The 72089-nt window shown below is 41.7% G+C and overlaps 1 protein-coding gene across 1 annotated transcript; it reads right to left on the reverse strand.

Annotated features, from left to right (window-relative positions):
• Positions 1 to 23484: 23484 nt before the first annotated feature.
• Hs3st1 (heparan sulfate-glucosamine 3-sulfotransferase 1) lies at positions 23485 to 53818 on the reverse strand. Its single transcript, XM_028891570.2, has 2 exons — positions 53605 to 53818; positions 23485 to 24823 (listed from the first exon to the last, which is right to left on the reverse strand). The coding sequence occupies exon 2, from the start codon at positions 24715 to 24717 to the stop codon at positions 23782 to 23784; it is 936 nt and encodes a 311-aa protein (XP_028747403.1). The 5' UTR covers positions 24718 to 24823; positions 53605 to 53818; the 3' UTR covers positions 23485 to 23781.
• Between the last annotated feature and the right edge of the window lie 18271 nt (positions 53819 to 72089).

Consider the following 72089-nt stretch of genomic DNA (forward strand, 5'->3'; position numbering starts at 1 on the left):
CCCTGTTCTCCCTCCTCCCCCCCCCCCCCCAGGCTTCCCCCCATTCCCACCTCCTCCAAAGCAAGGTCTCTCCTGGGGATTCATCTCTACCTGGTAGATTCAGTTGAGGCAGGTACAGTCCCCTCTTCCTTACACCAAGACTGAGCAAAGTGTCTCAGCATAGGCCCTAGGTTCCAGAAAGCCAGCTCACGCACTGAATAGTTCAAGCTAATCAACTGTCTCACTTTTCCAGAGGGCCTGATCCAGTTCCATGGGGGTGCCTCAGCTATTGGTTCATAGTTCATATGTTTCCACTAGTTTGGCTATTTGTCCCTGTGCTTTTTCCAATCATGGTCTCAATATCTCTTGCTCATATAATCCCTCCTCTCTCTTGCCAATTGGATTCCTGGAGCTCCACCTGGGGCTTGGCCGTGGATCTCTGCATCTGCTTCAATCAGTCACTGGATGAGAATTCTAACATGACAGTTAGGGTATTCTGCCATTAGGTCATCAGAGTAGGTCAGCTTGGGCTTTCTCTAGGCCATTGTCAGTAGTCTATTGTGGAGGTATCTTTGTGAATTTCTGGGGACCTCTCTAGCACTTTGCTTCTTCCTGTTCCCATGGGGTCTTCATTTATCATGTATTTCTTGTTCCACACAATAGGAACAGAAGGAATGTTACCAAACTTCTTCTATGACGCTACAATTACCCTGATTCCCAAGCCAAACAAAGATGCAATAAAGAAAGAGAACTACAGACCAATCTCCCTCATGAACATTGATACAAAAATACTCAATAAAATACTGGCAAATCAACTCCAAGAACACATCAAAAAAAATTATCCACCATGATCAAGTAGACTTCATCCCAGGGATGCAAGGGTAATTCAACATATGAAAGTCTGTCCATGTAATACACCATATAGCAAACCGGAAAAAAAAAAAAAACCAAAAAAAAAAAAAAAAAACCACATGATCATCTCACTAGATGCTGAAAAGGCCTTTGACAAAATTCAACACACCTTCATGATAAAGGTCTTGGAGAGATCAGGAGTACAGGGAACATATCTAAACATAATAAAGGCAATTTACAGCAAGCCAACAGCCAACATCAAATTAAATGGAGAGAAACTCAAAGCGATTCCACTAAAATCAGAAACAAGATAAGGCTGTCTGCTCTCCCCATACTTATTCAATATAGTACTTGAAGTTCTAGCCAGAGCAATTAATTTAATCTTAAATGGCTTTTTAAAAATAAAGAAAAAAGAAAAAGATGATGTTAGGAGTTGGGAAAGAGAAATAAGGGAGAGAAGAGAAAGGGAGGAGGGAGAGAGAGAGAGAAGCTGTGGAATAACCCTTCTACACATTGTGAAGATATGTTGCTGTCATTGTTAATAAAAAGCTGATTGGCTGATGGCTAGGCAGAATTTTGGGGAATGGGAGAATGCTGGTGAGAAGGGCAGAGTCAAAGGATAGCCATGAGATATAGAGCAAGCAGGATCTGAAGCATGCACATGTGGTAAATGAGCCTGAGGCAGCACATAAATTAATAGAAATGGGTTAATTTAAATTATAAGAGCTAGATTAAAAACAAGCCTAAGCTATTGGCCAAGCATTTATAATTAATAATAAGTCTCTGTATGGTTATTTGGGAATGGCTGCCAGGACATAGAGAATCTTTGTGTGTGTGTGTGTGTGTGTGTGTGTGTGTGTGTGTGTGTGTGTGTAGAGAGAGAGAGAGAGAGAGAGAGAGAGAGAGAGAGACAGAGAGAGACAGAGAGAGAAAGCAAGTGGAGTAGTAAGATCAAGAAAGAGCAGAAAGAACAGGCAAGCTGGGTTTGGTAATGATAATACAAGCCTCTATCCCCACCTACTTGGAAGACTGAAGCATGAGAATCACAAATTTAAGTCACTTGGGAAACTGAGTGGGACTCAGACTATCTACCTGTCATCTATCTATCTCACCTATCTATCTCCTCTCTCTCTCTCTCTCTCTCTCTCTCTCTCTCTCTCTCTCTCTCTCTCTGTCCGTCTGTCCTTCCATCTCTCTATAATCTGTGTGCTTGTGTAACTCAGGGACAGAATGCTTGATTAGCATGTATGATACACTGGATTCCACCCTCAGTACCTCCAAAATAAATGAATAAATAATTTAATGAATAATAAAAATAGAAAGACAGGGAATCTAGAGCTGCCATACAAATCCACTTAATCCTGCCCAGTTAATCATTTTCTCACTATTTTGTCTTTTTCATGTGTAGAATATTTTCACATACTCTATTCCTATGCTAAAGTTTGTCATTTATTTCCAACTAACATTATAAACCCATTTTTCTGTTGCTTTCAAAGCAATAGGGGAAAAAGTCTGTATAGCATACCATGTTGTTTCTGTACTACAAGCTGCTTAACCTCTTCTGATCATTTGACACATGTTGTTACTTGATTATTGTTTTAATTATTAAACCTGAACTATTATAAATGTTGGAATGGATATCTTTGAAGCAAGAGTTTCTGTTATTGTTCTTTGTTTTTATTTTCTCCCTTACACCTCAATCTCAGAATTACCTCTGCAGATTGAAGCACTGAAGCTGTCATCAATCTCCAGCACCATGAGATGTGGAAGAATTTCTATATAACCACATCTTGGCCAGCAAGATATTGTCATTAGTGCAGACTTCCTTAATATCACACTTCCAGTACTGCTTGCATTGTTTGAGCTCTTGACTGATGCCCTATCAATTACACAAATGATTCTTGAGATTCTGACACAGAGACACAAAATATTAGCCATTATGATGTCGTTTCTTCTATGGACAAAGATTTGCTCTTGATATTATGCCAAGGGATCATGATGATTGTGAGTTATTCATCCTTTTTGTGTGTGTGAGGGCATACATATGTTTTTTAAATATTTGTTTATTTTATGTTTATGCATGTTTAGCCTGGGTGTACAGAAGTGAACCACATGCATGAAGTACATACAGATGTAAGAAGAGGTCAGTTCCCCTGGAACTACAGTTCTAGATTGCTGTAAGCAGCTTTGTGGGTGCTGGCTGTCAAGTCCTGGTCCTCCACAAAAACAACAAGTTCTCTCAACTTCTGAGCCATATCCCCAGCTCAGCACATGTTTCCAATACATGTTTCAATTGTTTTCAATATCACTTTTACATGATCATGGCTGCAGTAATCTTTACTCCAAAGTCTTTGCTGAGTTATTGGTGGTTCCTTTTTAGAGTTTTCTGGAAACAGAGTTATTTACCAGAAGTATATGTCTATCCTTAGGGACCTTGATGCATGATTCTCCATGGCTTCCTGGAGTATTTTTTAACATTTAAATCTGAGACTGTTGTAGGAGAACATCCCAATTAGCAGATCCTTGCCAGTGTTGAACATTTCATGTTTATAAACTACCTGTGTATTTGACAAGTTGATAGGTAGAAGTCACTTAATTTTGTTACCACTACCTTTGAAATATTGGTGGAGCAACTGAGCAGTTATCTCTATTTTTGCTCACTTTACCATACAGCATCTACATACTTCCCTCCTAATCACAGCTCAATGGCTGAATGGAATGTCTCTACACTGATTGCACTGATCTGCTACTAAAGTGCTTCCACAGCTTCTCACTTTTCTACTCTCTAAATCCAAGCAGACAAAGAGTACAAGAAGAAATGTCAGGTGGCGGGTAGTTCTCAAAGTGTGTCAAACCCAATGTGCGTGTTCAGAAACATAGCTCTTTTTGAATCAGTTTCACGGAGTGACTAGCGACCTGGATGCTTGGAGTTGTGATGGCTGTGAAGTGTAGTCCATGTATTGGTTATCTGTAGGGCACTTAAAAGACACAAGTCAAATCTAACATGAATCTATGAGAGTCCCCAAAAGTACTTTGTAGAAATGGGTTTGTATATTTTGAAAAACATACATCTTGAGACAATATAAGTTACATAGTGGAGAAAACCTTTTCTCTAGAATATCTCTGTGAAAGCTTAACTAAGCTCTTCCACTTGATTTTTTGTCACTAACATATAGTCCTGTAGAGAACGGGCATATTCTATGAGAAGAGCTAATACACTGTTTAGTATATGCTTAATTTTCAAGAAAGTGTATTACAAAATTTTAACTCATATATGGCCACTGGGTAGTTGTGTGACTCCAAGTTCAGCAGCATCTCCAATATTTAGTTGTCTAACCTATTAAGTTAGGACAGGAAATAAAATGAACCATTCTGTAGTCAGATTTTTGTTACCATAATGAAATAGTTGAGATAAGTTCACATAGTAATTAAAAAAAAAGAGAGATTGTTTTCTTTAGCTCACAGTTTGGGGTATTCAAGGGTTTAGTGCAACTACAAGCTTAGGGCTAATGATGACCTTTTGCTGTCAGAGTTTAATGATGTTACCTGCTATCACTTGGCAAGTCTGGTGTGTGTGTGTGTGTGTGTGTGTGTGTGTGTGTGTGTGTGTGTGTGTGTGTGTGTATGTCTGTTATAAGTCAGCAGGATTTAATTGTGGGTACTCTTACCCAGCTTACCTAATTTTATTTGTTTTCCAAAGACCACTCCACTCCCAGATTCATTTTCTGCCCTCTCAATGCCATTAGCTACGGCTTTGGATTTAATCTGCATGATTTCAGAAAACTTGCAATGCTCCTGCTAGCTAGGATAGTCATGGCCAAAGGACCCACCTTCAGTCTGAGTTAAAGCCACTCAGAGAACAGGGAGAGTTCCATCTCAGGCACCTACTCTCTACATAGAGGTTCATGTATCTTTATTACTGCCATGTTTCTGGACCTCAGATACCACTGATATTTATTAATGACTATCTAGCACATTTCAAATGTGACATTTAAACATGTAAAGTATTTTTGAAATAGAGGTTCATCAGCCACGGAGACAGGACCTCTCCCATGTTTGACACTCTTGTCATTCTATCTGTTCCTACATTCCTACCGCTGCAGAGAAAGTGCTCACAGAGTTGTTAAGGTGCAAATAGTTTTCACAGACCGAGCAACCAGTTTTAGAGTATTTTAACCAGTCATTGTTGCTGTTTCAGCTATGAGTGTGTCAAGGTCTTCCATAGGAAAAGCCCGTTGTTTCTAGAGAGTAAAAACACATGGCATGATATGATTACATGTGTGTTAAAGTGTTGCAAGACCAGGGAACAGAGCATGGAGAAAAGAGACTCAGTGCTTTTGGCTGGGTGAACATTAGCTTTTGTTCAAGACAGTAAAGCTTAAGGCACAGTGTGGTTTCCTCTCTTCTAAGGAAGGACTGTTCAGGTTTAAGGAGATGGAACACCTTAAAGATGTATGCTCCATTCCCAAGAAAGTTCATACCCCTAGTCCACTCCAAGTCCCTGTGCTGCTGAGAGCTCTGGGCTCAGTTTCAGGGTCTCAGCTCCCTGTCCATGTCTTTGCATACTTTTATTCCCACAACAACAAAGCCTTTTGTGCTCATCATTGGTCAAGGGTTTGTCTTTGCCATGTGGGTTGTTTAGTCTGGATAAGGTATGAGTGCCTTTTGACAGGAACACCTCAAAACATCACAGGCTTTACACACAAAAGTGCTTTAAGCCATTGGATCTCTCGAGAGATCAGGTGGCATTAGTGCTAGTGTCCCCTAATATGCCACTAGACATGATTTCTATGTAGTTGGGGATGTGAATACCAGATGTCATTCATACTAAGAGTTATAGTTTTGGTGGACTCCAAGAAAATCCCATTTCCTCTGGAAAATTGAGTGGTATCTCCCATGAATTCCCATCTCCATTGTCTTCTCACTTTTTTTTTTTTTTTTTTTTTTTTTGGTTTTTCGAGACAGGGTTTCTCTGTGTAGCTTTGCGCCTTTCCTGGGACTCACTTGGTAGCCCAGGCTGGTCTCGAACTCACAGAGATCCGCCTGGCTCTGCCTCCCGAGTGCTGGGATTAAAGGCATGCACCACCACCCCCAGCTGTCTTCTCACTTTTATGCAGGTGTAAAAAGGTAAATGTCACAAGCCCGGTCCACCCTGAAAGTAATATAATAGTGTGCAGAATGCTCTTTTAAAAGAATGTGGTGTGTGTGTGTGTGTGTGTGTGTGTGTGTGTGTGTGTGTGTGTCTTAGGGTTTCTATTGCTGTGAAGAGACACCATGACCACAACTCTTATAAAGAAAAACATTTAATTGGGTGGCTTACAGTTCAGAGGTTCAGTCCATTATCATCATGGCAGGACATGCCGGCATGCAGGCAAACATGGTGCTGATAGGTAGCTGAGAGTTCCATATCTTGCACAGGAAATAGGAAGAGAACTGAACTGAGACACTGGGCAGTATCTTCAGCATAGGAGACCTCAGAGCCCACCTCTACAGTGACACACTTCCTCCAAAAAGGCCATACCCACTCTAACAAGACCACACTTCGTAATAGTGCCACTCCCTTTGGGGGGCATTTTTTTTTTCAAACTACCTGTGTGTGTGTGTGTGTGTGTGTGTGTGTGTGTGTGTGTGTGTGTGTGGTGTTGTCTATGTGTATGTGGGGGTAGTATATGTACAGGTTCCTGGGGAAGCCTGTGGCATCCGATCCCCTCAAGAAGGAGTTACAGGTGGATGCAGGTGCTGGGAATCAAACTCAGTTCCTCTGCAAGAGCAGCATGCTCTCTTAACCACTAAGCCTTTCCTCTAAACTTTTTCCTCTTTTTCTTACCTAGAAGAGTCCATAACATATTTGAAGATGCACAGACATTGCATATCATCCATTCTTAAGACAATTTTTAGAGGAGATTTGAGGCTTTGTGAAGATTCTTGTCCAAAAAAATCCCTGAGCTGGTAAATAAGCTGAAACTAGATATATCACTTCCTGTGTTCTGCCATCTAGAGATGTAGATAAACAAAAGCTCAAAGAGAGGAAGGCCACTTCCTTCCTGTGCCTGTCTAAGGAACACAGTCTGATACTGTGTGTGCAAAGGTGCTTTGCCCCCATGCTGAGAGCTCACTGATCCCTGTTCCCAGGGAAGGGCAGCCTGGAGCTTAGCTAGCTTAGTGTGAAGTTAGTTAAAGGAGTCTCCCAGCAGAGAGGGGTTTCTATACTCTCCCTTGGCAAGTGCAAAGGATGCCTTCCCAAGAAGCTAATGAGGAAATCCCTCTAGAAAAGCCGGGCAGTGGTGGTGCACGCCTTTAATCCCAGCACTCTGGAGGCAGAGCCAGGAGGATCTCTGTGAGTTTGAGGCCAGCCTGGGCTACCAAGTGAGTTCCAAGAAAGGCACAAAGCTACACAGAGAAACTCTGGCTCAAAAAACCAAAAAAAAGCAAGCAAGAAAGAAAAGAAATCCCTCTAGGAAAGTAAACAACTTCAAGTGTGTAACCCTTGGCCAAGGATGAAATATCAATGTGAAGATGTGAATAAAAAGTCAATGAAATGCTCCATCTGGTTATTCCCTCATTCTCTTCCGTGTCTCCCGGTCTTTCTCGTCCCTTCTTTCTTCTTCATTTACTACTCACAAAGAGGATTGATTTTTTTCACATATCTCAATCTTGGATGTTCAAAAGCCTGCAGCATCTGTTTGAGACAGTGTGGGATACATAATATGTAAGGAGGGCCTCATGTTCCTATGGTCTTTGTGAACACTTTGCCACTCTGTCTAAGGTTTAAGGAGGGCCTCATTTTACTATGATTGTAATGGACCCTTTACAGATCCAGATTACTAGCACAACTAGTCTGTGCTGCTCAGATGCATTGAGTAGCAGAGGAGATGGTATGATACACCTGTGTTATAATTCCAACTCTATCCCTGTCTATGCATTTTTGATGTCCAAGTCTCACTTTTCATACTGAGAAAAAGACACAAACCACACAAACCCATGAGAGCCCATCACAATGCTCTCCTTCTGTAGATCTTCAACATGTGTTCTTTATTTCCTGGAGACAATTACAGTGCTAGGTAAAAAGACCATTCATTCACCTGCAACTTTTCAAATTTATAGACCTCGGCTTTTCTAGGGTCTGTGAGTTCACTGATGACCAGTAATACAATGTCTCTATTCTTACAAAGGCAAGCTCCTGAGAGGAAAGTCTAGACAGTATTGAGTCTATAAACAATACCTTGAGAATTGAGTGCTATTTGCAACAGAAATTAAAACAAGGCAGAATAAATAGAAACAGATTCCATTTATGAATACAAATGTATACTATATATATTATACATATTATACTATACAATTATACTACACATATTATATCATACTATGTATACATACATACTATATGTGTGCTACATAATGTATATATAGCATGCTATATATATATGCTATATATATAGTACATATGTATTTTTTAAAGCTGAACTTCATTTTCCATCATTAAAACTAATATATATATATATGTGTGTGTGTGTGTGTGTGTGTGTGTTAATATACACACACATATATATATGTATATACATGTGTGTGTGTCTACTTATTACAAGGAGAGGTTGTATTTCCCAGACCTTTGATCAGTAGATATTATCTGAGGAGGAAGGTACACACAGGTACAGTAGCAATCTCAGGGAATTGTCACTGATCATGGAAGCAGTTTTTTTAATTTTTCAGTATATTAAGACTATTTAGCTCTGACATAACTAATTGCATTATACTGCATCGTCAGAATGTATGTGTTGTCATTACCAGAATTATTAGAATGGACAGGTCCTAAAAGCCATTGTAAGCTACTTACAAATTCACTCCATTCCCTTCACACTCTCACCTACCTATGCCTGTGGCCTCACGAGAATTACCTTATGAACAGCTGGTAGAATGAAAAACTTGGGCCTGGGTAACAGACAGTCGTGTATGGTATGCTGAATACTGCAGTCTACTTCTAGGGCATTTCTCGAGTATGGTAGAAATGGGCTCTCCCCTTGGTGGCAGTCACTCCACTTTTCACTTTGAGGGGAGTTGGCCAAATCAGAGTTATATCCAACATATTAGCAGCAGCAAAGGCTTTACTAGGTGGTCAGAAGGAAATACAGTCTCCATTTACATTTCTGCCCCCTTGACTGGGCCATGGTCACCTCTAGGACTGAGGAAGCATCTGAGAGACATGCTCTTAACTTGGATTTTGGAATTCAGACAAAAAGGTGTCAAATGTGGTCTGAGGTCAGAAAAACCAAGACAAGCCAGACCATATTGGCTTCACTTCTCAGTATGGACCAGGCCTAGAGTCAGAAATCAGTCTTGGGCTATGAGCGTTAATTGTCAAAACTATAAACCCAAATCTCTTAAATGAACAGTTGGGATCCCTTGGAGAACTGGGCTCCTTAGATGAGCAGAGGAGCCTTCCTTGGAGGAAGTCTTCTTACTGTGTCTTCAACCTGAGGCTGCTTACCTTGAGTCTACACCTTGAGGCACATCAGAATTCTGTCCTGGAGATTGCCAAGAGGCAGGATAAAGACCTTGGAAATATCCATGTCCTAATCTATGACATTCTTTGACTAATTTACTTTATATGGGAGGGGAATTTGTGCAGGGGGTTAAGAATCTTGAGGGGAGAGCCTGTTGTGAATTGTTTCTAGGGCACTATGAAAGCAATCTAAAGGCAGATCCTAAATGAAGTTTATTGGACATAGGGAGGACAGTTTTCTTTATAAAACTGCATTAATATGGATATTTGCATGTAGCTGGATATGTATACACTATATAAACACATATATTCACTGCATTTTCTTTGTTCATTCCTCTGCTGTTGGACACTTAAGTTGAGATTGTAGTTAAGCTCTTGTGAATAGCTAAAGTGCAAATATTTCTGTGATAACACTGACTTGGGATTCCAAGGAACAGATGTTCCCCAGGAGCCATCAGGAAAAATAGATTCCTGACAACAGTGTGGTTCTAGCTCATAAATATTTGATTAAGTTTCAGAATAATGAGAAAAATTTTTATCTTGTAGGATGATATCTGTGTGGTAACCAGGTACAGCTGTTTAAAAAAATCAACCAAGCTTTGTGGTGACCTCCTGGCCTAGTAGAGATAGGCCTATTCCCATCTGAGGCATCCATGATCTTCCCCATTGAGGTAAGAGTGACCTATGCATGCTGAGACCTCCTTGTCTCTTCATTTGAACCTTCTCAAACCTCCCAAACTTTTTGAGACTGTTGAGAATATTCACTGATGAAATTGTAATACTTGGTTGGGTTTTCAAAAAAAAGTATTCATTGTACATTATCATTTAGAGGTCATGTAAATAACAAAACATTGTGTTAATGTTTTCCTTCTGGAAAGACCCAGACTTCCTCCTGGGTCTCTATACTCTAACCCCTCCCTAAGGTCATATGCAATTAAGGTAGGGGTTTCATCAAATAGGAGGTAGGAAGTGGCTGTATACTCAGGCAAGCCCTCCATGAGGTGGTATAAACAGTCAATAAGCCCATTTGGGTTAATCCTTTTGCAGTAGGTATAGCCAAACATCTCTAGATGGCAGTGGCTTGGCACAAAGGACTCAATAAAAACCTCGTTTAATCCTAATTACCTCACTGATGTCCTCCTTCCAACTATGTGAAAGTTTGAATTTAGGGTTTAAGTTTCCAACTTATGAGTTTTGGGAAATGGAAGAATCAGTATCTCTCCATAAGACCACACATATTTGTAAATGTTAAGTATAGAGGGTTAGTCTAGTTTTTAAGGATGTCACAGGCTTCACTTGATATCTAGAGGGAGTTAGGAATGAAATGCTCTGCTATCTGCTTGATCAAATCATGTGCCCAGTAGATATGAATAAAACAAAAATTTGAGATTTCTTTCCCCCTTCTAATAGTTATTTTTCTTGTTCTTCTGACCAAAACAACTTGAGGAAGGAAGGGTTTATCATGGCTCACAGTTTGAGGGTATTGTTAATAATGATGGTTGCAGAACTTCACACAGCACAGCTGATCATAATGCAACCACAGTTAGGAAACAGAGAGAAAGGAACACTTACTCAGCTCACTTTCGCTTTTCCATTTAGTCTGGGATCCTACCTTATGGAACAGTGTCACCCACATTTAGGGGAGGGTCTGTCCTTTTTAACTAACCCATTCTAGAAAATCACAGAAATGTCCAGAGGCTATGTCTCCTAGGTGATTCTAGATCTTGTGGAGTTGTTCAACACCCCCTTGTAAATTCATTCTTTTGTTAATTATTAATAGACTCAATATTCATCTGTTTTTATTTGTTATTTAGCTTGACATTTGGTTATCACTTTAAACAGCTCAGTTAGTGGTGCTCAATCGAAGACTAGAAACCTTTATCCAATAGAATTGACAGGGCAAAGGCTAACTTCTGTCCTGGAAAGAGATGACTGATGGTATCCTAACCTTAAAGTTGTTATATTGAACTTTTCATGAGTAGCTTGGAATGAACATACTTTACAGAGACAAGAACACAGTTCCTGATATGGTGAAGTAGAAAACTCTATCAATAGCTTAAATAATGAATGTAAAATGATTTTATTTCATTTTAAGCTACGTCATGAGGTAGGCATGAGTTAAGTGGTGTAGATTGGCTTCATATGAGACATCATGGCAATTTCTACTAAAATCTACATAACTGATTAATAATGTATCAAATGGAATGAAATTGCCCTATAGAAAAGATATGGATTTAGTGTTTGTATGGGAATCTTTTCATATATACTGCAAGTGAATCAAGATTAGTCTATATATCTCCCCCTTTGAGAGATGTAAAGATGTACAAGACACACACATGCATACATACAGTGAATGTATAATACATATTTATACAATTGAAGTGATCTATATTATACAAAATTAGCCATTTTGTTCATTTTCAGCATACAATTTACAGAAATTAATTAGTCAAAATACTGTGCATTTAACACTATTGTTTCCAAAACATTTCATGTCCCAAGGACAAACTCGATGTCTCCACAGCCATAACTCTCCATGTCCTTCCTCCTACTTGCTGGCAACATAGTCTACTTTCTATTTCTGTGAATTTTCCTATTCCAGGTATTTTGTATGGGGAACTGTATTTGTCTTTTTGGAATGGGCTCAAGATAAATCCACCCATGCATATCAAAAACATTGTTAATTTTAGTATGGGATCAATATAGTGTCACATGGATACATCACATTTTATTCATTCAGTCATTTACTGAGGACACTTGGTGTTGTAATTTGAAAGAGATGCCCCACATTAAGCTTCTAGCACTTGAACACTTGGTCCCCAGTTGGTGACTGTATGGGGAAGTTTAGGAGATATGAGCTTTGAAGTTTCAAAAGGCTTCCAACATTTTGAGTTCACTCTCTCTGCTTCCTATTTGTGGTCCGAGTTGAGAGCTCTCAGCTGCTGTTGCAACCACCTTCCACCTGTTACCTCTACTCCACTATAATGGACTCTAACACTATGTAACTGTAAGCTCCAAATAAACCCTTTCTTTCATGTGTTGCCTTGGCCAGCATTAGAAAAAGTTACTAATACAATTGACTGTTTCTTCCTCTTGGCTGTAAATAAAATTGCACTTTGACTGTATATGGAGATGTTGAGGCTAGGATACTGCTGCACTTTAAACTTCTTTAAGGGTACTTTTCACATTGTCATCCTCTCTCCCAAGGGAGGGAAAAAAATTAAATATGTTGCTGTACATTTATAGAAGAGAGAATAGCTTAATTTTCAAGGAATAACTGTGGCAAGATTAAAAAATAAACTGCTAAAAAAGCAATGTATATTTGTGGAATAGTTAACAACCTCTACTTTCAAAAGGGATAAAAATAAATGTCCAAATGGTTTAGTTGAAGTACTTAAAAAATAATGTCTTATCTGTATTAGTTAGAGAAAAAACAGACAATATCCTACTCTTACCTTTTCACTATTGAATATTATATGGAAACAAAATGACCTTTATTGTTCAGATAGTTGGCTCTAAAAATTGCATTTGTTGATAGCACAGTAAAAACAAGATGTATTTGTCTATATTCTGAATCAATTTACCCACTGTTTCTTTCCTGATGGTCATTAAATATATGGAGTTTTTTCTCACAACAAGCAATTCTCCAGTTCTTGGCAGATACTACCTGGGTGTCCTGGTATTTATTTTAATTCTAACAATCTCCTGAGATACCTCTGGTTGCACAGGTAAAGATCTGAGTTCCATAAATCCATCCCTGTTGCAGATGGCAACAAACATCCATATAGCCCGTTGCATTTCTAACTCATTTGCTACAAATTAAATGTTCTTAAATCTTCTCTTTGGATTTCATCATTTTATAGAACAGCTAATAGAATTTAATAGCTTCCCCGTTTGGTTAACAGGTCATTACAAAGGATACAGTTCGGGAATGGGCAAAGAAAGTAATGACATAAGGGTCAAGAAGCTTCCATGTAATTTCAGCAAGTCCCACCCATGGCTTCCACATCTCCACGAGCCCAGGACCTCTCTAGAATCTGTTTGTTTGGGTCAATTTTTGTGAATGCTATAGAAGTTTTGCTTAGCAGGCTCAGTTAATTAAATTGCTGAATATAGATTATAATGCAGCCCTCATTGTCTGTTGTCTGTACCCTAGAAGACCAAAGGCAGGGTAGTGGGAGGAAATTCAAAACTTCTAGTGACAAGGCTGGCCCCTCCTGCAACTGTCTTCCATCCTATCAATGTCCAGTGCAAAGGCTTTTCATTACAACACACTAAAGTATGATTTGTTATGAATAATCAAAGACTTCTCCTTTATTATTCTTACTATGCAGGAAATCCAACAGTTTAGAAACTATTAGTCGAGAATGAGGTGAGACCAAAATACAGTATGTATTTTCTGACTATATCACAACTATACAGAAGCCCAGTTTAATCTGTGTGGATATTCACATTTATAGTCACAGTGCATTTAAAAAATAAAAATTTAGATGTATTGGTGTTAGTGTTTAGAGTGTTCAGTTATGGCTAAAGGAATGTTGTATTGCCAGTTGTAAATTGCTACTTAAAGACTGTTTGAAAATTTCCGTATTAAAAGACTATTAAATGTATAAATATTGGGTGTACCTGTGTGCCTAGATATGCTCATAGGCTTTGAAGGCTATAGCCATTCCTAATCCCCATTCAAATTACCAGCAGAATGATCCTCTGAAATGCTTAGTCCAACTTTCCTAGTATCCCTCAGATTTTAAGTCATTATACCAACATTTAAAACCTAGGATTTTTTTGTGATCGTTTGTTTCTGAGGAGATTAACAGATAAATAAAAGAAAAAATGTAAATTACTGATGAATTGTATACTTGAAGAGCAAATCAGAATTAGGTAGTCTTTAATTGTGTGAAAAATGTAAATTGGTGCTAAAGATAGAACTTCCAAATTGGGAAGCTGGAAATAGAACCTGCCATGCATTCGTTTTTTTGAATGCCATACATAGCTTTTAATAGCCAGTGTTAAGAGTCTCAGCAACACTTTTTAGTGTTTGACAAATTGTCTAAGAAGTGTGGTAGGTCTGCCAGATTGTGTGCTTCCATATAGCAGTTTCCTGAGTGGCTTTCAACCTGTAATTTGTTTTAAGTGTGTCTGTTCTTTAAATGGTTCAATAGAATCACACAGCAAAATTCAGAAGAAGCAACACAGCAACAATCCTGTATTCTACTTGTGTTGTGAATGGATTTATATAAAATCACTTAATCACCATCAATATCATCAAAGAATTGGGTTGAAAAGAGTCAAACAACTGAGGGCAAAATAGCTGAAATTACATAGAAGGCACAAGGACTTACAATAACATGCATTAGTGTAATGGACTTTGGTATCATAAAAGCTAAAACCTATATTAATCCCCCTTAAAGTATGGCCAATGATCCATTAAGCAAGTGTGCTGTCCATTTTATTATTAAAGAATATATAGTAGTCAGATAAGTAGATAGTTTCTATAAATGAACCCCCATGAACTACACCTCCTATTATTTAGCCCTTTATGTGGTCCTTTCCCACAGGAATTTCCCAGCTGGTATTTTTGGAACAGCAGAATGTGACCACACTTTTACTTTATTACCTGATAACTTTTGCTTTCTCATTTGGAACCCTCTAGAATAAGACAACCATATGAAATGTCTCCCTAGTATCCTAGCTCTGTTATGCTATGAACACCCCCCAAGTGAACAATATGGAAAGAGGGGAGAAGGAAGGGAGAGAGAGTTGGGGGAGAGGATGGTGCTACATTCATTCCAACTTAAGATTCAGAGATGTGATTCAAGACATCATATTGGATATTCTTCCAGGTCAGCCCTCCAGTGTTTTCTTTCATAGCCAACATCTGATTACACTTGAGGCTTTGCCAGGTCAGACTTGCCCAGCTAACCTCCAGGGTCTATGGGATTATCCACATGTCACTGACCCAGCAACACTCAGGTATGTTGTTACAGAGAAGTGAATAACCTGGTCTGAGTGATACTCCCTTGATTCCAAGGAGCACAACTTAAACTGGAAATTTCTAGTTGAGCTCCTGCTCTATGTAGAGACATGGATGAGATACAAGCTTCAATAGGCAGTGTAGGGAGCTACAGGCCTTTACTAGGTAGTGAGTGATAAGATCAAAAACATGCAGATACAAAGCATGATGGTGTGGGTTTCAGGATGAAAATAATTTGGAAGGATATAAACACAAATGTTGGCAAATAATTGTTTCTGAGTGCTCATAAATGAAGACTCTGGTTATTATACAATGTACATGTATTTATTTGGTAATAACAACAAAAAACCCATGGGTTTTGTTTGTTTTGAAGAAGGATACAGGAAAAATGAACACAAGTCATTTGAGTGAACTAAAAAAAAAATGGACTCAAGTGTTTGTATTGGCATAAAGGCAAGCACATTACTAGATACCAGCAGGTTAAACCAACATAACTTGTAGTAGCTCAATGTAGGTGACTCAGGAGCCCAAGTCTGCCCTGGGGGGTTCTCCCCATAACAAACAAGGTTACAGCCAGATCATTTTCTAATCACTATCTTGTTCCCTGCTCACCTTTGTTGGAAAAAAATGAGATTTTTGCAAACATTTCTGCTGTATTTTTCTAGAAACACTCTTAGCTACTACTATTCACAATAGTCCTTTATGTTGCCATTTCTCAGAGTCCTGTCATACATAACAGGCAAAGCCAGGAGTATCTGTCTCCCCATCCTTTATCTCCTCTCTCTCTTTCTGAACGGGTCTATTAAATCACATACTATTGCCTTTTCCATACAGAGCAACCTGATTAAGATAATAAATTGCACATCTTTTCAAATGTTACTCAGATGTGAGGGGAGGTTACTAAACAAGATATATACACCAAAGGAGGTGTGTATCATGGGACCATTTTCGAATTCCTTCTGCAACTGACTTTCAGGAGGTGTTTGTCCTGAGCTCCTCACCTCTTTCTTTGACTTTTTAGCACTTACTTTTGCCACTGGCCAAGGATCTCTCTTCTTCTTTGAAAAAGAGTGTGGCCTGGAGATCAAGTGTGCTGGAGAGCACCCAGGGGAGAGTTCTGGAGGCCAAGTGTGCTAGAGACTAGCCAGGAAAGAGTTCTGGAGGCCAAAAGACCACCCCAGGAGGGTTCTGGAGATCAAATGTGCTAGAGACCATCAAGGGGAGAGTTTTGGAGGCCAAGGGACTACCCATGGGAGAGTTTTGGAGGTGAAGTGTCCTAGAGACTACCAAGGGAAGAATTCTGAAGATCAAGTGTGCTAGTAACCACCAAAGGTAGAGTTCTGGAGGCCAAGAGACTACCCAGGGAAGAGTTCTGGAGTTCAAGTATGCTTGTGACTGCCCAGAGAAGATTTCTGGAGCCCACACATACTAGAGACTACCCAGGGGAGAGTTCTGGCTCTTTTTTAGTAGACAGGAGTCTAGGAATGTTATCATTGTCCTCTGGTTTCCTCATGCATAAACAAGATTAATGGTAGCAAAGGCTTGTCAGCTGACATGAAGACTGAAATATTTACTTACCTAATGATTATGGAATTATTACTTCAAAAGTGTTCAATTGTCTATTATTCATGTATTATGCATAGATATTTTGGGCAAGGCATTATTTCTCCTGCTAGAAATTCAGAGAAATTAAGGAATTTGTTGAAGTTCACATAGCTATGAACAAAGCTGCTCTAAATCTCTAAATTTGGGCTGATGAGATGTCTCATGTTTAAGGGTGTTTGCCACCAAGCATGAAGATCTGAGTTCAATCCCCAGAACCTACATGGTAGAAGAGAGAGCTGACTCCCACAGGTTGTCTTCTGACCTCCAAATATGAACTGTAACATTGCATACTCACACAATAAATGAATAAGAAAATGCATAAATAAATACATAAATATATAAATAAATTCTGAATCCAGGTATTTGGGATACCTGGAATATTCATTCATGGATCCACGAGCTGAAGCTAGAGAACATAAGTCTAGGGAATATGAATGTGAATAGTCGGTTTGAAGATATAATGGGTTGCCTAGGAGAATACTGAATTATCGACTAGTTGAATATTCAAGAGGCAGCAGAGTATAGCAGAGTGGAAGAAGCCTGGGCAGCAGGAGGATTTGTTTAGTTAATAAACATTTGCAACTCCAACATCAAGTATTGTACTATTTGCTGGCAATATATTAATAAGTAAACACATAGAACTTGGTTTGGTTGTTTCCCCAGGGTTTCTTGAGAACTGAATAAAACACCATATTGTTAAGTGCCTAGCAGTTCCTGGACAAAATAAAGGACTCCCAAAGGGAGGCCACACTGTGCGGCTGGGATGCGATGGATAGAATTTTCACATTAGATTGACATCTAGATAAGATTCATCATTCAATCCACAAACAAGTACATTCTATCCTCTTTTTACCTAGGCAGGCACAATGCTAAGTACCACAATTCTGCAGTCAAGAGGAAGACTCACACTTGTACTGACCCTGAGAGGAACATTGCAAATGAATAGAAATACCGTACTGTGGAACAGAAGTAAATCAGAACAATTTGATAAAAAAAAATGCAGTTTTGTCAACGGGATCTAGAAATATTTCATGAACTTGAACCTGAAGTTTTATAATGATGTGTGGAAACTTTTTTTTTCTTTCCTGAGATGGGGTCTTCCTATGTAGCTCCTGCTGGCTTTGAACTAATGATCCTCTTGCCTCAAACTCACAAATGCTAGATTATAGGCATGTGCCAACATGCCTGGCTTCATTGATAGTTTTTTAATGATAGTCTATTAATCCAAGAAAAAAAGTTACTTGGTAACAATTTCATCTATTGTATTTAATCCTTCTATGTGCTAGTCAATAAAATAGATTTGTTTCCCACTCCTTATTTAACTGGAAAAATGTCTATAGGTTGGTTGCATTAACTATGTTATACACATAGAACAAGACATAAATGCACATTTAACTATCTGATGCTAGGTGTCTTAGAAGCAAAAGTTGAGCTGGGTCATTTACTGATGATAAGGTGACAAAAAAATGACCACAATAAGGGGAGCAGAAAAGTATGAGGAGAAACAAACAAGCACATTTTTTTAGAAGTCTGGATCTAGGCTGATTTCAGGAGGAACTATGAGCAGACATTGTACTACAAAGTCACCTGTACAGAGGCAAAGAAACTGAGCAGTTCCCCTCACCACCCAGTCCCCCCACCTCCTCACCACATCAGTCAAACATTAGTGGCTTGCTCCCAGCAAGAAGGGGGTGCAGCCCTCTCTAGGTGACATGACTTTTGCTATGATAAAACTTCAGGAACACATTTTTGTATAGCTGTTAGTAGTCTGCCTTTATGGGAGATGGAAGATGGAGAAGCTTTGGAAAATAGGATCTGCCTGGGCCACTAACAGCAAAGCCTATAGTCACATAGCTGGGCAGTGGGTGAGTGAACAAAGACAGTGAGGTGCTGCTGACTATTTTAAAATCTGTCTCCTAAATCCCTAAACCCTGTTCACAGTTAAGCCATATGAGTGCACCAACTTGATGGTCTTTGCAGTTCATCTCTTTGACTTTTCCCCAAAACTGAGTGAAGTATCAGCCCATTTTTACAAAAAGAAAAAAGAAAGAAAGAAAGAAAGAAAGAAAGAAAGAAAGAAAGAAAGAAAGAAAGAAAGAAAGAAAGAAAGAAGGAAAAAGAAATTAAGGCTCTGAGAATTTGAGCTGAAGGCCACATGGCCAAAATTGGATTTACACCCAGATCTCCTGACTATAATTGCTTTTTCTTTCTTTTTACCTAACTATAGAATTTGAGGAAAATGGAGCTACCTTCACACAAGCGTGACCTGAAGATTCAGGGCTACTTCTTATGTGAGTGTACTTCAATCAGGCAACTGAATGAGATGATGGGCTATGGGTCCTCTGCTTATTCAATGCTATTGAAGGATACTTGGTCAGCCCTTTATCTCATGCTCAGTGATTTTTTTTTTCTTTTAACTTCTGCCAGTTGCAACACACCTTAGGACATCCTACATGTGTAATTCTCTGGGAGGTGATGTTCCAAGATCCTCCTGTGCCCAACCTCATACCTTATAACCTCTGTGTTAGATGTTGCCTCTTGATAGAGATCTATGCATTACTTCTTCCCTTTACTCACAATGCGATGGATGGAAATTGACCAGATTCAAGACACTAGAAAAAAACATGCAAATGGAATAAATAACTTTCTCTATCATCACAGACAAACCCTTTAATCTCTAATCTTGAGTTTCTTCTTTTGTGAACCAAGGCACTATTTCCTATCTCTCAGAGTTTATATGTAGGTTTTAATCAATGTATTTAAGATACCAAGCACATAGTGGGTATGTAATAATGATGGTTATTCTGATGTAATCAATAAACTTGCACAGGATTCAGACATATGGAGGGTTGTGAGTCTTTCAATACCTTCATCTTGGAAACTGTCTTCCAAGACTATAAGTGGCTGATACATCTTTGTTGTTTAATGTGTTTAATCCAAGCTACACACTAGTTAGACAAGACTTTTCCTGTACTTCTCCTACCTCCTTTAGATTCCTCATCACCACTTGCTGATTCAAGACATGTCCTTATGCAGGATTTTTCCCTTTGGTAACATCAATGACTTCCATTTTCTGGCTCCAGGACAATTCCTCCACAAAGCCTTCCTACAAAAGAGCAGGGTCTTGGTGACCCTTGAATTAAGTGACTTTGATCATAGCTCTAGTGCAAATTTTATGTAATATTTCTTTCTTTCTTCTAAAAAAAGCAAAGCATTGGCAATCAGGAAAACTTCATACCTCATTTTCATTCTTCATTCATCCTCTTAATATGGGCTAGTTGATTCCTTCTGGGGATGTGGCTGAATTGATGCCAAACTATAGAACATATTGTCCTGTCCAGCCTGTACACAACTCAGGGCCACTTCTCTTGCCTTCTTAGCACTTCTTTGCTTCTTATTAATTAATACCCTATACAGTTCATGACTATTATTTCCTGTGGCTTTTCATTTTATATTCTTGAAGAATTAGCACCACACTCGCCACATAATAGGAACTCAAGAAAAAGGTCATTCTAATGAATATAATGACCTTTGTCTCCACATCTCTAAGCAACAGACATGATGGGCACTGGCCTCTTCTACCCTTAGTGTAACTTCTGCTGAGGGTAGAAAGAGCAAGGCAGCCTGAGTTTAGAGGTCTCTCATGGTTTTTCCTAAATTAACCAAATTCCAGGCTTTTAACCGATAGTCACATAATATTAAGAGGATTTGAACACTGCCTGATTCTGGAGGAAGGAAAATCGATGCTATTCTTACTCTGGAACAACAACTAAGGTGTGAGTTCAACGCCAGAGGTGGTGCTTGGCTCAGCAAATTTCAGCTGCTTCTCTAGAACTCTCAGGTGGCTGTGACCTGGCTGGGGTAGGAAGCTACACCTCCCATCAGGAAACTGTCTTTGTTAACAGGATTGGCATTCAGCATGGTTAGAAAGAACCAGATATCATTTGACTCCTGCCTCACTGCATTTTGACAAGCATGGCCATGGGTTTGTTGCAGCATCCTCTGAAAGTAACAGGGCTTGGATGAGTTGAAATACCTGGTGAAAAGTAGGAGGTAATGGTTTTTTGCTCTTTAGAATATACTGATGAGCCGGGCGGTGGTGGCGCACGCCTTTAATCCCAGCACTCGGGAGGCAGAGCCAGGCGAATCTCTGTGAGTTCGAGGCCAGCCTAGGGCTACCAAGTGAGTTCCAGGAAAGGCGCAAAGCTACGCAGAGAAACCCTGTCTCGAAAAACCAAAAAAAAAAAAAAAAAAAAAAAAAAAAAAGAATATACTGATGACCGGCTGGAGTTTTATAGATTAAAAAAAAGAAGAAGAAGAAAAGAAAAGAATGAATATATAGGCTGTCATTGGAACTCCTGGTATCTTGCTTGATGGTATGCAGGAATACGATTCCCCGAATCAATACTCTGTGCCCCCAGTAAAGCAATTCATTGAATGTACATCTGCCATTCACTTATACTGTGTTACCCCATGCCATTAGCTATGCAAGTTCTAACAGCTGAAGCTTACCCCTGGTGCCAGTTCTGACTTTCCTCATTCCTAACTAGTACCTCTGGTTGCAAGAGACCAGGCTCCAACCATACCATCTCCACCTGGGCATCTTCTTGGGCACCAGGGATTCCCACTGGAGGTTTCTTTCAGCCACCACATTCCTGGTCAGCTTTGGAAAACAGATGTAACCTTTCTGGGTCTTCTCATTCTTCAGGTTAAATGACATAAAAGATCCACAGATACGTTGTTGCAGAGGGAAGCACCCTGCATATCACAAAGTCTATAGAAATCTGCTATAAATAGTTCTGTTCCTCTTTCTGGGGAGACAGTGGTTGAATGACAACCCTAATAGGTTCTGCAGAGGAAGGCATCCTCTTTGCTGTCAGGGCCTGGCCAGGAATGGGGTGTGGGCCAGACTAAGGTCGGTCAGGCAGGGACTGCCAAAACAACCAAGGTGATTCATTTCCCTCAGAAGACTGCTGAGAAAAATTGTGTTTCCCCTTTGCTCTTCCTCTAGCTCAAACACAGCTCTTAGGGCGGAAGACTTTCGGCACCAGGAAAGACATGTCAGGTCAAGTCAGGAAAACATTGCCTCTGAGTTTGAGAGATTTCTTTAGAGTCCAGATAGAGCAGGGTAGAGGGAAATAAATGGGGAACAGGTTACTTACACATTGGCTACCGCTGGGCTCTAAGCCTGACAGTGTGACCGTCAGCAAGTCCCTCGTGCTTGGGGGCCTATTTCTGTTTTCTGAACTTGTCAGAGTAACCCCTTCATCTTGAGTTTGCTTGGAGGAAGTTTCAAAGAGTTGTTGGATAGAGAAGACACTCAATGATGTCTATTTGTGTTTCATTTCTTCCTAACAAACTGTCAGGAAATGGTTCTGTACTGCTGTTCTCTCCTACTGTAATGACATGATACTTTCTTATGGAAATCATCTAGTCTGTTTAATTGTAAAAGGCTGATTAACAGGTATGCGTGACAATCCAGGAGCTTAGAACTGGCTTTTGTGACCAGTCTCTGCTAAGTGGCTGTTCTAGGCAGAAGTGAAACTCCCATATAAGTGTGTAGGTGCACGCACAGGCTTTGTGTTGTGACTTTTTCATATCTTAACTTCAACCCTGGAGTTTTAATTTTCTTTCCTATCCAGAACCTTAAAGTTGAAACTGATTTTGAAGCAAAGTCTATGAGTATAAAATACAAGATCACAAGTGCATACTGATCTTTCAGGAAACAAATTCCAGAGTGAGCAAAGGCTCACTCCTGCTCCTCATGAAAGTTACAGAATGGACAGACACACACAAAGAGACCTTGCATGTTTCCTTCTCTCTGCTAAGTAGCTTTTCAGAGGCCAATTGCTCCAAAAGGCAGGGTTTACAGTCTCAAGATCATTCTGAAATCCAAGGGTGTAATCTTGTTTATTACAGGTTTTGCCCATTCCCATTGCTGAGATCAGAGGTATATATCCTCTGAGACAAAAGTGGATCTTAGGGAATCTCTTGCCGATTACCATCTGGGGATCCTTCCTCAGCACCATTTTCTGCCCTTGAAATTTATATGAGTTAAATCTACATGCAGGCTGGCAAAGATTAAACCTATAGGCAGACTAACAGGGGTTAATCCCATAAGCAGTCTATAGGAGTTAAACCCCTATGCAGTCTATAGGAGTTAAACCCCTATGCAGGCTACAGGGGTGAAACCCCTATGCAGGCTACAGTGGTTAAATCCATATACAGGCTACAGGGGTTAAATCCATATGCTGGCTACAGGGGTTAAATTCATATGCAAGCTACAGGAGTTAAACATGTATGCAGGCTGACTTAAGAATGGATACAACTGCCACTTCCAAAAATAATAGCGACTCACTGTGAAGAGGAAATTTAAAGTGCAAATAAAAACTTAATCTGGTGACCACAGGGAGACATTAAAAATTAAAAGAACAAATTCAGAAAGAATAGAAGTCCATAGTGCCAATAAAATTTTTTTAAGCAGAAAAAGAATATAGATTTGACAAGGAGGGTGCAAACAGAGAGCTATTTGAATTGGAGGCAAGTTAATTATATTTAAAAAAAAAAAGACGTCTCCAGAAAAAATCGGTTTTTTTTTTCAGTGCAATAGTTAAGTTCCTTCATATTATAGAGACATATACACAATGTTAACAACCATGAAAAACAATACAAAACGCCCTCCGTTTAACAAGTAGAAAAATATAACTACTATATATGGCAACTGTGAATCTAATACTGTACAGAAGTCATTTGTGGGTTTTACAAATAAATTATAGCTTAAATGCCTTTTTAAAATTTCTTTCCCTCCCCCACCCTCAGATGTACACCAGAAGTTACAACAGGAAAAGTTCCGAGCCTAACTGAAGGCAAATCAGTGCCAGTCGAATGTTCTGCCCACGAGCTCGAAGAATTTCTTATTTGGCTCATGAAAATATTCGTGTAGTTTATCCAGTAGTTTGGGATCCACTTGGGGGTGCGCCCGGCCTTTGGACTCATGTAAGCAGCGGTCCTTGCCGCTGTCCCGTAGGCAGTAGAAGCCCTTGGTTTTGTTAAAGTAGAAGTTCGAGGCGTTGATCTGCGGTGACAGCTTCAGGAACCTTTCGACCTTCTGGATCTCAGGGAAAGGGTCTCTGATGAGGCGGTCACCATCCACAATGTGAATGTGGCCCAGTGGGAAGAAACGCAGCCAGTTCAGCATGTGTGAGTGGTACAGGCTGCGGTTGAGAGCCTTGTAGTCCATGTTGAGCCGGCCGTCCCGCACCAGGAGGTCTTCGATGGGTGGGTAGGGCTTGCGCTTCTGAAGGTGGTTGTATAACACCTGGGTGTAGTCAGAGAGCACTCGCTCTGAAGGGTCCCTCAGGATGAGCAGCAGGCGGATGGCAGGGTTCATGCTGTGGATTCTCTCAGGCACTTTGGGCGAAGTGAAATAGGCCGGCGTCTTCTCCACAGTGAGCTGGTTCGGAGAGGAGAAAGGCATCTGGGTGAGGTACCAGCCCAGGCCTTGGCTGTAATGCTCCTCCCAGTCAAAGAAATGGACCTCGTTCTCAGCTGCCGCCACGTCTGGGTGCAGGCTGAGCATCTCCAGCAATGCTCGGGTGCCACCCTTGCGCACCCCAATGATAATGGTCTGTGGTAGCTGCTGTGTGGAACCATTGGCTGCTGCACCTTCTTGAGTGTCCTCCAGGAGGGTACCCACCTTCCGCAGAAGCTCTTGCTGCCTGGGGCCCGGGCCGGGAACAGCTGGATGGGAAGGCACTAGCTGGGGCTGGGCCACCAGCAGCACCGCACCCAGGAGCAGCAAGGTCATGCTGTACACCTCGGGAACTTCACAGGGACACACTCCCCTGGATCATGAAGTGGCGGCAGGGATGCCTCTTGATTACTGGAACATGAGTGTCTCCAGTTGCCAATTACTAAGAAGGAAAGGAAGAAACTATTAACTCCAAGTAAACATGGAAGTAATCCAACAAACATCTATAGTCGTGAGCCCTGGCCTTACCTTTCTCAAACTTTCTCTTTATTCTAAAAAGTAGGAGTGGCAGTCATTTTCTGTAAAGAGCTAGAGAGTAAATATTTTAGGCTTTGTGGGACATATGGTTTCCATGGCAACTCCAATTCCAACTGCTTTTATAGATTTGAAGAAGCCAGAGACAATAGACAGAGCGGGGGTGTGGCTGTGTTTCAATAAAACTTTGTTTATGGACACAAAAGTATGAATGCCAAATAATTATCATGTGGTATTAAGTATTACTCTCCATTTAAAGTTTTATTTCAGTTTTAGGTGTGTGTGTGTGTGTTTGCAGGTCTTTTCACATGAGTGCAGGTAGCAGCAGAGGTAAGAGGCCTAGGATTCCCTCCAGATTGAAGTTACAGGCAGTTAGTTGTGAGCCATCCAGAAGTGAGTGTTAGGAAGTGAACTCAGGTCCTTTGTAAGAGCATTATGTGCTCTTAACCGCAGGGCCATCTTCTAAACCTGTTTAATATTAATTATTATTCTTGAAATAATCTATATGTTTAGCCAGACATATAGATGTACCAAAAAGGGCTTTCCCTATTAGCCATATTTTGCTAATCCCTGGTATAAAGAAAAGGACTAGAAACATCCTTCAGACTCTAAAAAGCATCTAAGAAATATCCCTCCTGTCAGCCTTTGGCAGAGGCACCAGGGGGTTCTATTCCAACGGGGTAGATAAGCCTATGTGGAGGTGTGAATGAATGAATGCTTCACCCAGCATCAGACTCTGGCTGCTTCCTCATCATGGGCACTATACTTTGCAGCTTTGGGTTTGACCAATGGTATACTTGCAGATACAACAATATGCTGAATCCGTATCTGAAGCTACACTCTTGCAATAAGAACAGATCTGGCCAGCTACAGGTCTGATGGGAGGAAGGACATCCACCCTTGCTCATGAGCAAGAACCAATGACTATGGTTTAATCACTGGGTTTGCAGATGGTTTGCTGAATTTGGCAAAGGTCAATGTGTGTGCACTGACTGTGGGCAGTAGGCAGCAGGATGGCTGACCCAGGTTGGGGTTGGTTAGGATTATACTATATGGAAAGATGTTTACTCATTTGCCTAAGCAATTGCAAAGTCTTCATAACAGAGGAAGACACTGAAGGAAGACACTAATGGTATTAGAAAGGCAATATTACCCAGAAGAGCACAAAGCTTTCTTAGGCACAAAGTTTTACTACTTATAAAGTGACTCATGACTGGCAGAGTTCATTGTCACCACAACCACACAGTGTGACAAAGAAAATCAAGGCTACTGTCATCACCAGTTTATTGATGATGGTCTTATGTAAGGACATAAAAAATTGTCATAATTCATTTCAAAACACAGAAACCAAATTAGAAGCTATAAATGAAGACCTTTATGCTTACAAACTTCCTCCCACCACTTGTCTGAACTGTATCACTTGTTGGAATAAAGTTCTTCCAGGACATTAGCTGCTAGCCTAGATGCAGGGACTCATGCAGAAGACAAGCCTTGGGTGCCACTCTGAAGAGTGGACACACAAGGACCCGTGTTCTTCATTCTCCCACTAAGAAGTAGAGGCACCGATTTGCGTTGGTCATCCCCAAATGGTTGGAAAAGTCTCAGCATTGGGATTGTAGGATTTTTACACTCAGGAAATGTTTTCCTCTTCTTTATATCAAGCTTATTGCTTACTCGCTAGAATTTATGGACAAAGAGCAAATCTAGGACTTCCAAAATAGTGGCCATAGTAGTTGATCTGTTTCCCTCAGACACTAGGTTATGTAGTATGAAAAACATAGGTTAAAAACATGAGCACCCAACTGGAGGATGGCTCGGCAGTTAAAAGTACTTGCTGCTTTTCCAGAGGGACCCTGTTTCAATTTCAGTATACACATGATGTCTCACTACTGGCTATAACTCCACTCCCAGGGCATCGGATACCCTCTCCTGACCACCACAGTCATCAGACACACAAGTGTTATAATACATACATGAAGATAAAACACTCATACACCTGAAATAAAACTAAAATGCAATAACAATAACTACTACTACTACTACTACTACTACTACTACTAATGATAATAATAAAAGTAAAAATAAAACAAAGCAAAAATCTTGAGCACTGAACCAGACAGAAGCCTTTAAAGAGAGCCAATCATACAGAAAAATGGCCTTATGGACCATGTAATATTGCAAGACAGAACTTGAGATCATTGAGGAAGCCCTTGGGGGAAAGCTGTTTATGGGCGGTGTGACTACTCAGTGTGGGTTAGGTTGGTTTTTTGAAGGGGGGTGACCTCAGTGTGACAGGACTGCTTTCCTCAATGAAAGGATTCAGGAAGCTTTACCCAAATTTCATTTCCTTCTCCGCTGTTCAAATGGGTGAAGCCAATGAGTCATCTATACCTGCTTTTTACACATTTGAGGGTGGAGGACACAGAAGGTCAGGCTGGAAGAATGAAATACAGGTGAAACATAGGTGGCACTAACTCGGACATGCTGGAGTGCCTCGCCCTGTGTGGTGGCACTACAGTCAGGTTCATAGCATTCTGCCTTTGAACTCAGGACTTGGGAACAACCAATGATTCACAGCATTCAGCACTCGTGTGACAAATGTACAGGCTACAACTACCATCTGTATTATCTGTCTGCTCATGCTTTCTCCACTTTAACTTGAAGCAATTTGGTCAGCACAGCATACACCTGAGACTTCTCCCTAACTGGGAATTACCAGCAGACAGCAGAGAAGACACTAAATATAGTTTGTCTGGAGTGCTAAGAGTGGGAAAAAATAGTCCAATTGGTTATACAATACCAGTAGGTCAGCCCTGAAAACAAACATACAAGCAACATTATACAGATTGAACAAGAGATACATATATACATATATATATATATATATATATGTGGTATATGTATATAGACACATATGTACAAATATATAGAGTACATATATTTATAGCTACCTATATGTTGTACAAATGCCATGGATGTATCTAAGATATGTGCATGTATATTTATGCATATTATATATGTAAACATAGAATATACATGCTACTATATGAACACATTTGTATATATAATATATAGGCATACAGTAGCCTTATGTTTCTTGTGCTTTGATAATTCAGACTCCTGGTGATACAACCAGAATTACTTGGTCTTTTACTCACAGGAAAGAAAAACATCTCCAAGCTCACATGAACCTGCAAACAGTCTCTGGGCCATCCTGACCTTGACAATGGGTTTCCAAATAACAAAGAAGAGAGTCTTTTAGTCTTTGCCTTTCATTTCACACATGAGGAGATTCTGAGATGACTGAGTTATAGCCACAGGGAAACTCTGAGTCTGAAACTTTTGTCCCCTGAGTTCCAGTCTAGTGGTCTGGGTGTTATCATAACTGTCTCCCAAGCAGGTGATCGTGATATATAACAATGATAGTGATGGGGGAAGGGTTTAAAAGAAAGACCCAATGTAATAGACTCAACTATAACAATCCTTCAGCTCCAAATTCTAGAAGTCAAATATATGTAGAGTACATTTGGCACAGTATTAAATCCATTTATTGCTTTTAGGCAGTAGATGAGCAACAGGATCTTTACAGCCTATGGAGCCAGGAGTCTATCTCTAGTTTTGAGTTTTGTAAAAGTGACTTTGTCTCTATGCCTCAGTCTGATCAACTGTGAAATAAGTGTGTTTCAGTCTACCCCAAAATGATTGTTTTGAAGCGTGAATGAAGATGTGTGTACCAGAGAGAATTACCTAACAGAAAATTTAAAGGACAAATGTGGCTTGTTTCTGTTAGGTAATTCTCTCTGGTACACACTTCTTCATTCACATTTACAACATGATCTTATTCTGGAACAATGACATTGTGTATACATTGAGAGAAATATGTTTTAAAAAACCCCAATGTATACACAATGTCATTGTTCCAGAATAAAATCATGTTATAAAATTAATGAGCAATTTTTCAGTATTTTGTAGTAAGACTTGATTATTCAGTGTGTGTCTCTCTCTGTGAGAACAGCAGTCCACTCCAGGGCCCTGTGGGCCTGGGGTGACTAAGGTGGGTAAGGACAGAGGGGTGGGAAGCTATAGTTCCTCACCTGACACTTTCATAGAGAGGTCCCCTCCCCAGTCACAGAGAAAAAGTTCCTCTGCAGGAAAAAGGACAAGAAAGGCAAGCCTAAACTTGCAGGTGACATAAATACATTCATATTCTATCTGTTGATAACTTCATTATTCTCCCACAGGAAACAAACCAGGTGACCTTGAACACAGAGGGCTATTTGAAAGCTTGGAGCTGCCAAGGGCACAGACAGAAGATTCCACAGCACCCAGACCTGAGGCCAGGCACCCTGGCAAGAACAGTGACAGCAGCCCCAGCTGCCATTGGCACTAGGCTTTGGACTGGCAGCTTCACACATAGCATGCCTGTGGTCTTGAAAATGAGCCCTCAAGACAACAAGCATTGATACTGGAAAGCTGGAATCAAAGGTATCAGAAGTCTGTCAAGAAAGAGTGAGGAGAGCTAGCCCCCAAATGAAATCTGAGCAAATAGACCCAGGGCCTTGCTGTGCCTCTCACTCCTTCACAGTGCCTGAATTAGTGTGGGTCCTGGAAATCAAACCTGGGTCCTCAAGAAGAGCAGGAAGTGCTCTTAATCACTGAGACATCTCTCCAACTCCTTTGTTGGAATCTTAGCCAAACCCTGTGTATCTAACAATCTTTGGTTTTAAGTCCCATTGTGTAGATATACCTCAAACGGGGGACAAAATTTCTGTGAAGCCTCAGACTGGCTAGGTTGACAAAATTAACCCTCTTCTTTTATAGATGGATTACTAGGTCTAAGAGGGATGTCATCCACATCCCTGCTCCTTTAATCAGAGAGACTGTTTCCTGTGTGCTGGATGACAAATTAAGAATCAGAAGGTTGCAGAGATCCTAGGCCCCACTACGACAATACTGAATACCAGGTAAATAAAGGAAACAGAGTGTGTAGGCTCCTTCATTATCCTTTGAATTCAATCCACACTGTGCAGGCTGGGGAGGCCCTTGGTGTGGGAGCTGCATGCCTCTCAGATTTCTTCCTTTTGCTGAGCTCAAGCCACACTGGTTTCTCAATCTTAGTCTTCCATATTCCTTCATAGTCTGCCATATTCATCTCAGCTTTGGACTTGGCATTCTCAGCTCCCTATTTCCAGAATGTTGTGCCCCTGGCTTTGAAAAGCTGTCTCTTTCTTGCTATTCAGGTTTTACTTCAAATGTCAGTTTTCTCTCAACAGTTTTTACATTATCCCATTTTAAAGTCCCCATCCATTGTTCTAAATCACATCTTCCATCCACCTCTCCACTCAGTCATGCATGCCACTGAGTCTCTTGGCAGTGTCTTATCTTCTGAGATGCCAGTTCCAGAGTATGTCATGATTCCTGGCACATTGTAGAGGGCAGGGACCTATTCCTCCACTAACTTGTCAAGTACAGGGGCCAGGAAGGCCAATGGCTATAAGTTACTGAGAACAGATTTTAATTTAACAAAAAGTGAAACATAACAGTCTATGCACTGGAAAGCCTGCCAGAATTCAACATCCCTTATATTCCAAGAGAGTCAAGAAGAAGCCAGATGTTGAAAGGGGGCTTCATATCGCTCAGTGATTGGACAAGCTCACCCAGGAGTCTAGAAAACATCTTAATTAAAAAGGAAGGGAATCTATTAAATAACCCTTCAAAAATATTTAAATTTCCTTCATAAGTCTCCTTATTACATAATTCACATTATGACTCAGACTCCAAATGTAATTAACTTTAATATACCCTCACAGTCCCACCAGTCTGATTGTCAACATATTCACCATCAGAGGAAATAAGCAGAATAGTGCATGAGAGAAACAGTGATGTTCATGTGCCTCTGTCTTCAAGATACTGTCACAGTCCCTCCACCTAATGTAAGGACACAGCTTGCTCAAGCAAGTATGTTCTCTAGGATAAAGGACTTTGAGATTTAACAAAAGAAATAGAAAGGAAGAGGTTATTTTCTGAGCAACTACTGTGTGCCAGACAGTAGGCACCCAACCAAAGGTCTCCTCTAAGACCTACAACACCACTACCAGCAAGAGTGGTTATTCTCATTTTATTTCATATCATTAAGTAATGAAAAGGTGGTAGAGAATGATGAAAAGGTAAGGAAGCTCTGGGAATCAGACAGATCCAAATGGGAATTATTAGAGCTAAGTGATACTATGTAAGTATATCACCTCTTAAGGACTCAGTGTGTCATCCCCTCTGCTCTCCAGAAAAATGTATGGAACCACAGCTGTCAGGGTGGGGTGCTGTGTCAAGACAGTGGGGCCTGGAGACAGCAGAATCAAGATTAACATGAGCAAGAAAACAGTTTGCAGGGAAGGGCTGGGAATACTTCTTGACCTGGCATAGGTGGACTAAACCGAACATGTTTGAGAGAAGCCGGATCTTCACAAACATGACAGAGTCAGGTACTATGTAGCATATTGATAAAGAGTCATGAGCCTCATGTCCCACATCTAATTCTTTGTCCTTGGACACAGGATCTGGAACACTTCAGTAAGTGACCCTGAGACTCAGAGCCATGCCTATACAAATTCTAGGAAATGGGTCTAAGCCTACAGCTTATGTGGGCAATCAGTATAACATCATTACTCATGCTTAATATGCAACAGTGAGTGTCTAGCACACAGTAGGTCCTCAGTAAACACGATTGTCCTGCTTTTATCCTTTTGGCTGTTATGGAAGCATATTATTAAGGTTAAAGAGCATCTTCAAGGCCACAGAACTAGGTAGGAATCATCAAAACTAAACACCAGGGTCCTTCTCTAAGGCCCTCGCTTTGCCTTCCCCTACATTGGATGGGCAACTTCTCTGCAGACACTATAAGTGCATTCCAGGCAGAGGCGGAAACTCCTGAAAAAGCCAGAGAAAATGGCAGAAGGCATCTGCTCTAATAAACTGCTGTGCAAATCTACTTCTTTCAAGTCTCCCATGGCGAGGAGTGATTTAATTTTCTGAATTGTACTGAAACCTGAGTGGAGACAGTTTGGACAACAGAACTGTCATTTTTTTAAATGCAGCTAAACTGGACCATAGAAAGCATCAGGTTATTTGTTCATCCTGAAGAGTCAAAAATGTCTTTGCTTTCATCTTTGCACAAAGATTTAAGAGTCTGTTGCTGTGGTGTCAAATTTCCATCCTTGGCAGGGCATCTTGGAAAGCAAGGCATAGGAAACAGATTCAGTCTGTGCCTGTCAGTCTGTGAAAGGACATGGGTATTTCAAGACCTCCATAAATATTTATTTTCTTGAAATTGCCTGTACATGACACTCCTCAGCCAACATTGACATTCGGTTTTGTTTGGAGTTATGATAATTGCTGTGTGGTAGGATGAGCTGGGAAGGATGCAGGGTAGAAAGGATCAAAGGGCAGCTCACATAATGTTAATAAGTGTTCTTGGAGCACATTTGCTATCTGAAGAAAACAAGTAAAAGTGGGCCCAAGTTCCCTTCAAAGTGATTCATACTCTTGGAATGCAGTTCTTCCAAGCCTTCAGAGTTCCTTGAAGTCCTCCACAATGTCGAAAGGTTCTAAACCCATAAAAGGTTACCTGGGAAGTGAACACTGCTCCATAGGATTGAGTTGGGGAGGGAGAACCTTGGCAAGGACAAGAAGTTGCCCTTGCAGGATCAGGGAATCCTATCTCCCCCACAGGGTAACTAGAAATCAAGCAACACAGTAGTGTCCTTCCCTCCACGTACAAGATTAGAACCCAAGAATGCTGAGGAGGTGTTAGAAGGAAGTGAATCCAGCTTCTTCACCTAGCAGTCCAGGCTACCTCACGATTTAAAGAATTACAGCTGTCCAAGTGGGGATCTACACGGCAACTGTTTAGGGTCTTGTTAAAGAGGAAGATGGTCCTCTCAAAGTCCAGGGACAGGTGTGACTTTCTGCATCCCTATGTTCTCTGGGGCGCTGGTCTACTGACCAGCCTGTGGACCAGACCTGAAACCTCAATACTCACTGCAACACTCACTGTGGAAGGGCTGTTCTTTGTTTCCCATTTGTTTTCACTGGATGGACATAGCTTGCTTTTAAACCCAGGATTAGGAACAATCCTGGTAGACAACAAAGAGAGGGATCAGTCTGGCCACAGAGGCGGAGCTATTCGAGGAAGAGGATAACAAGAATTTGAAATTAACAGGATTTCCAGTCAAAGCCCAGGTTCCTATCTCAGCTCTGCAATTTAAAACCTGCAGGAAAGCCCTGAAATGCTCCGGAGTTTTGGTCCTGTGTTTTTATTGTAAAGATTAAATAAAATGGTATATACAGGGCACTTAGGACACTGTGCTATTGCGTAGTTCATATGGCAACACTTCAAGTCATGGTAGCTAATTTTATCCCTAAAAATGCTGCATGGTAGAAATAGGATCTAGGGATGATAATTAGTCAAATGCATTTGTTCATGAGCCAAACTGCTGCACTGACTCAACCAGACAGAAGCTCAAGGAAGAAAGGACAGTGACAGGCAGATAGGATCAGGATCTCTGTTTGAGGAGAGCACAGAGCAGGGCCTTGATAAGAGACCCCGTCCCCTAGACAAAAGTGGAACAGCAGGTACAAGTAGCTGCAGCTCCAGAGAAGGGACGGAGGCAGTGTTCCTTCTCAATGTGCTTCATGCGTCGTTGTTGGGCACAGAAGGCAGCAATGACCTAAATAAATCCTTCATTGCACACAGAAACACCCTGGCATAGGAAGCACACGGCAGAGCTCCGTGATAGGAAGCCTCTCGTATTACTGCATACCCGAGTGGAAATAAGACCCTGCCAGGAGATAGGAGGCTGGAGGTGGGTGCTGCAGACTCTTATGCTCAGGACTGTAGTCCTGCTCAACCTTTGACAGGTGCATTTTTAGCTGCAGGGGCTTCCTGGGTAGGGCAGAGAGACATCCATCATGCCGAATTCATGAGTTCTGTGTATTTTTCCCAAAATGCAAAGATACAAGAGACATGAGAGGCACAAAGGCTATGCATGTACCAGCATCTTTAGCTGTCATATTATGGGAACATTTTACAGAAAGAGAAACTGATATAGGCAGAGAACAAGAACCCCAAATTCATGCACAGAGGAGCTACACCCAGTAGGAAAGCACAGTGTCCTGACCCCATACATATGGACACAAGCTACACTTTGGATCTGTGCTACTAGCGTGTTGGGCAAAAGAGACCAGAACAATTTACAGTTGTAAACAAATACATGCAAAGCAAAGCAAAGCAAATTCTTCCTCTTACACAAACTCAGGAGAGGGATTTGTCTCATTTCTTAGGACACTTTAAAGGAATGAACATCTGTGTCTTTTCAGCATTTGTGCTTTGAAGCACTGATGCCCAATACGATTGTATTTGCAATCAGAGTCGTTGAGAAGTGATTTCGGTGAGGTCATGCAGATTGGGTCCTGATCTGAAAGGTCAGATATCTTTCTAAGGAGACAAAAATAAAATGAGTTCTTTATGTGTCCAACATGCATGAAGATAAGGAAGAAGGAACCTGTCTGTGGACCAGGAAGAAAACCCTATAAAGAAGTGAGTTTCGGCCGGGCAGTGGTGGTGCATGCCTTTAATCCCAGCACTCAGGAGGCAGAGCCAGGCGGATCTCTGTGAGTTCGAGGCCAGCTTGGGCTACCAAGTGAGTCCCAGGAAAGGCGCAAAGCTACACAGAGAAACCCTGTCTCGAAAAACCAAAAAGAAAAAAAAAGAAGTGAGTTTCTCAACACCTTGATATTGAGTTCACATCCTCTAGGACTGTGAGCAATGAATGCTTGCCTTTTAAGCACCTATCCCTAGTATCTGTGTAGAACAGCTCCACTAGCACAAAGTCCTCAGAGACATAACAGCAGAACTAAGCTCTTTGCTGGAAGCCCTTCTGCTGTGTAAGCACAGGACTGCCTGCTGGATCCAGGCAGGTGACATCATGTATCAGGTTAGTTGATTATTAGGGGCTGTGGCAAGCAAGCTGTGCACATGATCTGTCTAAAGAGGCTGCTGCTGTCCACTCTGGCAGATGTCATTCAAGTGCAAGGACTGGAATGATCTGATACTCTGTTTTCTTCTGGATTCTACTATGGATATTAATGTGAGAAATATTAGTTTTTGTTAATGTAATATGTGAATATTTGTTGCTAAATAAGGAGAAGGTAAGAAAAAAAATGGAGAGCAAACCAAATCTGCAATTTCTGATACTGGGAACTCCCTTTCTCCTGCAGGTGAGCACTCACTGTTCCCCAGTGGCTTCTGCAAGATTTCTGAGCTTGCATAGCATTCTGGAGATACATAAACAATCTACTCATTGTCTTCGAGAGTTCTCTCTAATATGGAAGACACACATAACGGAGCTAATTGCAAAGTTTCTGAGTGAATGTGAAGAAAGACATGTAAATAAGAGGTTTAAATTGTAGAAAATTGAAGAAAAGCAGGGTGTACCTAAAAAGAGGCCACAGGAGAGGTGATACCTGAGCACAATCATGAAGGAGACAAAGGGCTTGCTTTACAGATCCCTTGACAGGGCATTCATTCTAGAATTTTTAGAACAGGAAATAGGAGTGTGTGTGTGTGTGTGTGTGTGTGTGTGTGTGTGTGTGTGTAACCTCTAACCTAGCATTTGCTATGGGGCTCACATGCTATTGGTGAGTGTTGACAGAGATGAAGTTTCAGGAGCTTGGGGACTCCATGGTGTAGAAGTCCAATAGGAGAATGAACACAACGTTCTGAGTTTGAATTCCTGCAAGGCCATTTCATTGGATAGATTCCAACTTGGGGAAAATTACTGGAAATTTTGGAAAATTTCTGCCCAGAGATTTTGTTTACATGTGTGCTTGGTTTATCATGGACATTTAAAAGCAAGTATTTAGGTCAGGCATGGTGACATACACTTGCAATCCTAATGCTTAGTACGCAAAGGAGAAGGACTGGGCTGCATAATGAGATCCTGCCTCAAAATCAAAATAAAATGAAAACCTAGCATTTTGTATACATGCTTCTGCACTGACAGGGGAGCTGCCCTGGCACATCCCTGCAAAATGTATGTTGAATACATATATCCTATCGAACATCCCAACTGAGCAGCAAGGTGCACCACAGAGTGTTGGTGGTTTCCGTGGTGACCTCACACCCGACTTGGAGGTGCAGCAGAGAGCTGCCCAACATCCCAAGAGAGGATGGATCCAAACATTGCTGGCTCAAAAACAACTCCAAATTTAAAATGAAAATACAATTTTTTCTGGATGTATATCACTTTTTCACCAAAGTTGAAAAGTCCTATGTTAATATCACATCTTATCTGTACCGCTGAGTACCATGAATGAACCAGAAATAGAAGAATGCCAGAGACACAGTCCCAGGCTGGGGAGAGTCTCTGTGTATAAAACACTTGTCATGCAAGTGGACCTGAGTTCGAATCCCCAGATTCAAAAGCTCAGCATGGTAACTTGTATACCAGTGTTCCAACGGTGAGATGGGAGGTGTAGATAAGAGAATCCCTAGATGATCAAAGGCCAGCTGATCTGGCATGCACAACTATGAACAAAAAAGGAAGCACCCTGTCTCGAACAAGGTGAAAGGTGGGATTCTACACCTTACGTGGTCCTCTGACCTCAACACGCATGTGTTGGTTTGCGTACAACGGCACACACACACACACACACACACACACACACACACACACACAGATCATATAAACACATATCATAGACATAGATTCACATACACACGTATACAGATATATACATATGCATCACAGACATACACAGAGACATCATATACAGACATATCATAGACATAGATATACACACATCATATAAATACATATCATAGTAATAGATGCACACAGAGATATTATGTACAGACATATCATAGACATAGATGCACACACACAGATTTTTTTTAAAAAGACAAAACCATGCCCATGAGGAACTCAGGAGGGAAGTTGGAATGTAAATAATCAAAACCTGGCACCATAGCAGGCAGTGATTTCATAGTGACTATATATTTTTCTGAATAAACCCATAGCCATTTATGAAACAACATTCTTTGACCTCCCCTATTATAAACACACACACTCATAAACACACACAAACCATGGTGAATTATACTTTACAAAAACAACCACATTTAAATGCTACTTGAGTTCAACATTTCTTTGATACGTTCAGCCTTGGTACTGTAAAATTAATTACTGTCTCAATTTTTTCTGACTCCAACTTCAATTTATCCATAATGAATCTACTGTAAACAAAGGACACCTATTTTGTTTTACTGCTCATCTAAAAGCCATGTCATCTATCTATCTATCTATATATTGCTGCCCTTGACATAACTCTTTTGAAGTTCTCTTATTATTTCTTACTATAATTTCAATATCTTCAGATCAAATATGATGACATTTGTCAAGAGAGATCATTACGAGTCTCATCTTTCATTCTTTCAGAATGTGAATACAAAATGATTGACTTACACTTTGTACCTTTAAAATATTATTTATTTTTATTTAGATAAAGCATTTGAAACAGGTTGGCATCAACAGGAAGATTTCTACAATCAGCTAGATGAATCCTGGCACTCACAATGGGAAGTTTTGGAGACCTAAGAGTTTAGCTTTGAATCCCAGGTGCACAGACATTCCCCTGTGTAACCCAGATCAAATCCTGTGATCTGTGTGCCTCGTTTTCTTATCTGAGATGTGAAGATTGCAACAGTACTGACTTTGTGTGATTGTCATGAGAACCAAAGGAAGTGTTAGTACAGAAGAGGCTAAAGAGAGGGCCTGGCAGAGAGAAAAATCTTCATGAAATGTCAGCCATTGTCACTTTCTGACTTCTGTCCTCCACTGTAGCTGATAAAGACTCTATTCAGGTAGTCTAAGTAACTAACCTAGATAATCTTAGCCACACACAACAGGTCTCCACAAAAGCTCCCTTGCTTGAAAGGGCCATTGCATGGGAATGGATCCCTGTTAAGCTACTGTCAGGACCTGGGATCCAGTCCAGCCTTTTGTACTGACTTCTTTGTGACCTTGCCCAAGATTTGGGGACATTCTAGACCTCATTTGAGGAGAGAAATAATTAGGACACAGGTTCTAACTATTTAACACACACCTAAAAAGATAAATACTCAGAAAATTAAGACATACTCATATGTCTTAGTAATTACCAAATTCCAAACAGGATGATTCCTGTTAAGTTAGTCATAAAGCCTTATCACTTAACCCACTATCAGCCTAACAGGCATAGGTTAAATGTAGCAAATTTCTAAGCTGCTAAAGTGTTCTTGATGAGGAGAAGAAGGGGAATAACACCGTTTTTAGTAGGTAAATCTACTGTCTTCAGATCACAGCTAACACTATTTTTTAATGAATATTAATGAAACAAACATCTGGTAGTAGATAGATCAAATAGACTAAAGAATAGGCTATAAGAAAGGCTTAGTTATTGCAAGAATAAAGTAAGATACAATGCCATAGTATGATACTGACAGTGGACAGGTTGTGATTTGACTCTCCCTCCCCAAGAGCCCACTGTGCCAGAAAACTGTGGACAGTGAAACAACAGCTTCAACAATGAGAGGCAAAAGACTAGAGTTGATAAGAATTTAACAACTGAAAGAAGTTTGCAGTATGCCTCTTGGAGCAGACACTGGAGACCACTTGGGAGTCTAATGAGAATAAGAACTAAGGTCAACACATTCGAGTGATGTCCACACTACAGCACAGGGGTGGGGAAATGTATAAACAGAGTGATGTTCTTGAGATACCTCGAGTTTAAGTCCTGGCTCAGGTCTGTCTCCCTGGGGGTTCTACTTCTCCTTCAGGGCCTCAGATTTCCATCTAGAAAGTGATAAAGGGCACCCTGATGTCCTAGTTGGGTGGATATAAGAACTAAATGAACTATTCTAAGAATCGTGCTAACTTTCCTGATACAAGGTAGATTTTCAATAAACAGGAACTCTGTGATATATGATCTTTCATAAGCTGGTGACACTTGAGAAAAAAATCAAAGGATAATAATGATAATAATTTGAGGTTTAAAGAACTATTTTTTGTCTCCTTAGATAATTTTCTTAAGTATAGCAGGGAGTTGAAACAATCTAAACACTAACACTTTGGCAGAAAAAAAAAGGTGTTTTTTTTTTTCTTCTCAAAATACAAAAATGTTGCATACTTTTAGTTACAAAGGAAAAAGTAACAGATAAAAAGCAAATTACAGAACACAACTGTTCTTAGCCTGGTATTTATGAAGGACAGCTATTAGAAGACAATTAGTCATTATAGGAAAATCTTAAAAGCTATCCAGGTAAGGAAAGAAAGTAGGTGATGATAATCTCACACACTGGTTTGCCTGAGCCAGCCAGACCCAACCCTAGGAGGCCATACAACCAGATTCCCTGGCTTGATGTCAACCTAGGGCTTCCACAGCTTCCTTTGAAATGTGTGTGATGAAGTTGAGGACCGGGATCAGAACGAGCAGGCTCAACCTGCAAGACTGAAAAAGCAGTGGTGTTCTGGGATCAGAAGCTTTTGAGCCCTGGGAGATCTGCTTCACAGAAACGCTCTGGTGAGTGAGAACAGCCAAAGAGAGCACAGGGAGGAATGACCTTGACCACACAATGAACATCTGCACAGGCTGTGTCAAGTTGCTTAGGAGACAAAGGGCAGCTGTGCATCTGAACTCAGGAAGTCTAAATTAACACATGTGCTCGCTCTCAAAGCTGGTGTGTCTATTTATAACAAATGAGCTTTGAATTTATAATAATAGCACTTTCACTTCCCAACTGCAAGGACCACATCCCTCTCTTGAACCTTGTTCAATGAATCCATCTACATACATTTCATTCTCTATTGCATTGTTTTACCTGGATTCAGTGCAAGGCATCAAGAAGCATGCAGAATTGTTTGTCCTGTTGTCTGGGACCCAAGTCCTCAGAAATACAGCCAAGTCAACAGTGGTCATAACCATGTCACCTGGACGAGCAGTGCTCTCTCAGCACAGGAGAAGTAACCATACTTATTCAAAGTGGTTAAGCTTGAGAGGAGTGCCTACTTCTCAGCATCTCCTCCATGAATTTCTTGTCTCGTGCAGCTTGGTGGCAGGCTTCTGCACACTCAAGTCTTTCAGGGATCCTGAAAGAAAGCAGTCACTGTTTCAAACAGAGCATGTCACCAGCCTGAAGAGAAATAAATACTCTCCAATGCAGAAAACACAAAATGGCTCCTAAATTTACAGGACAGGAAATCTATCCATTGTCCTCCTAGAACAGAGATCTCTGCAGTTCTCCATACAGGAAATAATTTGCCAAGGGATAGAGACGCCATCAGAAGAAAATCAAGAGAGAACATAAAGAATGACCCAGTGTGAACCTGATGAGAAAAAGAAGACATAGAATCTCTGCACAGGAAGCAGTGTGCACCAAATATGGGGATACTCACATCACTGAAATCACGGGGTCCCAACATCAGATTCCAGAGAATAGAGTGGAAAAGGACTTCAGTGGGCACACCAGCTCCCCAATTTGGAAGTTCATTGATACTTCCACTTTTTAAAAGCAAAACATAATAAGAAGAAAAAGCTTTTACACACCTACTATATGCATTATATGCTCCAACTAATTAAATGAACTGTCATTAAATCACCATTAAATGCATCATTGCACTTAATCTTGAAGACTTAAAAGGAGGGTGGCAGGGTCTCTTGTGTTTTCATTCAACAGTTCCCAATAACCATCTGCTGGGCTTGGGGGTGGGAGGCTCTAGACAAATTCCCCAAACTCTATAACTTCATCTCTTGAAATAGATTTAATATTAAATATATGAGCAAAACTTATATATAAGAGAACTGTGTAATTAAAATTATGAGTGAATACCTAAGGAAGAGTGAAATTATTTACTTGCCCAAGGTGACCTTTGTACTGAAACCTTATGTTGTAGGATGAGATCGCATCTATGTCTAAGAGTCCAACACAATTCCCGGAGTTCTCCATTGCACTCGGGGGACATGGAAGTTTCCCTTTATCCCTGAGTTTTGCAAAGATTACTCAGGGCATAGGGAGAGACTAACAGGGAGAGATGCTGCAGACTGCAAACGGTTGCAAATGTTATGGAGCCAGAGGAGGAAAAGAGAGGAAAGCAGGAGGATAAAAGATCTGTATTTCAGCTGAACATAGCAATAAAAAAGAAGTTATGAGGCTCAGCCTGATCAATCACTGGCTGCCGTGGACAAACACAGCTGTAATAGTTGCTCAAAGTAGGAGAGATCGATTCAGGGTTGCCATAGTCAATTAATTTTCTGCTCTCATTGCTTCAAATGTTTCTGTGCCTCAGTTTCCTATTATATTTGTACACACACACACACACACACACACACACACACACACACACCTATTTACCTTTGGGCTAATTTCTGGCTGCTAGGGACTACTTAGAAAATCAAGAGGTATTTGAAGTTTCCGTTTCTGCTTAAAGGACAAGTGAGGTCCCCCAAGTCCATATCTTCCTGCTTTAGAGCCAAGTGATGAGATCACCTGTGTGAGGGACACTGTGACCTTTCATCACTCAGGGATGGGGCAATCATCTATACTCAGGATGGTACTCTTATCTGATTTTCAGCCAAAATCTGCCTTTCCAGAGAGAGAAACTAATAATGAGTATTGGGTGCCACCATGTTGATACTGGCTATGTGCCAGGCTTCCTAATGGATGCTCTACATACATTACACATAAAATTCCTCACCAAATAGAAAGACATTTTACAGATAAAACAATGAAGGTTTTTAAAATGCAAAATCATTTTCCAAATGTGAAATATAATGGAAAAACACTTCTTTTCTGGTCGGGGATATTTTCTTGTTCCCAGAGTCACTGTGAACTCAAAACTACTCTTGGAACAGAGCTCTAGCTCTATGTGTGGCCTTACTTCCCAGGAGGGTGATAAAGGATGGCTCTATTAGCCCCATGAATGGATCGTTCACACAAGGTGTGCAGATGGAGCAGATTCGCGGCGCGGGGGGTGGGGGGAAAGATATGATTCTCCCTGAAGAGCCATTCCCATGGAGCACAGAGCAAGACACTCTGAAAGGCTTCTCCAAGAGTTTATTTAAACAATGCAAATGTAAAGCCCAACCAAGGAGGAGTCCCACCTCCCCAGAGGACCAACAGGGGCACAGTGGCTGGTCCCTCCACAAGGTGGCACTCCATGCCCTTGTCTTTTCATCTGCAATTTTACACTGCACAAGGATCCCCCCAGCTTCTCTCCAGCTTGACAATTTGAGCTTTTTATTTCCTTCCTTCCGTATTAAGGGCATTACTTTGGGAATCTGAGCTTTGGGACACAGTATGGAGGTGGCGTTAACCTAAGTGCCTGCATGAAGATATAAGCAGGGCTTGCTGAGGACATTTCTATCATATATTACTAGACTCCCTGGTCCTGAGTTTTGTTTGTCCGCTCCTAATGGGTTTTCTGTCATCTCACCTTCTCTTTTCTTCTTCTACCCTCTGCTCCTCCCTGTCTCCATTCTTCTCTCCCACAACATGCACTCTGGGTCTCCTCCTGCCTTCATCCTATACCATTACTTCTTTGCTGCCTCACATGGGAAAGATAAATTAAGGTTTGAAAAGCAAAATACTGAGACACTGTCCTATAAATGTGATGTATGAGCTTTAGTTCTCGGCCCCCATGACACAGTATCCAATTTCTTATCCAGGGTCATTATCACTTTCTGTTGTGAGCTTCATGTGACACTGTCCATCCGGCCCCTTGTATCTCTTGACATAGTTTATTTGGTTAGCTGAGCATTAAACAACCTCCTGTTATAAATTCAAGCATGCCCATTTCCCAGATGTGAAGACTGAGGTTTAACCATGTAACACAACTTACCTTTTATGGCATGGCTCATACATAGTAAAGCAAATTCCAAACAAACCCAGCTGGCTGGTTAACTGAATGCCATTGTGCCCATATTTTTCTAGATAGAAACACACTGCTAGTATGAAGTTCATGTTACACAGGTACTAATATTACATGTAACAGAAATGTATTATTTTATCTTAAGCAATATTTTACCACTAAGGAAGCTATAAAAACACATTAGAAACTATACAAGCAACAAACTCCTTGCTAATTTGATTCCCTGTCAAGTGGCTGCCTGATAAGACATGCTCACATCCATCCTCACAACATGTTCCAAGAATCCTAAGGAGATCGCCATTCAGTTCCTAATCCCAGTCCACCGCACCAGGCCCAGTACAACAGAAAGGCCATCAATAGGCTGACGAACTTTGTAGTCATCTGATGGAAGAGTAATTTCAGGGATGAGCTTGCAAAGCAGTGGACACTGGCCCCAGTGGAGTCCTGTGGGGACCTAACCTTTCCTTCATTATTAGTACTGTTTTTGACAACGTCTTACATGTATATAAAGTATTGCAATCACTCTCGGCCCCTTATCTCCCTCCCATCTCTACAGAACACCACCCATCATCCCCACCAGTCGCTTTCTCAGATTCACGGATTGGGGTTGATTTTGTGACTTACTAGGTTTAACCAGGGTTATCAGTGTGGCCACTGGTTTGGAACCATGCACTGGAGCCTGATGGGGTCACCCATGGAGATGTATCTAAAGGCAATGATTCCCTGCCCTCCCTAAATCGACGGGAGCAAATAGTTCAGCAGTGAGAGACAGGCCCCTCGGAGTCCCTCCTCCAACCCTGCTTGACTTGGGCAGAACCAGTGCCTGTGTCTTCAGCTGCTCTGGGAGGCCATGGCTGTGATCGCAGTGGCCCTGTCTTGCCGAGGAGACATTTCACAGTCCTACTCCCTATCACCTGGCTTGTAGATTCTTTCCTCCTTTTCTTCCATAATGTTCCCTTTGCCCCAGAGGAGCTGATACAAATTATTTGTTTCAGGCTAAGCACTCAACTATCACTTATTCTTAGCACCCTGTGCAGGTATGAGCCCCCTCGCAAACACTGCTGTTCACTAGAAAGAGAGGATTCACTGGTTAACATCTACACGTACAAACATAAATATTTAGAAGGACAGCTTGACCCTGTCAATTTACTTAAGCAATGGTATTCAGTTCCCATATCTCCCCTGCTATGCTTTTTTTTTTTTTTTTAATCCAGTTTACAGTACCAGGCATGGATTCTCTCTGGTGGGGCAGGTCTCAAATCCAGCTAGAGAACAGTTGATTACACACATTACCGTAGTACTGCTGTCACACAAGTAGATACGTCTTGCCTGGCAGGCTGGTTTCATAGAAAGGAAGATTCACAGCTGTCTAAGACTATTGACTGACGTCTCCTCACACTTCTCCAGCAGCCTGTACAGCACCTTCTAGAACTACGATGGACCAGCCAACAGATGGGACAGCCTTCCAGCTTAATGTCTCTGTTGTGCATCTGAGGGAATATGGTGTCTTTAGCAACCCTGTCTCACCATCTTGTGCTGGCTGGCAACAAAGAAAAGAGTGATAAGAGCGTGTCGTGTTTGGGGGATCCCTGACCTCCAACTCATAATGAAGTATCCCACCCCTGCCACGGGGTTTTTGTTTTAATAACCCATGGCTACTAGGGGCAGCTTTTTTCCAGCTATGCTGGGCATTTCCCTTCAAACAGTTTATTAAAAAAATAAATTGTATATTTTAATTTGGTTAGAGAATAGTAGGTTTCCATGTGGTTTTTTAATATCCCTTCATCAGGTTAACCCTCCTCCCTGCCAGCTTATTTCTCCTATCCTCCCACCCATTTTTACTTAAATCTTCCCTGCTCTATTTCCCCATTGCCCGTGTCCTTCTATCCTCCTGCCCTTTGTACCATAATCCTCCCAATGGCCTCTTTTTAGTTTCCTGGCTTCTACAGGTACTGCAAGCTAAACACACAGAATTAGGGATTCTAATACTAGGTCTGGAGAGATGAGCTTGGGACCATGTTTGCATTTAATAAGGCCCTGCCTTAGTGGACCCAGTACTCCTCTGGTAGCCTCACAGGTTGACATTTCTCCTTCCCAGAGACTGCTGAGAAAGATATGGCTCATGATACCATGGGCTTAAAGAGAGAATGTGTGTCTCAGTTACTAACTACATATCGGGTTCTGTTTCCCTATTTTAACAGTTATATTAAAATAGGCTAGGCTAGGCTAGGCTGCTCCCTGCTTAGCTCACCAGGGAAAACAACATTTCTTTTTCATCTTGGACCATTCCCTCAGGCTAAACCATTTCACCTTTGAGATTACAATGTAACCCTTTCCTTAGCGTCATATGATTCAGTTTTCAGAAAAATAATTTCTAAGGAGAGTCAAGAACCTAGTGAGACTTTGTAAGACATAGAATCCAAGACACATATGACCACAGATGGATCTCAGGACTCAGGGGTACTAAGCACACACCCTACTGCTGACCTACACTCTGAGCCTATACTAAATGAATTCTTAAGTATCTGGGATATACCTAAACTGTTTTTTATTATTCATCTAAAATTCAAATTTACATGGCAGTCTTACGTTTCCATCTGCAAAGTCTATCAAATTTATACAAGATGACTTTCTGAGCATGGCACCAGTCACTTTTACATCCTTTTCTCTTCAGGATACTGTTGAGAAAACTAAGGTCTTGAAAAGTAACCCATACTGAAAACAAACAGGAGTGTCTATTTCTAGCAAAATAAAAGTAATTCCAAAATAGAATCTCAAGTTATCTTCTGTGACACCCTAGCCTGGGGAGGGTCTGTTTTGAGAAGCAGCGAGAATCAAGGGCAAACCAGGTTTCTAGAGGAGACCAGTTTTCCAGCCTACTCTGGTCCCTGCCTCTGAAGCAGTTATTTTTCTGAGCACAGCGAGGCGAGCATGCCTTTTCATTTCAGCTTCATCTGCAATCACCTTTCTCTCACTGTATTCTAACTGCTGATATAGGAGTTTGATTGACTCTCCTAAATGAAGAATGAAGACATTTACATAAAACAACCTACTGCAGGGCTTACATGCACTGAATCTGCAGGAATTCTAGGGGAAAGGCGACAAGACGTAAAAATGCTGAAGTGGAAGTTCTTGATGGATAAAAGAAGACGTGAACAGTTTTCAGCTTAAGTGTATTTCTTCACTTACAGAGTGTGGGTTACTCATTCAGTCCTTCAGGGGTTGAATAATCTTAAGCTATCTGCTCGGCACAGGTAGAGGATTCTGGCTGCAGGTCCCACACCTACCAGCTTCTGGCAGGAAATGGGGGGGAAAAGTGACTCATTTCCAGGCCTCAGTTTCCTTAAGCATAGACCGAAGAAACCGAGAGCTCTTCCTTCCACCTTTGCAGGACTGGGAGGGGAGAGAAAGGAGGCAGCTGGAATTATCACCAGCTGCCAAAGCAAGGGCTTATCATTCTACATTCTTTCTGCGTCAGAGGGGTTTGCAAGGCTATGGTAGCCTCGGCAATGGGCTCCTGCTACAGGGTCAGTTACTTGGCTGAATTTACACTTTGGAGACCTTAAAACAATTTGTTGGGTTCTCAAGAATTGGATCTATACCAATTTTGACTATATTTGATTTTTTTCTTTACTCTCTAATACTTTTCTCTCTCTCTCTCTCTTTTTTTTTTTCTTAAATATTTCTTCCCCCACAAAGTCCTCTGTCATTTCCCCAGATGAAGACTCTCAGGGTTGCTCTTTGAGCCAGTACTTGGGAGCAGACCTGGTGTTCGAGAAACTGAAACAAACAGACACCTCCAGGTCTTCGCTCTCATGGAGCGTATCTCCTTGTGGGGGAGTGTGACATAGAAAGCAAGTGAGTCAGGCAAGGAGCACGATAAGGACAGCTAAGCCCATTCAAGAGCTGCACAATTGTCTTAAGAAAGTACTGATGTGAACAAAGGGAACTGTGACGAAAGAGACCTATCTCTGAGATGAGGCCACTAAAGACGGCTTTACATTCCCCACCTTTTGAGCCCAACCTTGCTAATTTATGTGACTTCCCTGAACTGTAAGTTCACCAGGAATCTGAAGCATTTCTTCATCTCCTGGACAACTGCCTATCCACAAAGTTTGGGCAGATTTGGAAGATGGAAAGGCAGAGTATCCAAGGTCAAAAGCACACTTCATACTTAGAAATAAAATAAATAAATAATTGGTTCCTGAAAGACAAAGCTAATTTCTGTAATCATATTTTTTTTAAGTCAATGCCAGACAAAGAAATTAAAGCTCCAAAGAACTCGTCACTAAGGATAGAATCTAGGAATGCAAAGCAAATTGGAAAGCACACATGTAAACTATTTCTGGCACATATACATATTCACTGCTCAATTAAAAAGGCCCTGAACAACAGTGCTCCCAGCATGGACTCTCTACAAGAACATCTTCCCTACTCCCCTGCATAGCTCCAGACACCCAATCAGCTGTGATCCTGTATGGATGTCTTCCATGTTAATCTATAGCATCATTGCTTGGTTTGGCAGTCCATCATCACATTTAACGCAATGTCCAGTCCAAAGAAGATGCTCAGCAAACATGCCCACTCATCACTTTGTTGGGGAATATTGTTTTAGGGTGTATTACTTTTGTTTATGCTCCATTTGTTTAACTCTGTGAAGCCATGTTTCTTTGCCTGTATAAAACACCCGATGGTCTAATAAGGAGCTAAACGGCCAATGGCAAGGCAGGAGAAAGGATAGGTGGGGCTGGCAGGTAGAGAGAAGAAATGGAAGGAGAAATCTGGAAGGAAAGAAAGATCAGGGAGTGAGATAGGAAGGAGGAGGATTTCATGGGCCAGCCACCCAGCCACCCAGCCACCCAGCTACATAGCCAAACAGAGAAAGAAGGAAAGAAAAGGTATACAGGAAGAGAAAAAGATAAAAGCCTTGATGCCAAAGACAGACAGGATAATTTAAGGAAAGCTGGCTAGAAATAAACCAAGCTAAGGCTGGCCATTTGTAAATAATAATAAGCCTCCATATGTGTGATTTATTTGGGAGCTGGGTGGCGGGCCCCCTCAAAGAGTAAAGAGCCAAACAACAACCAACATCACTTTAAAAAAAAAAAAGTTAGATATTCAGAGAAATATCAGAGATTACTCTGAAATTGCAAAATACAATCAAGACTCCATATTCCCATACTGAAAATAGTTTTGCGTCAGATAGTGAAACTTGATATTGATTACATTGAACTGGCACCTAAGCTACGTGCCAAAGGCCTCCCAACTTACCAGATACCCTGGCATTTTGTATCACAATTCCCTGGTTTCTTTTTAAATCCTCAGTGTATGACAATCTAATCATTAGTTTTCTCCCTGTGTCTCCTCCCCTAGAAGATGTGTACAGGGTGGGGTGGGGGGGGGGGGGGTGTCCATCTGTTTTATTCCCTGCTGTGTTACTGGTAGGAAGAACAGTGAGTGTTGCCGGGCTGGAACTCAGCACATGACTTAAAGGTGTAAATGGGATTCTGAAACTGCTTACTGAGACAAGGACCAGAGGCATCCCCAAGTGACTGAAGCAGATGCCTCATCCACGTGGAAGGAAGTGATTACAGCAGTCTCTAGCCCTTTTCCCACATTCCAATTGTGATTGTACAGGTAAGATCTTCAGTGTCACATTACAACCCAAATTCCATTCTATCCTAGGCACCAGAAACCACAGACTGTAGGCCTGTGGGAGAACTCTGGGGTCCCTTCATAGAAAAAGGCTCTGTTGGGCCCACGTATACTATTTAGACATGTTGAATTAGCTGCTAGAACCTGATGTCAGTAAATTTTACGTAAAACTATGAACCTGCAATTTATCTTAAGCAGTAAACAAAACCTGGTGAGGTTAGGCCACAGGTTTCACTGGCAACGAAGTTGGATCTGAGCTCTAGGCTCACATTGGTGTTCTACCCAGGCTGCTTCTTGCCTGGCAGCTGAAGGCATTGCCATTTGCGACCCCTGCTGGAAAGCTACCAAAAAGCAGGAAGCATGAAGGAGAAAAAAATTAGAAAAAAAAAAAAATGTCCTTTGGGATCTATTTCTGTTATGTTTAAGCCATTCCTTGGAAGAATAATGTATTCATTTTTTCTAGTCCTCTCCTGGTAGCACATAACTATTGACAAACTATGGCCCAGTAAATATTATTCTAACGGCCTGCAAAAGCTATGGACTTAATTCCCTGTGGGTGGAGGGAGCTGAGAAGGCTTCGTGCCAGAGGCAGTCCTGAAGATGGATCGTGGAGGCTGTATGCATCAGCTGCTTACAATGTTGCTTGACTCAGACACAAAAAGGAATTTGTTTGAAGACTATGTGTTGCCTCTAGGAACTAGTGAGATGCTGAAAATCCAGGATTGGAAAATGAGAAGGAATGAAGGGGAACCAGACTCCAGGGATGATGTCAAGATGGTGCCCGAGGAATAGTTCCACTGGGAGCACATCTTGAGACTTGGATGCTGCTGCTGCTGACGCCAGCCACTCGATCTATGACCCAAGTGGGTGATAAACACTCAGCAGTTCCTGTGTCCTTAACCTGCTCCCTCCAGATTCCAATCCTCTGGTGGGATCATTTAACTGAACCTGAGTTCAGGGCTGCAAGGTACAAACTAGGAAAAGAAACTCCACCCCCAATGAGGAGCATCTATCTGAAGCAAGACAGTGAGGTTCTCTATAGAAGATGATATTTGGTTGCTGAGTGCTTTCCATCCATGTACTAGGGAGTCAAGTGGTGATGTAGGGAGAGGCACCCAAAGCAGTATTGAAGGCTGTAATGAGAACACATAGATCTGAATTCCAATCTGGAATCCTCTGTACCTTTAGAAAACTGACATTTCCTAATCTGCAGATTCTCAATTGTTAAAATAGAAATGATGCCATCTGCTCTCCTGAATGGCTGTGAAGATTTTGTTCAATCATTCATTCACTTTTCCAAACACATTATGGACTGCCTATTAAGTGCTTCATACTGAACTAGGCTCTGGGGACAAATTCTGGAAAAAAGAAAAAGGAAGAAAAGCAAGCACTTTGTGCAGATGACCAAGTTAGATAAGGGATACCCACAAAACTGGTCATGCTTCACTCTCCCCAAGCTTAGTCATTGATTGTTAACTTTTCTCTGTTTTTGATTAAGCGATATTATGTCCCTCCTTTTAAATACATTCCCTTAAGACACGTGTACATACTGAACTTAAAAGCAAAACTACATAAAAAACCTTTAAAGGGCAAGGGATGTAGGTCAGTTGGTAGAGTGCTTGCCTAGCACGCTAGTTTGAACTCTAGCCCCACACAATAACCAGGTGCTATAGTTCATGTCTAGAAACCCAGCACTTGGTATTGGGAGTAGGAGGGCCAGATGATGTCCAAGGTCATCTTTAGCTACATAGCAAATTTGAGGTAAGGCCAGGATACATGACTGTCTCACAAAGACAAAGAAGACAAAGCAACTCTAAAACTGAATATTGATCCTGAAAATTAAAATTATAATTCTTAGAAACAGTAGGGTTCAGTGTTGATGTAATTCATGTAGAGAGCCCATAAGATGAAGCTTATTTAAATCTGCCCTCATTTAATGTTTAGTTCCTGTGATAACTCGGTCATACTCCAATTACAATTAACATGAACACTGAGTAGATATAAAATAAAAATGCCAGAAAGGCATTTTAGATAAACAAAATTTCACAAGTGTTACTGTAGTAGGTTATTGTCGGCGAAGTATCTTTCATGTGTTTTTTTTTTTTTTTATCACTTCCTCTTAATCATCCTCCAGTCACTAATCTGCAGGAAAGACTGTGAGGTTTAGAAAGAGAAAACAGTCGGGTTAAGGTCATAGGGCCAGAAGTTGGCTTTACCCCAGTCTGGAGTCTCTTGCTTTCTCTTTCCAGAAGGGCAGCCTGGCAGAAAGCAGAGGGCCCGTGCCCAGGCGGGGGACTAGGGAACAGCGGTGTTGGTCTTTTCTAACCTCAGCTGGAAAGGCCCTCCCTACCTTCGGCAACATCTAGGAAGCTAGTACACTTGTCACAGAGCGGCCAGGAAAGTTCTACACTTGGAAACTCGGGCCCTGGAACTGGTGTCTAGACACTCGTGCGTGACAGGCACAGGTTAAAACTCATGAAAGCATCTACATGTTTGACCACCCCTGCCTCCAAATCTAATCACCTAGGAGAGAACATGTCTCAGTCCTGCTGGTAGCTGTGTGCCACCCAGTGTGTGTTCCTGGTCTCAGAAAGGCAGAGCACAGAGTTAAGCAGCACCTACCAGCCAAGCCATTCCCAGCTGCTTTCAAATTGCCACTGAATTTTTACTTAAGACAAGAAAATCTCCCATGAAGCTTTTCCCTTCAGAGAATCCCTGGGATTTTTCAAGGCAGAGAATTTCTTTTGAGGATGAAAACACAAGTCTCAGCTATATAAAGGAGTTTGAGTAAGGCAAAGCTTACTCTGCTTAACAAGCTGTAGGAAGAGGATAATCCGCTGGAGAGAGCGCCTCTGCTCCTACACCAGCAAGAGCCCTCAATGTGTCCCAAATTCCCCTTGCAAGACCAAGGCATCACTTCCTCACCAGTTTCCCTGTTCAAAACTTCCCATCTTAAAGACATGCAATGCACAGCAGCTTGGCATAGGATGTGAAGTCCAGAAGCATAGCTCAGCCCTGCTCACTAAGACATCTTCTCTGGCTGCTGGCTAATTAACTGCAGAGACTTAAGAGTGCTTAGTCAGGAAGTTGTCCATCCCTGTCGAACAAGAGTTAGATGGGTAACTGACGCCATGGAGGCTCTTTGAAAAGTTCACCTTCTCATACCTGGCTGTAGAGAGGGGTGGTGTTCGGGGTGGGGGTAACCTTACATAACACAATGGTCTATTTCCACATTATTTTTCCAGCTCTGTGAGTGGAAAAATCTAATCATGCTGGAAAAAAAGAACAGCACAACGATTTGAAGCTTAAGCGTTCATCTGGAATTTTGGAAGGTCCGGCTAATTCTAACTGTGGCTGGGAAAGTAGAAAGCAAGAGTAATAATCCCTAGGGTCAAAAGAAATGAGTACTTTAGAAAGGCAGTGGTTGGGGGTGCAGAAGTTGAGCTTTTTCTATTTCCTTTTATTAAAAACTACAGTTAAATATAGATTTCCTGGAATTAACTCCTAGGTGTAAGCTGGTAATTGAATTTCAACAAATACATCGTGATTTGAGAGCAAAGCTGAGACCACAGGACTTTGTTTTCTCTCCAGCAGCTGGTCAAACACCCAGGGCACATGGGGACTGTGCTGGGGCCTGCTCCCCAGGGGTGGCAGGGGCTAGGGGCTGGGTCAGGCTTGGGTGCTGGTGGAGCTCTCCCTGAGAATGGTGAGCTCAGACTGAAGCAGGGATGCGCGCTCTCCCTTTTCTCTTGTCCACTTTCTCGTCTGTCTCCTCACCCCAATTCCTGGCTTACTAGAGACTGCTTCTGGGAGAGCAGCTTCAAGACAGTGGATCCATAGTTGAGTCCTTGGGATCCCCCCAGAGCATCTTAGCATAGTTATGGATAAAAATAGCCCAGGATAACATAACGCAGAGGGAAGAGGAGGAGTAAGTCTCGCGCAAGGCAAGGCAAGGCAAGGCAAAGCAAGGCAAAGCAAGGCAAAGCAAGGATACCACAGCTTCTGCATAGTGGGAGTAAGAGAGAAAGGGTGCTACTCCGGGTCCGGAGGAAAGCCCTGCCTGTGCAAATAAGATCAGGTGCCCCCTTAGCTTAGGTTGTGCCAATACATGATCTGAAGCACCCACAAATAATTGCTGAGTCTGTCACAACCCACCAATCCTTGGCCCACATCTGGCTTCAGCGTTCCTTTCTCCATCTCATCACTGGCTTGAGCCCCAGGTTCGGAGAGCTGGCCCTCCAGTTCCAGGAAAGGCAGGTTCCAGAGGGGGAAGCAGTGGAGTCCACTGCTGCAAAGGCGGGTGTGTGGGGTTCACCTGAAGATATCGGGCTATGAGTAAGCCCTGCTCGTTCTAAATACAGGCTTCTCTAGTTCGTGTCCCGACATCCTTTAACATCCCCCACCGCCCCATCCACCTCCTCCGTCGGCGGTTCCCGAAATAGAAACCCAGGTGGGGAAAAAAAAAAAAAAAGTAAAAAGTAACATGAAAATTCAACTGCGGTTTGTAACTGGCTTTCTTAATACTTACAGTCCTGCCTGCCACCTTCCTCTTCGATTACCCCGGGAGATGATCGGTCTCCCCATTACAGCTACTGAACGCAAAGGCACACCAGACCAAGGCTTCCACATCCCAGATGCCCCATCCCGGAGTGACTCCAGTCAGCTGTCCCCGCTGCCCAGTTCTCCGCCCCTAGTGGTACCCCGGTTCGGCAAGCGCTGCGCTCCAGCTGCACTTGCACAGGGTCCTAGAGAGAATCAGCGGCGCCGAGCAACGGACAACGACGACCCTCCTGAGTCAGGTAGGGACGCAAGTTCCCGTCTTTTAAGAGTCAGAAACTCCGGTCCCTTAGAGTCCATCTCGTGAATTCTAGAGATGCAGTTCCAGGGCAGGAGACAGGAGGATTCGAAAACCCCGAGTCTTCCTTCCGTGTACTCTCCACTCTAACTGCTTCATCCTGCACTCCTCTTAGGCTTTACACTTGCCCTAAGTCGGGACGCCAGAAGAAGAAGGCGCCTAGGCAACCCTCACCGGCCACTCCCCAGCCTGACACCTTTACCACTTGCGCGCAGCGCTCACCTGAGTCGTTTACCCGTCCAGCCGGTCAGGCGCCCTCAATCTTCTCTCCGGCCGGGCCATGGGCAGCACCACCTCTGAGCATCTGATCCCCTTGGAGCAAATCTCCAGTCACCTCCAGGCGGACGAGCCGGGAAGGGACACAAGCACTCACCGAGAGAGACCCGGCGGTGGCGGCAGCTCGTGGCTGCAGCGCTCAGAGGACCTTGCAGACAGACGTTTTAGTGCCGGGATCCGAAGATGGGAGGAGCAGGAGGAGGAGCAGAAGCCGGAGGAGGGGACAGTGGAGGCCGACGCTCGGGGAGAGCGCGGAGGGCAGAAGAGGATCGCTAGCGCCCACTGCTGCCGCTTTGGCTCCGGTGCTGCCCTGAGTCCCGCTTCCCTGTGTGTCCCTGCCTGCTGACTTCCAGCGACCCAGCCTAGCACCTGGCTTTTGCCGCTTCTCGGTCCCGAAGGAGCGGTCTCCGCTGCTCACCCAGTGCGGCGGCTCCTTGGATTTCAGTTTAAGGGGAGAGACTAGCGCAGCCTAGAGGGTGGGACGTGTGGCTTGGGTGACTTCATCAACCTTGCAAACCCTGGACTCCCAGTGCGCTCTCTGACCCCCGCTGACTCTGAACCGGGGTCCATTACCCCTTTCGCAAACTTCGCGTGGTCCCCAAGACCCTCGCAGTACCCACGTGTGTTCACGTCAGCGTTCCCTACTGGCAGGTGACTCGCCTTAGGCTTCTTGTGCTTGGTGCACAGACCTGGACGTCTCCTGAGCCCTTCGCTCCATCTTGCGCTGCAGCGGGGACAGAAGGCGTTAGAAGAGCTAGCTTCAGAGTGTGCACTTCCGCGATAAAACACTCTCTCTGCTTCGGTTTCGCCTCAAAAAAAGATGATTGGAACTTAACAAGGCGAGCTCGGAGGATTCAGCTCTCCTTTAGCAAAAGTAACTAGGTTGGCAAATTTCACCTCTGAAACTAATCAAGGTCTTCCTGCGTTCCAAAGCTGAGAGGTTTTGTGTGAAAGCCAACCTGCATATTGTGACTCAATTTAAGAAGTGGAGGGCAGCGGAGCTGGAATCTCCTTGGAGACACTGAACTGCTTCAGCCAAAGCAAGTCGCCTTCCAAAGCAGGTTACCAAAAGAAAAGAGGGGCGGGAAGAGGGTGGGGGTGAAAAGGAGGAGGTCTTCAAGAGGGAGCCAGATACAAATCAAAACAACTTCCTTAGCTTTTAATATCTTCCATATCTTAAAAATTAGAATAGAAACATTTATCATTTGCATTTCTAGAATCAATATTCTCTCATCTGAGGGGGAAATTTTCTTTAGGAAATTGACCACTTAACTGGTTGCAAAGGTTAGCCTTGGTCCTTTTAGAAAGCAAAGGAATGCCCAGTACAGTATATTGTGGATAAAGCCAGAAGCATCTTGGAGACCATGGCCAATTAATCTGAGGAAATGTAAAGCTGACATGCCCATTCCAGGTTAAAAAAAAAAAAAAGTGCATTTACAAAAGTCACTTTAAATATGCATCTTGAAAAGTCTCAGCATGTAAAATTTACATTAGTTTACATTAGATTTAGAGACATTTTACCAAGTTGTGTAAAATCCTATAAATGGCTGTCGTGGCCAAATGGAGAGCTAAGATTATAGGGTAGGCAATTCAATTATGTTCTCCATAAGCTTCTACCAGACGCCAAGCACAGTGAAGATCTGGAGTCCTTAAACACAGGGAGGGGTATTGATGCCCTAAATTGGTAAAGGTCATTTTTCCTATGAGTTCAAAGTATTTCACACACAGTAAGAATTTCACAAGTCATCCCCGAGACACAAAGGGAGATTAGAAAGGATTCTTCTATCCACACCCTGGAAGTCAGAGGCCAATTAACCAGCTTTCTTGATTACCTACCACAAAACCTCAAAAGAAGCTAAAATCCCAGCCCAGTGCTCTGAGTCTCTGTTAGTTACCTCCCTTTGCAGAAGTGACTCTAGGCATGTTCCTCAAGTGGTAAGAGTTGAAGCACAGGCATCACAATTGCCCTCCCACCACAATTTCCTCAAACACTTACTGATCAATATCAATGCTCTTAGATTTAGGTAAATAAAAATACCAATGGAATTTTTTGCTGTTCTTTGGCTGCATGAGCTTAGACTTTGAGCCCTCTCCTAGATGTTTTCTGGGCCTGGCTTCTGCTCATTCAGTATAGATCTCAGCTCTGCTGTATCAGCTCTAATACTACATTGAACAGAGCTGCTTTTGCATCTGGCTTCTCCGGTTGATTAGAAGAGACTTGGGCGTGAGCAACCATGACGTAATTATCTCTTACCAACCCTTTGTAGGTTGTCTGACATATAACCTAAGCGATAAAACAAGAAACAAAAACAAACTAATGAACAAAACCCCAAATAACAACATCCACAAAAACCCCAGCAAATACACAAACAGAAACATAAAAGCAGTCTGTAGGGGCTGGAGATATGGCTTACTAGTTAAGAGCTAGCATTGTTCCAGCAGTGGACCAGTGTTCTATTCCTAGGACAGAGGGCTCACATCACCTGTAACTTTAGTGCATCCAACACCCTTTTCTAACCTGACAGGCATTGCTCTCCTAACATACAAGTGTGCACATACAAACACACACACACACACACACACACACACACACACACACCGAAAATTAAACATGAATTTTTTTAAATTTACATATTTGATATTTTAAAGATGGTTTGATTTGGTTCTGACAAGTTTCCATATCAGTATGGTGGGTGTAAGAATGGAGGCCCATAAGAGACATGCTAGGAAACAACTTCAGAAAACCAGCTGTCACTCATGGTGCTATTGACCCAAGCCAGTACCACCAACTAGAAAACAAGAGTGTATTGCAGATGATTTCTACACCACTAGTATTCACGCTGTTATAACAGTTTCTGGATACTTGATATGAAAGAGAGAGATGGAACATTAAGATGTCACCGTCTCAAGGAGCGGTAAGGCTTATGTGTACAAGGCACCTTTGCAGAGACTCATTCATCCTGGCTAAACTTTAAACTCTGTCCACAGATCAAAGCTAAAGCCGTGAGAAGGAAACAAAGGCTGGTGACCCTATGACTTTGGTCAACAGTCTGCAATAATAGCATTTAAGATAGAGCCAAGATTTGAGCCAGGTGCTGTGCAGAATGAATTATGTACTCCGCAAGTGCCCAGTGTGTGTGTGTGTGTGTGTGTGTGTGTGTGTGTTATACAGGTATACTTGTTATAGTATATATGAAGGCCAAAAGTTGATTGGATTGGGTACCTTTTCGATATCTTGACCCCTTATTTTTTGAGACATGTTCTCTCACTAAACCTGAAAATTACCACTTCCCTAGACTGACTGGCCAGGGTCTACCCTCCCCCACCACACCAAGGCTCTGCCTTCCTCCTTCTATCCTCAGCACTGGAGTCACAGATGCACTGGAGATCCAAGCTCAGGTCCTTATACTTGCAGGGCAAGCACTTCACCTTTTGATTCCTCTTCCCAGCATGCATCTGCTGCTGTTCTTACAGCAACCTTATTAGAAACAAAAAATTCCTACTTTACAAGTAGGATAACTTATTCCACACAGAAAGGAACCTGTTAACTTGTTTAAGGTGACACACTAATACATTTCTCTTAGCCATTCCCAGGGATCATTAGACCTTCTCTGTTTTTCAGTTGTGAGTTGGTGCACCAGCTAAAGCAGTTAATCTAGAAAGCTCCCCTTCCAGTTAAAACTAGGCTCATAGTCCAGTGTTCTCAATAACTGAATGATCTAATTATGTTTCTTGTTGTTGGTATACTTTTCCTGTCTTCCAGATATGTGACGGATGAGAGGATCAAGGGGAGAAGAGGCAGGGAGAGGAGGAATAGAGTGAACCTGCTTCTTCTGAGGACTGAGGATTCACACTCACTATTCGACCAAACTCAGAGGAATCTTACCTACGATCCCTGCCTAAAGGGCTGCCCTATATCCTCTCTTCTCATAATGGATGTTTGAGTCTTTCAGGTTAATAGCCTGAATTTTAAGGAGTCCAGTGGGATTCTTTACAAGCAGTAGAAATTGGGATCAGGTTAAAAATCCAATTTTAATAAACTTTCCAGGTCCTGATTTAGATGGTGTGCTAATGGCTCTCTGTGCTGAATCACCCTAAAAGTCAAATGTATTTTTAAAAGGTCCTCCTTGTAGGAGAGGCTTGATGGATATTGCTTAATTGTGCATTGTGTATTCCTGTCTTCATCAAAAGCCATCATCTAAAATTGAAGCGAACTGATAGGAAATGAAGCCGTCCTTTGAGCCGGTTGGTTACAGGGAACGCTTTGGGGTTGCAGGATAATTTTCACTCCTTTGGACCACAACAAAGAGAGCATGATTACACTGTGTGAAATGGCACCCTCAAATCACTCCACTAATTCGATTGTGCTGGGGTCTAAGACTGTTTCTGTTTCTTTTGATTTGCTAATTAGCCAGAGTTGTCTGCTTAGGAGAGAGGAAGCCAGGGTCATGTCCACAAACACGAAGGCTGGGATGTCCTTCCAACTCGCTGACCATCACTTGCCTGCCCTGCAGCCCATCCCAAATCCCAATCTGTCGATACTCATGTACAAATAATCCACCCTTCTATGATTAAGAGGTTATGTGATGATTTACTTTTCTCTGAAAATATGACCTGATTTCTTCTTGTCTTGTGTGATCACAGGGCTAAATTTGGACTTGTGACTCTATAAGCCCCTTCATTTTCATCTGCTAGGATTTAAAAATGGTTGGATTTCCCACCACCACAAGCACAAATGGCCCGTTTTTAAAGGCTTAATCCTAAAGGTGGCTTCATGTGGAGAAAAAGGGTGGTTTTTTTGTTTTGTTTTGTTTTTGGTGGTGGTTTTTCGAGACAGGGTTTCTCTGTGTAGTTTTGGTGCCTGACCTGGATATCACTCTGTAGACCAGGCTGGCCTTGAACTCACAGAGATCCTCCTGGCTCTGCCTCCTTAGTGCTGGGATTAAAGGCCTTCGCCACTGCTGGGAAGTTGTTTTTAATAGGTGATGCCCAGGGGAAGGTCTTTGGGCCACTGAGGTTGGGCCCATGGAAGGGGTTAAGATAGTTCTCTGTGAATGCTTAGTCATTCTCCTGAGAGTGGTTAAAATGGCAGTAAGCCCACAAAAGTTTGAGGACAAGTCTGAGTTTGCTGTGTCACTCAGATAAATGCTGGGCATCGCTGCAGCCCCAGTGCCAGAATGGGGCAGTGAGAGTGGCAGAGATAGACTCACTGATCAGCCAGTCTGGCAAGCTCAAGGTTGAATGAGAGTCCATGTCCCAAGGAGGGGGAGGAGGTGGAGAGCAATGGAGGAGGATACCTGATGTCTTTCTCTGGTTCCACATGAGCACACGCAGGCATAGGCAAGCCTTCATCTTCACACACACACACGCATATACCACATCCACACACAGACCTGGCTTGTTTTGCTTAAGTGGTATGTATGTTCTATATAAGTACACACACACACACCTCACTCACAAATAAAATAAAATAAAATAATAAAAGAAAAAGCATGAGGCTCTTCAGTCCCTTCATAGTTTGAGCTAAGCTGGATTGCCCTAGCCCTTGCTCTGGCCACTGCAATCCACATCAGGTGATACAGTCTAGAGGAAGTCCTTACAAGAAATCTGTACCACAGGCTTGGGCTTTAGTCTCCAGAACTGTGTGGTGACTACAGTTTCTTCACTTTGTAAGTAGCACTGTAGTGGGTAGCCATTACAGCTTTGATCTGGAAGTTTCAACCCCCATTGAGACTCTGGCAAATGTCACACCTATGAGGCAGGGCCAGGGGAGGCGCCTGGAGACCAGAGATCTGAATGGGCCAGCGCTCTCTCTGTTCTGGGACCCTGAATGGTGGAGGTGGACCAAGCAGAACTCCAGAGAACACCGCTGGATTGTGATACACCTTCCCCAGACCCCGCGACCTACCTATCCCTTAATTTGTAAGTTACGCCATTAAATAAATATCCTTTTAACTACGTGGAGTAGCCTTAGTAATTTCACCAATATAGCACTGTCTCTACTCTTTTGTTAGGGTAACAAAAATGGACTAAGATATACACGAATTAAAATTGTACTTTATGATGCTATTAGTGTAAAGATAACTTCATTATTCTTGTTTATTTAAAAGTCTTCTTTAACTTCATGTCTGCTTTTTTTCAAACTTGAAAATAAGTTGTAAAACTGTTAGACTCTCAATGCATTCTGGACTCTAGACACTGAGCCAATGACAGCCGAGGACCAGGTTGGCTCTGTGCAGAGGAGGATACCATGGAGCCGGGGTGTTTAGCTGCTGAGGATGAAGGGTGGCTGTCAAAGGGTATTTTGCACATGTGGCTGAGAATCCCATTCCTGGGTTGGATTAACAGCTATAAACAACATACTACTTTGATTTGTCATCTTCTGTCAAACTTTGCCCCAAATTATACACATTAGTGCCACAGAAACTGCCACATGGCAGGATCTAAGTGGTCTTCTTGTTCACATTATTTGATTTACTTCAACTGCAATACCTTCAGGCAATAAAAAACCATGGCACTCCTTTTGAGTTTAGATATCTTAAAATATCTAAAAGGTGGGACCAAAGCTAGCTGGCCCTCTGAGGGTCTTGATGATGTTTCTCCTTTGGATCTTACTCAAAACTACTGGTGATTACCTTGTATTTAAAAAAGATAAAAATAAAAAGGTTTCCCTCTCCTTACAACCCCATCCATTCGTGAAACTAACTTTTCCAGGCTCACTCCGCAGCAGCAGCTCTGTGCTGGGCATGTGGGCAGAGATTTATGGAGAAGATGAAATTCAATTCCATTACTAAAGGAACTCATAGATGTGAATGGGATGAACAGAAACCTGTAGTTGTATCCTATAAGTTTCCCAAACTCCTGACCCTTTGGGTGCCAAGAAGCCAAAAGGAGCTCTGAGCCCTCTCCCCTCCCAACTCACCTTCAAATGCCAGCTTTAAGCAGCGTATGGAAAGCTTAGCAGTGCTCTCTTCTCTGGGGATAACTGTAAAGGTCTCTCTCTCTCTCTCTCTCTCTCTCTCTCTCTCTCTCTCCATGTGGCCCTTCAGGTACCTAAAACTGATAAGATTTCTATTTGCCTTCTTTGGGAACAAATTTCTTATGAAATAAGTTGTAGTTACACTTAAAAAGTACCACTGCATATTATCTCTCTAGAATCCATCCATCTGTATACCAATCTATTGTCTGTCTATCATCTACCTATCATCTGTCTATATATCTATCTAATATTCATTTATCTATATACCAATCATCAGTCTTTCATCCACCTAACTGTCCATCATCTATATATCCCTCTGCCTACCTCTCTACCTATTATCAGTCTATTTATCTGTTTATCGTTGATCTATCATCGATCTATCCATCCACCTATCATATATCTATCTTCTACATATCATCTTTCTATCATCTACCTACCTATCATCTGTATATCCTTTTTCTATCTCTCTGCCCATTATCAATCTATTTAATTGCCTATAATTTATCTATCTATCATCTGTCTATTGTCTATACTTTTGTGATAGTAATACATACATTATATCATGCTTTTGAAAATTATATAATTAGTTCCTAAATGAAAAAAGTGTAAATTTACACTTAAAATAAAATGTCTTTCAATATTTACCATAATATCATTAAGTAAGTTTTTTTAATTAATTAAAAATAGATGTTCCATATGAAATTAGAAATGTCAATTAGACTATATGAAGCAAAATAAGAAAAGCATGTGGGTAAAATACAAATGATTTATTTAACTCCATGTTAGGAGATTTCAGTATATTTTGTATATGTCTCAATTTCACACATAAACATGGAGAAGTCAGAATTGAAGGTTGAATGTTCCAGCTGCGACCAGTATGAACAGTAGCTGGCTGGAGAGGCAGGCCAAATTCAAACCTGACATTCTGTTTCCCTTGTATGTGTGTATCATAGATCTAGAGAGAGGAATGTAGTATATTCTACATTATTTCCTCAAATAAAGAGAGTTGAGTTCCTCATGTCTTCAAAATGTACTTACATTCCAGGAATGTAACTATCCATAAAGTATTTAAATGCAATATTCATGATATTGTTGTAATTGCATTGCATAAACTAATTGACAAAAGAAAATGCTAGGCTTAAGAGCTCAGTTCTCTGTGTAATTGGGCTCCTATTCCCACATATAATCAGCCTTTAACTAGAAAAGCTATTATGGTCTCCAAGTTCCCAGGCATACCCTAGCTCACTTTGAGGTCCTTGGTTTCATGTGATGCTCTGTCAGCATTTGTGACAAAGGTCATGCCTACTCAGCCCAGCATAGAGGATAATAGACACAGTGGTATACAGGTGAAGTAGCAGTGGTACCCTGTCCCCAGGGAGGTACTTATCAGAGAGGTGTTGGCCCATTGTATGTAGGATTTAAGGTCCTTCTCCAGCTCCTGTTCATTCTCTGGAGAGGGCATGCCTCTAAGGTTTCACCTTTTCCTGGAAGCCACTTTGAGTTGGCAGGGGTGCTGCCTGCCAAAGAGGATGGAGGAATGCATTTATTGACAGATGTGAAAAGGATCACTGCAGATACTTCCATCAGTTCAATCCTCTCTTCTTTAGGGATCAAAGTGTTTTCAGGGAGTGGCCAGCTGGCGAGGGTTCCTGACTGTTACTCAGGAATATTTTCCTGCAGGAGAGAGGTCTGCCTCATCTGGGGCTGGGTGGGGGTGGAGGGGGTAGGGGGGTGGGGAGGGTGGGGGGATGGGGTGGGGTAGGGTGGGGCTTTCTTCCAGCGTAAGTATGGCTGGTGTGGGGTCAGCTAGCAGACTTCTTGTCTATCCTGCTGTAACATTCACCAGCTTAAGCTCCATCAAGGAAGAAGAGTGAGCTTAGCTCTCAACTGTTTTAGTCTTTGTAGCATCAGCACAGGAAAGTGATGCTATTGATGAGGCTCTTTATACCCTCACCTTGCCCTCCTAAAACTCGGATGCACTTCCTTGATTCAATTCATTTCTGGATCCCAGTGCCATCTTTAACCACCCACAATTTGCATCCCTTAAACACTACCCAGCTCTCTAGTTGTGTTCACAGCCTGTGGCTGTACTCAAGGTATTATAATTCCACTCTGTTCATAGTCCATGTCCTTTAGTATCTGCTTATATTTAGAAAAGATTAGGAGCGGGGTGGTGGTAGTGAACACCTTTAATCCAGCACTCGGGAGGCAGAGCCAGGCAGATCTCTGTGAGTTTGAGGTCAGCCTGGGCTACAGAATGAGTTCCAGGAAAGGCACCAAAGCTACAAAGAAAAACCCTGTTTTAAAAAAAAAAAAAAAGATTAGGAAGTGAACTTTCCCCTTCCGTGTGTGTGTGTGTGTGTGTGTGTGTGTGTGTGTGTGTGTGTGTATTGTTTATTGTTTTTGGTCTTTTTTTTTTTTTTTTTGAGAGGGTTTCTCTGTGTAGCCCTGGATGTCCTGGAACTTGCTCTGTAGATAAGGCTGGCCTTGTACTCAGAGATTTGCCTGCCTCTGCCTTCTGAATGCTAGAATTAAAGGTATGCACCACCACTGCCTGGCTCCCCGCAAATATATTTTAAGGTGATGTCATGAGCCTTGCCAGAGAGAATAGATTCCATTTCTGAACCTTGCAGTTAACAGGCCAAATGCTATATAAATGGCAACCTTGAAAAGAGTAAATATGGACACAGAGTTAGAAGCAGAAGAAACTTTAAAGACACAAGGAGAACTGAGCTATCAATAAGCCAAAGACAGAAGCACAGGGCCTTCTCCCTCACAGCCCTCAGAAGGAGCCAACCTGCTCAGACCATGACCTCAGAAGTCCTTGCTTCTAAAATTGTAAGATAATAAATGTCTCGTGTTTATGTCTTCTTGTCTATGGCCCTTATTAGGGCGGGCAAACTATTCAGTCTAATTATACAAAGCATTTGGTTTTGACTTAAGAAAATAACACAGAATACCTGGTCACTCTTATATCTAAGGACATGAGCCCTAAAGTACTTCATTTCTATCTCTGATTTTCTTTTAATTTCTGTGTATAGGCTGCATTTTCTATGTTAATTCAAATCTTTGTGTGTTTTTTAAAGATATTCAAGTGATTATATTTCATGTTTATATCTCAAAATATGCCAGTATCTAAATTGAACTGATGTTACTATACACGTACTGGTTAGACAAAGCAGACATTACTACGTGATGAATTAACCCCAATGTTCTTGTCCTAAAACCATAAATGTTTTAATGTCTTGTCCTAAAACCATCTCTCATGATTTTGTGGGGTTCAGAATCTCGGTTGGGTCTTTTAATTCCAGTATCCAGTATCCTAGCACAAGATATGACCATGGCTACAGAGGCTCTGTGGGTGAGGACCTATGTCCAAGTTGACTACTGAGAAGACTCATGTTTTGACAGATTGTTAGTGTGAGGGCTGAGTTCTTTGACGGCTGTTAAAGAGGCCTCCTTCAGTTCCTTGATATGTGGTGTCTTTATAGGACAGTTCATAGAATGTAGACAGCTTTGTGACTGAGCAGGTGGCAATAAAGAGGCGCCAAGGTAAGTGCTATAGTGTGTTTGTAACCAAATCTCTGAGGTGTCTTCTTGCGTTTGCCATTTTTAATTGGTTGGAGACAAATCACCAGATCCAGCCCTTTCTCAAGCTGAACAAGTTACTTAGCAGCACAAATACTGGGAGTTGGGAATCACTGGAAAGCAATAGAGAGGCTGCCTTCTGCAGGAGTGCATTCTTCTGCAGGGGTGCATTCTTCTGCAGGAGTGCATTCTTCTGCAGGAGTGCATTCTTCCAGAGTGGTGCATCCTTCCACAGAGGAGTATCCTTCCACAGGGGAGCATCCTTCCACAAGGGAGCATCCTTCCACAGGGGAGCAGGTATGGACCAGCAGTAGCCTTGGTACTAGCACCATGTGACCACTTGGCCAGCGGCAGGAGTAAGTTGCTATCAGTCATAAGACATTTTAATTTCTCAAGTACTAAAATATTTAAAAAAAAACGCTTAAGGTCAGTAAATTACAATATATTATTTCTTAAAATCTTTGAAGTCATATTTTAGATGTTTTTCACGTGACTTCTACATTGCATAATAGATAATAATATTATAATAAGTGTAAAATAATAAGTAGCCTTGTGTAAAAAATTGAGGCACTAGTAAATCATTTAACCAGTAAAGATATGAACATAACTCTATCATAAGAAAGTGTGCCAGTGCTGAAAAAGCAGGTCAGAGCTTAAAGAAATAGAAGATTTTTTTTTTTTTGAGACAGGGTTGTAAGTAGTCTAGGCTGTCCAAGAATTCTCCATATAGTTAAAGTTGAGCATGAACTCCTGATCCTTCTGAGTTTACCAGTAAGGTTTACAGTAAACTCTTTCCCTCTGGCTGGTCAAAGAATGTAGTCCTCACAAGAGAGATGAAGCATGGCCTTCCTGTCTTGGGAGGATGTTCAAATGACACCATTCTCTGCTGAGTATATTGTGAGCTGACCTGGGGACAGAAGCAGGTGCCATGGGAGGGAAGAACACCCAGAGCACTATGTGTTCTTTTAAACCCCCAGATCTTTGCTTTCAAGACTTAATTAAACACAATGGTTGGTTTGTTTCTGTATTTGGTTCATTATAAAGTACTCTCTTAAATATTAAAGGTGATTGGGAAAATTAGAAATAATAAAGAAGAAAACAGCAGTAATTCGACTACCCAAAGGCAACTCACAGATGAAAACTGGAGAGGAAGCAGGGCTCGGCTGAGAAGGAAATTCAGCCTTTGGTCTGTTGTGCTTCGTCATTGTTAAGTCTTTAACATTTAAAGCAGTTCACGGCTAGCTTTATTAAACATAACATTGATTGCTTATTTAGTTTCCTGATTTCTTCGACACAGGTACAATTAGAGCAGAAATTTTCATTTCAAAAGCAATTACTTCAACACTTACTGTATAAGGTAATAAATTAAACAACCTGCATGCTAGTACTTGGAGATCTAAAGAAGGACAAACAGTAGATCAACCTCCAGTCATTATCGTTCCTATATATCATTGTTCCTTATTTGGGTGTTGGGAATTGAACCCAAACCCTCATGGAGGCTTGGCTGCTGTTCTACCACTGAGCCATATCCCCAGCATTCACTCCCAATTCATGAAGCAGGATGCAAGAAGCATGTTTCAAAGGAACAGACAGTTTTTCTTCTCTCAGGCAAAGTGTGGAACACTGATGTCATTCCAGGAGGCCCTGGAGGGTTCTTCCTCATCAACATTTCCTCATTAAACCCCTAAAGTCTTCAGTTACCCTGGGTGTTGCAAATGGTTCCTTGTTTTAAATGCCACCATATATTTTCTTTCTTTCTCTCAGTCCTGTTCACCACTGTTTACAAAATTCACCTGTTTTTGCACATGGCTATAGTTCCTTTTTAATGCTGAATGCTGTGGGCTGAATGTGAGGGGTATTCTTAGCTGCCCTTCTGTGGATGGCATTTCTGTGGTTTCTGGGTAGTTAGCACTTTGACAAATTCTGCCGCTCAGAGCACTCTTATATAATCTTTGGTGCACAGTGGCAAACATGTATATTGGTGAAGCTGCCAAGTGAGGCTGCTGTCTACTAGGACAAACCCCATCCTGGTGGTTAAGACTGATCTTTCTTCGTAAGAAGCATGATCTACTCATGCTACATCAATTATGTTGCCCTGTTCTTTTTCCAGGACTTGGTAACAGCAACCCATTCAATTTTGGACACCCTCTTGACTGAGGGCATAATTGGTCTGGAACTTGCTCTCTAGACCAGGCTGGCCTTGAATTTGCAGAGGTTCCCCCCCACCTCTGTCTCTTGAATGCTGGGGTTAAACATCTGTGCCACCACACCTGGCATACTGATTTTTTAAATAATTAATTTCTATAAATTCGATGATTGCAAGTCTACCACTCTGTCTCTGTTTTCATATATGTGAACTGGGCACAGAAATAATGCCTATATCATATGATATCTTTAGGAGACACTACAGGCAAAATCTGAGAGCCATATGTAGTATGAAGTAAGTGCTTAGTGCTTATAGCATTAGCCAAGATTGGAGAGCTCCGATGGGGATAGAGGACTCCATCTAAGCCTTCTAATTTCCATTGGCCAGATCAAGACTTGACATTTAGAAATTCTGCCCATTCACCACCTCCATGTTACCCTGAGCCACAATGCCAGCTTTAGAGGTGAATAATGTTGAGTTGGCTACCACACTACAATTTTTAAAACATGTTTTTCCCATAGGATAGAAAGTTGATTTTGAAACACAGCTTCCTGGTAATTTGTATTCTTATAAGCTATGTGTAATGTGGGTAGTTTTGGACTTGCTCATTCCAAGAGTTTGCTTTATTTTACTTCTTCGAAACAAGGTCTCACATAGCCCAGCCCACGATGCTTTTGAAATCACTGTGTAGCTGAGAATGGTCTTGAACTTCTGCCCCCTGCCTGCCTCCTGGGTGTTGGAATTGCAAGCATGCACTACAGTACTCTCTTTATATGGTTCTAAGTATTCAACCTAGAGCTTTATGGATGTTAGGCCAACACTCTACCAATTAAGCTGCATCCCTAGCCTTCATTACAAGAAATTAAATAAAGTGGTACCAGAAAAAAAGGAAAACAAATAAATGGCCCTCTGAATACCAAAATAAAATCTTTTTAAACTTAGAGGATGCTCAGGAGAACAGTGGAGTATTTTAGGATAAGTGTTCCTTCTGTCTCACCCAGCTTCCCCTGGCACTGTGGGCACACTGAAGAAAGAAACAAGGAACAGTTTTTCTTCTCTACACCACTGGGATTGATTTACTCCTGGTGGCCAGACAATAAGACTTTTTAAAAAAACAGATAAATAAGCTTTAATCAGCCTGATTTTTTTTCCACCATCTATGAAATTTTCACAGATAAATAAATTCAATTTGGGGGAAGGAAACATAAGAGGTACCACAATTTATGTCTATGCTGCCTAATTCGACTGTTTTCATTTATTATTCCTTATGGAGACTAGCTACTAATACTTTCTTTTAAGGCCCCTTAATTAAATTCAGCTTCTCCCATTTTTCTTTCCATCCATTCCCTTCCCCCACTCCCAGATTAATTTAGCCCTTCATAGTAATGCTTTCTCAGCTGTTGAGTTTCATTTATAAGATTTGAATTTCTGCATATTTCTCTTCCCAAGTAGTTTATGTCCTCCATCTCTCTTCCAGGCAAGGAAAGTGTTCCCCATAGACCAGAGCTAACCAGTTTATAGATGTTCACAGTGAAGCATGCTATTACTCTGTATATGTGAACAGAGGTTTCCCAAACTGGATAATTAGGCCAAGACTGGGAAGAATGATATTCTTGGACATTTCTTTGAAAGAGCTATTGCTTCCATAGAAAACATCTGACTTGTGAGAAAAAGAATTTTTTTGACCTCCCAGGAACTGTTCTCTATAGAGAGTTGCACTTACTGGTCCACTGCTGTGTGATTTGAAGTATTCTCCTTTCCACCTATGGTGAGAGTATGATTCTCTATCCTTCATGCTGCCATTGGCCATGTGACCTCCTTCAGCCAATAGAGTGATCTGACAAGATCCCTGAGGAAAAGTCCAAAGGCATAAACTCCCACCAGCCCCCTTGCTCTTCTTGTGTCCTTAGTTTCTTCAGCTCAATCCCAAGAAGGAGATGAAGGCTCCAGAAGCCACAGTCGTTGGTGCTTGGCCTCCTGCATTTGACATTTACATGAAACAAGCAACTGAGATTTGAGTTGTGTCAGCTATTTCAACATTTAACAGTTCCAGTTTTTCTCCAAGAGTTTATTTGCTTGTCTTATTCAAGAGACACATCTGGTGGCAGGGAATGTGTCTTCTTTGTTAGGCATAGCATATGCTTGGCAGTCAGTGGAATAAATCCATGGTTTACTGAGATCCTCCAGTGAGAAGTCTAGATTTCTTGCTAGGACATCAAGGTCTACTGGAAGTGATTTCATCTTGAGCAAAAGCTGACCCTGCAGGTCTTATTTCTACTTGTGCCTTTGAATTTCTTTGTCTAGATGAAATTATCTGTGATGGTTAGTCTTTACTGCCAACTTCAGAGGATCTGGCATCACCACAAAACCATACCTGTGGGTTTGTTTATGAGGTTATTTGCAGAAAGACTTAACTCAGCAAGGAAGACTTACCCAAAATGTGGCACCATCCCATAAGATGAAGTCCTAGAGAAATAAAAAGGGAAAAGCAAGCTGAATACCAACATTCATCTCTTTTTTTTTTTTTTTTTTTTTTTCTTTTTTCGAGACAGGGTTTCTCTGTGTAGCTTTGCGCCTTTCCTGGAACTCACTTGGTAGCCCAGGCTGGCCTCGAACTCACAGAGATCCGCCTGGCTCTGCCTCCCGAGTGCTGGGATTAAAGGCGTGCGCCACCACCGCCCGGCCAACATTCATCTCTCTGTTTCTTGACCATGGGCCTAATGCATGAATACAACCAGCTCTACTCTTGCTAAGTCTATTGTGCTATCATAGTCTATATTCATATTCCTTCAAACATGAGCCAAAACAGACCCCTCTTTTCTTCAACTGCTTTTTCATTAGTCATCTGGTCACAGCAAACTGACAAATCATTGGTATGCCCTCTAACTCTATACCTTGAACAAAGTCTCTGGGGTTTGACAAGGATATGGTTGTCCACTGTAGGATTTTTTCTTTGCTGATTGGACAGTCTCAGTTGATAATTGTCCTGTTATCTCAATCCATTCAGTTTCCTGGGACATTTCCTTTGTAGGTGCTTTAATTGACCCATAGGACTCTTACGATGTGCACCATCCTCCATGTGTCCTCACTGTAGCGCAGTGAGGAAGGGTCGGCTCTCTCCCTCTGGATGGCTGAGGAGTTATACTTGTCTAACACTGCCCACAATTGCTTTGCTATTCTTGGCAACCACCTCATGCTGCTGACTCACTGAGTCAGCCAAATCCCTTAAGCCTTCTTCACAAGCCGTTATTACCCCGTCCTGCCTCAACTTGTGAAGTCAATTTAGAGACCCAAATCTTGATCTTTACACTTGTCCCTGCTAGATTACTCACATCATTTAATCGTGTTTGTGGTTTGTGTCTATTTGGGAAAAGAGAGGCTTTGATTTCTGGGAAAGAAATCCACCGAGGAGTAAAGAGAAAAAAAAAAATAACCTTGTCCCATTAACTTGACATGGCTTGAGCATCTCATTCTCTCATCTTGCTGCCTGTAGTTTATTTTGTGATGTTTCACCTTGCACTACAGTGGAATCCTATTTTTTGAAGGATCACTGATACCACACACCAACACTAATTGTCTCTGTAGGTGACAGACTCTAACATGGCTCCCCAATCTCAGTCTCTGTAACTGCAAATACATTTTCTGTCATTTGATTCTAGCCCACAGAATATGGTAGGCAAAGGTGCGGGGGTACATATGATTGCACACTCATGACTAGATTACAGACAATAATAACCTTGTATTGTCAGACAGCTCACTTGGCTAGTTAGGATGAAGTCAGTTTCTAAGTTGGTAGGTGTTTTGTGTTGGGATAATGCTCCATGGCCAGGAGATGAGGGCAGTTACTATTTGGCAGATAGCAAGAAACCAAGACGCTCACTCTAACAGCTTAAAAAAAACAGCATGCAGCCACAGGCCCTGGAAAAGATGGTTCTCTAGTCATACCCTGAAGGGAGGCTGCAACCCTGGCTCATCCTGAACTGCAGCTTTCAGAAGAGTTTGGAAGCAGAGGATGAAATACAGCCAGGCCTAGGCTCCTGAGCCACAGAACCTGTGATGTACTAAATACGTGCTGTTATTCTCTGTCAATGTGTAACTATGATGCATATAACTAAATAGCAGAAAACAAATTTAATTGAAATCCTATAACATTGTGAGGCCAAGTAAACATATTACTGTATTTTTTTAGATGGTTAGATTGATTCACAGAAGCTGTGATGATTCCTGTGCCCGACACTTTCAGATTAAATGCTACTGGTTATTAACAACTACTGGAGCATTTTAGAGGCTCTGGAGTGATGAACTATCTGAGCACCCATCTGCTTCAGGGGTCCCAGCTCTCATCCTTTCCTGTCATTTGGATCTCTTGATTCTCACCCAGATTTGAATATCTGTCTGCTTCCCTTTCTTCCTGATCTCCTAATTTTGAGGCTCCATTGATGTAGGGTTTCCCAGTGTGATTTCCGCTGTGCTTACTGTCTCAGGCAAACTTTTCCATCTTGCTTCTATTCTATCTCTTTCAGCTCAGATTTTCCCAGACTTTTGCCCAAGGAGAAACATTTCACACTCTAAGCCTTCAGTCAATAGTATGAATTTGAACAGATGCTAGTGGTTGGGGGCGGGGAGGGGAGGGTGCTGGATCTCTGTGACTGCCATGACCAACAGAGTGAGGATCTAAGCAAGAAGACAGTTCATTTCAGCACAACTAAGTAGTTGGTGTTTGTTCAAACTTTGGGAGTCCTGACTCTGAATAGTTCATTTCAGGTGTATTTAAGCACAGCACAATTTGGTGAAAACTTTCCTGGTGATAATTAACTCAATCCTGTGTACAAATGAAAATAGGATGTGATTACATTGAAACTCTATGTAAAGTACATGTGACACCTTCCATAAAGATGAATTCTATAGATTGACTAAGAAAAACAAACTTGCAATAAGGGTTTAGGGGAAGATCCAGTGAGGTCTCTGGCCATGCAGATAGTACAAAGGTCACCAGGCTATCAGTCACATCTGATCCCAGCCTTCTGCATGATTAACAGGCTGAGTATCTCTTCCTTTAAAGGGATAACCTCATGTAGTTAACATTCTAGGTTTCCTAGTGCTTATCTGTGAGCACAAGGACCTCCATGCCTCTGGCATCTTCTTTTTAATCTTTTTTTAAAGAGAAAGTTGTGGCTGTAATAGAGGTTAAGGTTGAATTTATTGCCTAAATGGCTAGTCTAACTAATATAGGCAAGCATAGCAGAATTATAAGAATAGGTAACAGCTCCAAGGAAAGGGATAGATATCTTAACTGTGATGTCTATTCAAAGTCACTTGTGAGATTTTGTTTATTTCTTTATATGGGTCATTATTTTGGCCATTGATAATAGTATGAGATAGATCGGACACATTAGAGCAACACATGTTGACAAAAAAGATTATAATTGAGTAACAAATAATCTAGAGTAGCCCTGTTTTGTAAAATTGTAGTTCACAATTTGCTCATCTCTTAGTTAATTTCTGCTAATATTTCTGTTGTAATATTAGTAGATTTACTAATTGTAGAGGCCAGTTTTGGAAATTTCTCTTTATATTCCAGTAATTTTTCCTGGGACTGGTCATAGAAAAGCATAAAAGCAATCCTTAGCATGGTAAAATAACTTCATACCGTCTCCTATTACAGGTATGACTTTTATCCTCCTTGACAAAAGGCATTTGGAATCTGCATTGACAAGC

This window comes from Peromyscus leucopus, chromosome 10 (assembly GCF_004664715.2).
Source record: "Peromyscus leucopus breed LL Stock chromosome 10, UCI_PerLeu_2.1, whole genome shotgun sequence".
In the NCBI taxonomy this organism is placed as follows: domain Eukaryota; kingdom Metazoa; phylum Chordata; class Mammalia; order Rodentia; family Cricetidae; genus Peromyscus; species Peromyscus leucopus.

Coding starts and splice junctions, on each gene's coding strand:
- Hs3st1 (XM_028891570.2), bottom strand. CDS start 24,717: ATGACCTTGCTGCTCCTGGGTGCGGTGCTGCTGGTGGCCCAGCCCCAG.